Source organism: Apium graveolens, chromosome 8 (genome assembly GCF_009905375.1).
Source record: "Apium graveolens cultivar Ventura chromosome 8, ASM990537v1, whole genome shotgun sequence".
In the NCBI taxonomy this organism is placed as follows: domain Eukaryota; kingdom Viridiplantae; phylum Streptophyta; class Magnoliopsida; order Apiales; family Apiaceae; genus Apium; species Apium graveolens.
This window is the reverse complement of record NC_133654.1, coordinates 137585832-137657920: the sequence shown is the minus strand read 5'-3', so window position 1 is coordinate 137657920 and position 72089 is coordinate 137585832. Positions and strand designations below refer to the sequence as shown.

Genomic DNA, 72089 nt, shown 5'->3' with positions numbered 1-72089 from the left:
GAGTTAGTGGGGTTGGAAATGTCTTCTTTGCCCTTTAATTGAATGGAAGAGTGATTTGCATGCAAGGGTTTCCATGTAATTTGCTAATTATTAAACAAATAATTTTCAAAGATTTACTTTTATAAAATAAAATAAAAGTTAAAAAATTATTAAAAAAATAAAAGTTAAAAAATTATAAAATTTATACCATAAAATAACTTGGATTTTTAGAAATTTTATGAGATCACTTTTGATGTGAGTGAAATAATTTTTAAAAGGTAATTTCCCAAGGTATAGAATATTTTTTATAAATCAAAAATAAAGGCAATTAATAAAACTCTTGCTTTGAAAAAAAAATTATATACTCCATAAAGCAATTTATAGAGCAGAAATTTCCATTCACACAAATGTACAATCATTATGCATATTTATAATCGACTCTAATAAGATACAGAGTTCACAAATAATATTACACAAAATGCTGGTCGTAACATCCTCTCCCCCTTAAAGAATTATGTCCCCAGAATCTAAGAGAACAGATGAGGATACCGGGAACGCATATCAGACTCTAACTCCCTGGTTGATTCTTCGACCTTGGGGTTCCTCCAAAGTACTTTCACTAACTTTACCAACTTATTTCTAAGACTTTTTACTTTCCAGTCGAGTAATTTGACAGGTTGCTCCACAAATGATAGGTCTTCCTGAATTTCTACAGGTTCATATTCTATCACATGGTTGGCATCAGGATTGTACTTCTTAATTAATGACACATGGAACACATTATGCACATGCTGATACTGAGGTGGTAAGGCTAACTTGTAAGCCACATTCCCCACTTGACTCAAAATTTCAAAAGGACCTATATATCTAGGTGCTAATTTCCCTTTCTTGCCAAATCTAAATAACCCTTTCCTTGGTGATACTTTCAGCAAAACGGCTTCCCCTACTTGGAATCTAACATCCTTACGCGCTGGATCTGCATACTTTCTCTGTCTATCTTGAGCAGCAAGCAACCTTTTCTGAATCAATTTGACTGTCTCATGCAACTGTTGTACCAATTCTGAGCCAAGAATCTTTCCTTCTCCTACTTCATCCCAACTTGTCGGTGATCTACATTTCCGTCTGTACAAAGCTTCGTATGGTGGCATGCCAATACTAGAGTGATAGCTGTTGTTATAGGAAAATTCTACTAATGGCAAGTGGTCATCCCAACTTTCTGCAATATCGATTGCACAACTGCGCAACATGTCTTCGATTGTTTGAATTATCCAATCGCTTTGACCATCAGTCTGCGGATGATACGCCGTACTCATGTTCAACTTCGTGCCAAGACTCTCTTAAAATTGCTTCCAGAATCTCGAGTTAAATCGGGGATCTCTGTCTGAAACTATCGATACGGGTACGCCATGTCTTAGTATGATTTCACACACATACAGATGAACCAATCTGTCCAATGACGATTTCCCATTAATTGGAAGAAAATGAGCCGAATTCGAAAGGCGATCAACTATAACCCATATAGCGTCATGTCTGGATTTCGTTCGCGGTAGTCCCACTATAAAGTCCATAGCAATGTTTTCCCATTTCCATTCTGGAATCTTTAGGGGCTGAATTAATCCCCTTGGTCTCTGATGTTCTGCCTTTACTTTCTGACACGTATAGCACTTCGCAACCCATTCTGCCACTTCTTGCTTCATATTTGGCCACCAAAAGTTCTGCTTTAAGTCTCGATACATCTTGGTGCTTCCCGGATGGATTGAAAATCTTGAATTGTGGGCTTCTTGCAAAATCTCACTCTTCAATTCAGGTACATGAGGAATCCAAATTCTTGAGGAAAACCTTAATATACCTTGCTCATCCTTTTGAGTACCAATCTCTTCTCCAGTTAGTTGATTTTTCTCTTTCTTCATTACTTCTTCCTGATATTTCCTTATCTTTTCCAATAACGTTGGCTAAAAAGTTATTGTATGACAAACCTCTTCAACTATTCCACAATCACAAAGTTCCAATTGAAACCTCTTAATCTCTTCAGATAATTCTTTTGATGTTGCTATCATATTCAATCTTTCCTTCCTACTCAAAGCATCGGCTACCACGTTCGCCTTTCCAGGATGATAATTTATCGAATAATCATAGTCCTTAATTAGTTCCAACCATCTCCTTTGCCTCATATTGAGCTCCTACTGAGTGAAAATATACTTTAAACTCTTGTGATCCGTGTAGATCTCACACTTTTCTCCGTAGAGGTAATGTCTCCAAATCTTAAGTGCGAATACTATGGCGGCTAGTTCCAAGTCATGCATAGGGTACTTCAATTCATGCGGTTTTAACTGTCTTGACGCATACGCGATCACCTTATTGTGTTGCATCAGCACACAGCCCAATCCTTTATGTGAAGCATCACTGAAAATCACAAAGTTTCCTTGGTCGTCTGGTAGTACTAACACCGGAGCTTTTACCAACCTCTGCTTCAACTCTTGAAAGCTATCCTCACATTCTTCATTCCATTCGAACTTCTGATTCTTCCTGGTTAACTTAGTCAATGGCGTGGTGATTTTTGAAAAATCCTTGACAAATCTTCTATATTACCCCGCTAATCCTAGAAAACTTCGCACTTCCGTAGGTGTCTTTGGACTCTCCCAACTCATAATCGCCTCAATCTTTGCCGGATCTACTTTAACTCCTTCATCTCCAATGACGTGTCCCAAAAATTGAACTTCCTTTAACCAAAACTCACATTTAGAAAACTTGGCATACAACTTCTCTTGTCGAAGTATCTCCAATACTATCCATAGATGTTGCTTATGTTCTTCTTCCGACTTTGAATAAATAAGGATGTCATCAATGAACACCAGTACGAACTTGTCTAAATACTTTTTAAATACCCGATTCATCAGATCCATAAATGCTACCGGGGCGTTAGTCAATCCAAAAGGCATTACTAAGAATTCATAATGTCTGTATCTTATCCTGAATGCTGTCTTTGGAATATCTTCTTCTTTGATCTTTAATTGATGGTATCCTAATCTCAAGTCAATCTTTGAAAAGCACTTTGCTCCTTTCATCTGATCAAATAGGTCATCTATTCTTGGTAGCGGGTAACGGTTCTTAATCGTCACCTTATTCAACTCCCGATAATCTATACATAACCGCATACTTCCATCTTTCTTCCTTACGAACAGAACAGGTGCTCCCCATGGCGACGTACTTGGCCGTATCACTCCTTTGTCCAACAATTCTTGTAGCTGGCTCACCAACTCTTTCATTTCTGCTGGTGCCATCCTATATGGGGCCTTCGAAACTGGTTCCGTTCTCGGAGCAAGATTGATCTCGAACTCGATTTGTCGATCTGGTGGTAAGCCTGGTAGTTCGTCTGGAAACACATCTGGGAATTCGTTGACTACAGAAATATCTTCTATACCGAGGTTGTCCCTTTCTGAATCCACTACATAAGCTAGGAACGACTCGCAACCTTTCCTAAGTAACTTCTTAGCCTGAACGATTATAAAAAATAGTTGCTCTTGCCTCTGTCCCTTAAATACTACTTTCTCTCCACTCTTCGTCTTTAAATACACCTTCTTGGACTTACAATTAATCTGGGCGTTATTCTTCCCTAACCAATCCATGCCTAAAATTATATCGAACTCTCCCAACTTGAAGAGTATCAAGTCGGCTGAAAATTTATACCCCGAAATATCAATCTCACACTTTGGACAGAGTTGACTCACAGGAATCTTCTCTTGATTCGCAATTACCACATTTACTACCTCATTCATAACCATTTTATCACATTGAAGTTTATCAACAAAAGTTTCTGATATGAAAGATCTCGTCGCTCCAGAATTAATCAATACTTTAGATTCGACATTATTTAGTAAAAGTGTACCCGCTATCACCTCAGAATTATGAACAGCGTCCTTCATTTTTAAATCAAATGTCCTTGTTGTTGCTTGCGGAGTTGTTGTAGGTGGTGAAGGTAAGGCCAATACCTCAGCTGGCACGCTTGCACTGGTACTCGCCACATTCATCAGAGCTTTGACTGGTCCGGTTGACTTTCACTCCCTAGCTATGTGTCCAGTCTTCCCACACTCGTAGTATAAAGCTCCCGGCATCGGCATCTTACACTCGTTATCCAAATGTCCCTTCTGGTTGCACCTATAGCATGTCATGCTCAGCTTATTACACACTCCGGGGTGCCTTCTTCCACAGTGCTTGCATTTTGGTCTCTGAAATCTGTTTTCTCCAACTTGTCCTTCACTTGCCTGGTTGTTCCCTTTTGATTCTTGTCTTTTACTCAAATTTCCCTTCTTTTGAAAATTTCTGCTTTTATGGAATCCAATCCTCTTCATATTCCTGTCTTGTGAGTTTCCGGCTTCAGACTTTTCTCCATAGAATGGAACCTTTCTCTTCTTATTATCCATTTCCTTCCTTGACTGCATCCCACTACTTTCAATCAGAGCAGCCTTCTGCACTACGCTTGCATAAGTATCAAGCTCAAACATAGCCACTCTATCTCTGATCCAAGACTCTAATCCTTGTTGGAATCTCTTTGCTTTTTCCTCCTCACTACTGGTATACTTTGTCACAAACCTTGACAACTTTGTGAACTTCTTCTCATACTCTAGTACAGACATACTCATTTGCTTCAATTCAAGAAATTTAAGTTCCATCTGATTCTATATGTACTTAGGGTAATACTTTTCCAGAAATAACTTCTTAAATCTTTCCCAGGAAACTTGCTGATTTACCTCCATAGCTTTCACTGAATCCCACCAATAAATGACTTCGCCCTTCAGGAAGTAAGTAGCATATGGTGTCTTCTGATCGTCCCTTAACTGTACCAATTCAAAAGCTCTTTCCATTTCCTTAATCCATGTGTTTGCTATTATTGGATCAGTGGTATCATGAAATGCAGGTGGATTCACATTTTGAAAAGCTTTGAAAGTACCAACTTGTCGAGGTGGTACTGGTGGATCAGGGGGTTGGTGTGGTTCACGGTTATCTTGGTTTTCAAATTGTTGTTGAAGAGTTAGTTGTTGTTGAGCTATAGCGTTTGTTTGCTGTTGTAAGGTTTCCAGTAATCGAAGAATATTTGGATATGTGGTAGATGTGGTTGTTGGGTTCTTCTTTTTGGGTGGCATGATCCTGAAATAAGAGTTACGTCAAAACAGGTATGAATAATGAGATAATTTGAGGGTATCGCGTGGCATTCTTATTCACATATGAGGTCAAGTTTCAAATTTAATGAATAGGGTGATGCATATAAAGGCGTAAAATAAACAATTGAAAGCAAACGGAATGATAATGCATAATAATTGAAATTTAAGGTCACAATACATCATGATTAGAATAAGGTCTGAATTTAGGAATAACATGCTTATTTAAAGGAACAACAGGGAGTTCTACATAGTCCGATAATACAACAACATGAAAAGTAGATAATGGAAAGAACTAAGGCTCCACTCCATCAGAACGGGGTTTGGTAGTCTTCTCCTCTCGAAGCGTCTTCACAATACTTTGGAGCTCATCCGCCACCATCTGGATGATATACTAGCTGGTACGGTCTCGGTGCGATGGCATTTCCTCAAGCTTAGTGTTGACGTACTGAACCAAAGTCTCAAGTCTTACAGTCATCTGCTCCTCAGGCTTCCCTTCATAGTTTCGGCTGTTCGGATACACGTTCTTCAATCGGTCTATCAGTCGGTCGTACTTGCCCTGAAGCATGTCAAACTCGCGCCTCAACTCAGCATACACGGAGAAAGCAATAGTGTCATCCAACCCAGAGGATGACGAGGAGTGCACCCTTTGCTGACAAACCATACATAGATATGTAAAAGGAGTATTAATAATAAATTTACTTAACCTACTCTCTCGCATAATATCTATAACTTATACATATATCCTATAACCTATTTGGGCTGTCCAAGGACTCTAAACCGTAGCTCAGATACCAAAACCTATCACACCCCCAACTTAACAATACATAATATAAAAACTATTACAATAGTTAAAAGAAAGTAAATACAACTGAATCCAAGATCTTACAGTTTAGGGTTTGGATCAGCCCAACACTATTAACTATTACAACTGGTTTTAAAATCGAGTCCTCACACAAAACTATCTCTTATTCTACCTGAGCTCGAACATACGCATCCGCATCACAAGTCTTACGTGTTGTCTGCTTGAACCTAACCATAGCTGCTAGCTGTAATATCAGGGTGAAAGCAAGTAGTGAGCCAAATGCTCAACAAGTGCTAAACAATACGGTACAAAACATAAATCGAGATATATAAAAGAATAACAATGTAAAGATAGAGCTAATAATAACAAGAGATGAACTTTTGGGTGATGGCATCATTTGTTTGTATCAAAATATTTCCCAAATCATTTCTTAATCAAAAACCATTTTATGACGCTACGGATTACAGCCGGTGATCAGCCGCGAAGTAATCCCGAACCTCGTTGGGTTCTAAAACATTAATGGGATCCCTAGGCAATTTTTAAGCCTACAATTTAAGTGTGGAAAGGACTCGTGTCTCAGCCCAGATCCACCATTTAAAGAAAACATTTATCCCCCTTTGGGACTGAAAATCCAAATTTTTAATCATTTCAAAAATTGATGCCGATTGACAATTAATTTCTTAAACAGTAAACAATTTTATCAAGGGGTATGAATCCACTAGGCTTTACTCTATCAGGGTAATTTGGAAGGTTTCTATTTACAAGGACTTTGACAAGGAGATTTAGTAAGGTTATCGGATAATATGGAAGAGTAATGCCAGACTAGGCTTAAAGCAATAGTTTCAGGTAAGGTATATGAAGGGTTTTTAGCACATAAACGCAACGAAAACATAAATTTAAATCTTAAAAAACCGAAACCCTCCGTAGGATCCATGCGAAAAATAATATTTAATTCATAGTTCAGTATGTTTACCTTGAGAAGCTTTACGTTAATGGAAAGATGGAGGTCTTTAATAGCGATCCAAGAACGATGAACGGAAATCCCTAGCAGCTGCTCCTCAAGTGTGAAGCACTCCACCGGTATCCACCAAGAGTACAATGTGATGGAGGAGGAAGAGGTTGAGAGAATTAGTTACCTCCCTCTTGTTTTACTTTAGAATTAGGGTTAATTATTTGGGTTTTTGCAAATAGGGTTTATAATAGTATATTTATAGGCAAAATTTTCAGCTAAAAATTTTCCATAAAATATTATTATTATTAACCCTTTAATTGATTATTCTTATTAACCAATTAACTAATAATTAAAACACCTTTTAATCATTAATCCCTTTTCTAAACACTTTAGAAAAATAATTCTCTCACTTGATTTAATTTCCAAAATTAAATTCTTAATTAATAATATTAAAAATTAATTAAATCTCATTTAATCAATTATTAAATCTGCTAATTAATTATTTATTTCACAAATAAATAATTACCAGCCATTATTAATTAATTCCTCCACCATTAAATCATTCTCTTTTATGGTGTGACCCTGTAGGTTCAATATTAAGCCGGTAGTAGAAATAAATAATAAAAAACTATTTTATCATTATTTATATAAATTCTCTAATTCATTAAATATGATTAATTAATAAATTAATCATATTTATTCTACATCGTGAGGGATACTTCTCAGCATATCGCGACTATCCGGATAATACGAATTCACTGCTTAGAATACCAAGAACCTATTCAGTGAGTAGTTACCGTACAATCAATTCCTTCTACCCTGCAATGTCACGATTAAATACAAGGCATGAAACTTGTGTCAAGCCTATCTTATTTAATCATTTGCTTTCCCATTCACTATGCTTAGTTCTATTTAATGTAAATTAGAAACTCCTTTCTAATTTCATTCACTCTGGCCAGAGATTCCTGAACTAGCATAAGTTGATTAGCATTGAACATTCTCTTCCTTCACTGGAAGGGGTAGATCCTTTATTGATCATACACTATCTTCGTGTACAAATTCCTATACCCGGTATAGCCCTTATAGTTGTCCCTGGAGACTAAGAACTAAACCAAAGCATAGTTTAGTGTACACAAGATGACTATGATGACCTCAAGTCTAAGGATACTTGTACAATTATCACTATGTGAACAACTACTGACACGTGAGTGAACTCCATCAGTTGTTCAGCTGTGTGAGTCATGTTCAGTGAACTTATTCTATAATAAGCACCTACAAACTAGCTATAGTGTCACCACATAAATGTCTATGAGAACAGACATCCTTCATAATGAAGCAAGCATAGTATGTACCGATCTTTGCGGATTACTGATTACCAGTTAGTAATCCTACGACCAGGAAATATTTAAGTTTAGAGTTATCACCTTTTAGGTCTCATTATTATGATCTCATCATAATCCATAAAAAGCTTTACTCTAAACTATGGTATATCTTATTTAAACACTTAAATAGATAAAGCCCGCAATAAAACCAAAACAAGTCTTTTATTAATATCAATGAAATCAAAACAGATTACATAAAAGTTATTCCTAAATCATCATACATGATTGGAGTTAGGACACATCTCTTTCAATCTCCCACTTGTACTAAAGCCAATCACTCTGGTATCTAATACCCATCTTGTCTTTATGACGATCAAAGTGACTTTGAGAAAGTGGCTTTGTGAGTGGGTCTGCTATGTTGTTATGTGTGTCAACTGTAACGACTGGGAAATTTATGTTTATATTATATCAGAATCATAATCAATAAGGTTTGTTAATGTGTCATTTATGTGTGATTATCTGTTAAACCCTGTTTGTTATGTGTTACGTGCATTTCGTGTCATTTTTGTATTTTTAAGGTATTTTTCAGATATTTTATTAGGCATTCATCGTTTTCATTTCAAATGTTTTACGACCCAAACAATGATTTTAAAGCCAGTATTTCAAATAAAATAATGGGCCTTATTTTTCATCAAATGGCTTTTACAATCGCATTATTCTGAACATCTAGATATTTTATAAATTTTCTCGCTTTACGAAAAATGACTTTTCCGGGCCTCATTGGGTGTCAAAAACCCCACAAAAATCATATTTTTATTTTTATAAAATTATAGGACTTTCATTTATATTATTTCTTTGCATTTTTGCATTATTCACAATTTTTGGGAAATTTTGGCATATATATTGTATATATAAAATATTTATAAATTAAATTTTAATACTCAAAAATTATAAAATTAGGGGCCTATTAATTTTAAAAAGTGTAGAATTAGGGCCTTAATTTTAATTAGGAGTATTAATTTTACTACTATAAATAGCCTAATTTTTATTTAATTAATCATAATTATTAATTAAAAATCAGAAAAATATATAAAATTCTCTGCAGCCGGGTCGGGTTGAACAAATTCGGGTTGAGGATTCAATCGTTGATTTTGATCTGATTTCTGTACCAAATCAAGCAGTTCGAGTATCCAAATCGAAGGTTTTGATCTGTTCTTTCCATTTCTAACATCAATTTCACGTTTTAATTCGTAGTTTTTGATTTTCAAATTCTAAGGTTTATGTTCGAATTAGGATTTTTTGATTCTGGGGTTATTATGATGTTTTGATGATTGATATAGCTTTGTTAGATGATTTACAGTTGATTCATGGTGTTTAATTGAACAAACGACTCCTGGATAGTGATTCACGATTTCTAGGGTTTATGTCGAATTTTCAAAACACAACTCGATGATTTTTGTGAATATTTGGTTCTTGTAATGTTAGGGCTTTGATTGTATATGTTTTTAGCTTCAATTTGCACTATAGAACATTAAGTTTGGTTTACAGAATCAAAAGATAGGTTTTTGGCCGGAGTTGAATTCGATTTTTGACCGGAGATGAAGATTCTGAGATGTTTTTGGTATGTTGTGGCCGGAATCAGATTGGTGAAGTGATTTGGAATTGATTCCAGCTTAAAAATTAACCAAACGGTTTCGTTTTTGGCCTGAAAATGGCTCACCGAATTCTGCACTGGTGGCCGGATTATGGGCAAAATCCGGCGTGTTCTTCAGGACCCGGATTTTGACCCGTTTGACCCGTGTAAAATACCCGGGTTGGATCTGATTTTGTGAGGAATGGTTTTCTGACATATGTTTCTAGAATTTTGAATTTAATTTTATTTTTATTAATTCTAAAAATCATATTTATTTATTTTATAAATTGATTAATTAATTGATTTATATTATAAATAATTCTGAATTATTTTCTAAAAATCAGATTGAATTATTTTCTTAATTATTTATTATTTAATTATTATTTATTAATTATTTATTAATTACTTAAAAATGATTAATTATTTTGATAATTAATCAAATAATTTTCAATAAATCATAATAAATTCATTTTAATTCCAAAAATTATAGAAAAATCATTTTTAATTCTGATTTTTCTTAAATAATGATTTAAAAATTATTTTTGAGTTTTAAAAATTAATAATAATTATTTATAGTGAATAATAAATGGAATTATCAGTGTTTAATTAATAATAATTCAACCGTTAGTCCGATTCGAGTGAAACGAAAGCCTGTTGACTTAGAAAAATGAATTCTCTTCATTAAAAATAATATCAAAGCTTAATTTCTTCTAAAAATTAGTTGATTTTGTTACTTGTTTGATTATCAGTCGTAATGCGTGCCGAGACGAGTCCGAAAAATTCTGAAAAAATGGGAAATGAGTCAGATAATGATTAGTTGAGCGATCAGCGAGTCGATTTTGGTTCTAAAAATTATTTTAACTATAAAAAATGATTATGTGCCTATGTGCTTATGTGTATTACGTGGTTAATTGAGTCTTAATTGCTAGTAAGTAATATATGAGTCAGTCATAAGCGCATGGGTAGATGTTAGGAACGGTGTGAAGTCGATTCAAGATACAAATAAAGTACGACGTGATTTAACGAGTCTGTTTTGCCAACAGAAGCTAAGCCAGCCAGGCAACTTGAGTCGGTATTAGTCCAAGGTGATAGACGAAAGTGATCTAATTGCAGTGAGTCGCACAAAAGGCAAGTTTTTTCCCCTATTCTACTTTCAGAATAGTGATATTGATTCAAATGTTTATCACATTTGCACTCTTTTGATTATTATTCTTAATCACTAATACACACTTGTTATTCCTTTATTCATATTTCATTTCGATTCTTGATTTCTCCGTTTCTTCGAATACTTGGTTCATATTCCATTGATGATACATTGAGATTGATATATTCTGGTGATTAGAATATGTCAAAGCATACCGATTGTTCCGGTTGCTAAGGATGGACTGGATAATGATATTTTGGGATTGATTGTGTCTTAATCCTGAGGACCGGGATGACTGGTGCCTCGACGTGGGCCGTAGTGCCTGGGTACCCGACTGGATCTATATATTGAGATATGGATCTGCATTATATTGTGACTGATCAGCAGAATATAGATGCGAACTTGTGTCCAGTTTAGTTCATTTGTACTCACCAGTAATGGCCTTCTTTCTATTCTCGTGGGGTTATATCTTTGCAGATATACCCGGGATGACGGATTCATTTAAAATACTTTAACACTGTTTATATTTTGTGGACTTGTTGAGCAATTTTTGGCTCACCCCTTTTGTTGTTATTCATCTTATTATTTTCAGTTATGAAGGAATATGAAACCCATCAGGACTCGAGTGGTAAAGAAGCGGGTCAAGCCTCGGGATCCTCTCATACCCAAGGTGTTGATCCCAATCCAGGAAGAAAGCTTTGAGTTGCCCGAGCAGGTGGAGTATTGATAGATAGTGTGTGTGTTTGAATAAAAGTTGAACTTAGTTTAAAATGAATTAGACAATGGTTTGTAATAAAGAGAGTTTGTAAGATTTTGAATGTTGGTTTGTAATAAAAGTAGTTAGTGGTTCTTGTTTTCATACTTCAACCTAAAAAGATCCTGGTTAGTGTTAAAGGGGTTTAATTTCATTTTTTTATTAATTATTAATCAGATTGTACAGGTTTGGTGATTAGCTAGTAACCCCTAGACTTATACCCCGGGTCTGGAGGGCGTTACCGGTTTGGCATCAGAGCTGTAGGTTTGGTCCCTGAAAACAAGAACATTAGGATTAAGATAGGATAGGGAGATCACATAAGATAGGGATAGTCAAATTAGGAAGAATAGTGTTAGGATTTAGGTTAGATTAGAATAGGGAAGTATAAATCTTAGGATTATTAGTGACCTTTTCTTTTCTTTGGTACATTATCAGATAGCATCTTCTGGTTATTCCGCGTCTTCCGAGAGGACAGTCACTGGGCCAGCAGCACCAGTTATACCTCTAGTATCTGAGTATATATTTCTTCCTCTACCACCTCCACCACCATTGCCACAGGAGCCGGTACCACCAGTACAGGGGATAGTTCATGACCCCATAGAGATGTTTGATCCATTTGAGTTCCTTAAGCCGATGGTTCCTTTACCAGTTGAGCATCAGTTTATACCGGGTATTGAGAAGAAGTTACCACCACCACCATTGTTACCTCCTATACCAGTACATGCCCCAGAGCCGGACATAGTTCAGATGATTCCAGTCGAGGGGATGGGAGAGCATAATGTGGATCTACAGTTAGGTTTACCACAGCAGGGTGCATGTATACCGAGGGTTCCTTCACAGGAGTCAGTAGGTCAGGTTGCTCAGCCGTACATGGTACCATACCATGAGTATAGAGTTATAAGGGATGATGTGGAGTATTGGCGGGCACAGTGTCGAGAGATCATGCATCTGTTTGATCAGAGGGACAGAGGACCGTTAGCGGCCCTACAGCCGGATTATTATATGATACAGTGATTACAGTCAGTGTTGATGAGTGCTACTTGGGAGCTTGATGATTTGACCCATGATGGACCACCTTCTTTCGCAGAGTTCTACAGGATATTCCGATTGGCACAGACTTTGGTCCAGGCACTTAGAGAGGAGCTTAGGTGTATTCCGCCTAGGTTTTGAGGCAATGATAGTTTGAGACAGTGACTCCAGAATATATGTGTATATAGAGGCAGCATAGTATAACCTAGTGAGTAGTGTGTATGCGTGTATCAGTAGTTTAACTTGTAGTAGTAGTTTAACTTGTAGCGATAGTGTGACTTGTAGCCGTAGTGATTACCAGTAGCCCGAGACTTTTTGTATCAAGCATTCACACCTGAAGCTGGTGTCACATATATATAAGATGAATTTTTTCAATTCCTTTTATTTAAATTTCAGTCTTTACAGTTTTACAGCATTTACTTTCACTTTATTGTTTTACAGTTTTTCATATTATAATTCCTGTTGAAAAAAAAAGAACAATCATTTTATTTAACTGTTTACATTTCTAGTTTTTACATTCAGCAACTGTTTTCTTTATATAAATCATGTTTTTAATACAGGATAAATCATTTTCCTTACATATTGTCAATTGTTTATTAAACTGTTAAAGAAATATCACCTATTTTATTATCAGAAGAAGATGGCACCAAAGAGAAAGACTAGGGCTGAGACCTCTAACAGCAATTCCGAAGACCAGACTAATGAGACCATGAACCAAATGTTCCATCTGATGCAACAACAGATGGTAATGATGCAGCAGCAGATGCATCATCAACAACAGCAAATACAACAACAAATATTACAACAGCCACCTCGTCCTGAGCCTCAATTACCACAAGTATTACATGTTGTTACTTTTAAGCAGTTTTAGTCAGTTAAACCTTCAGAATTTGAAGGCTCTAATGATCCTATTAAAGCTACCACCTGGTTAAAAGAGATAGAGAAAGCGTTTGCACTAGTGAAGATAGGTGAGGACCAGAAGACTGATTTTGCTAGTTACTTGTTGAAAGGAGAGGCGAATTATTGGTGGGAATCTAAAAAGGCTTTGGAGGGTGAAGATGTTATTGCGTGGGATAGGTTTAAAGAGTTGTTTTTAGAAAAGCATTTTCCTCGCTATGTGAAGAACCAAATGCAGATTAAGTTTCTAGAATTGAAGCAGGGAAATATGTCTGTGGCAGAATATGAAGCCAAATTTACTAAGTTGGCTAGGTTTGTTTCAGAACAGGTTGACACTGAAGAAAACTAGTTCAAAGGTTTTAAGAAGGGTTACGACCATGGATTCGTGGCCAAGTTGCAGTTTTCGAATTGACGACGTATACCGCCGTAGTTCAGAAAGCTCTGATTATAGAAGGGGAAAGTGAAAGATCTCAGCAAGACAAAGGACAGGAAAGTTTCCAAGATCGCTCCAGCAGAAAGCCGGGATTCCAAGCCCGGGCAAATTTGAATTTTAAAAGGATAGGACAAGGTCCACAGAAAGCAGGTAATCATTTCCAAACCTCCAGTCAGCAGGGAATGGTCAGAGTTCCAGTGCCGTACTGGAAGACATGTAATCGAAAGCATACTGGTGTATGTATAAAAAGGGATGTAACGTGTTATCGGTGTAAGCAGAAAGGGCATTATTCTAACGAATGTCCAACAGGTAGAACAGCGGAAATGACTTGTTTCCAGTGTGGAAAGAAAGGACATATCGCCAGAAATTGCAAAGGACCAGCTATGGCAGCCAGTATTCCAAGAGTGTTGGCATTACCTCCGCCGCCGCCAAATCAACCCAAAGCAAGAACTTTTAACATGACAATAAAAGAAGCAGTGCAGAGTCCAAGTGTGATTGCAGGTACGCTTTTGGTGAATTCCGTAAGTTCAAAAGTATTAATTGATTCTGGAGCTACTTGTTCATTTATTTCTGAAGAATTTCTTGATAAGTTACATTATGGAATTGAATGGTTGGGCGAGACGTTAATTATAAAATTAGCGAATGACGACCAAGTTCCAGTGGATTGAGTATATCCTACGTGTGATATAGAAATAGCCGGACATCATTTTTCGATAGATTTAATTCCTTTTAAGTTAGGAGAATTTGATGTCATTTTGGGAATGGATTGGTTAGCTTGTCATAATACTCAGATAGATTGCGCGAATAAGAAAGTCAAATTGCGAACTGCGGAAAATGCAACGGTAATATTCAAAGGCGAAAAATAGCGGAAGAAATTTCTCACTCTGATGCAGACTAAACGGTTGCTTCGACAAGGATGTGAGGCGTACATAGCTTACGTGTTAGATACTGAAAAAGGAAGTCCTAGAATAGAAGACATTCCGATGGCATGCGAGTTTCCAGACGTCTTTCCAGGTGAGCTTCCAGGGTTACCTCCAGATCGAGAAATCGAGTTCACAATTAATCTAGCACCAGGCACAGAACCAGTTTCGAAAGCTCCATATCGAATGGCTCCAGTCGAAATGAAGGAATTGTCAACGCAACTGCAAGATCATCTAGACCGAGACATCATACGACCTAGTGTATCCCCATGGGGTGCACCAGTGTTATTCATAAAGAAGAAGGATGGCAGCATGCGATTGTGCATCGACTATCGGGAATTGAATAAACTCACTATTAAGAACAAGTATCCTTTACCGAGAATCGATGATTTGTTCAATCAGCTAAAGGGAGCAGCATGGTTTTCTAAGATAGATTTGCGATCAGGCTATCATCAATTGAAGATTAAAGCTGAAGATATTCCCAAGACTGCGTTTCGCACGAGATATGGACATTACGAGTTTTTGGTAATGGCATTCGGTTTGACAAATGCGCCAGCAGTATTCATGGATCTAATGAACAGAGTATTCAAGAGATACTTGGACAAATTCGTGATTGTATTCATTGATGACATCTTGATTTACTCAAGGACAGAAGAAGAGCATGCGGAACACTTGAGGATAGCTTTGGAAATTCTAAGGAAATAACAACTATACGCGAAATTTTTGAAATTTGAATTCTGGTTAAGAGAAGTACAATTTCTAGGGCATATCATCAGTAGAAAAGGCATCCAAGTTGATCCAGCAAAGATTGAAGTTGTGTTAAATTGGGAAAGACCAAAGACGCCGACAGAAGTTCGAAGTTTCTTGGGATTGGCAGGATACTATCGAAGGTTTGTCAAAGATTTTGCGAAAATAGCAACGCCGCTGACCAAGTTAACTCGAAAAAGTGAAAAATTTGAATGGAATGATAAATGTGAGGAAAGTTTTCAAGAGCTGAAGAATCGGTTAGTAACCGCACCGATACTTGTATTACCAGACGAATAGGGAAATTTCATCATTTACAGCGACGCTTCGTATCGCGGGCTAGGATGTGTATTGATGCAACACGGTAACGTTATCGCATATGCTTCGAGACAACTTAAACCTCATGAACAGAAATATCCTACTCATGACCTGGAATTGGCAGCGATCGTATTTACGTTGAAGCTTTGGAGACATTATCTCTATGGTGAAAAATGTGAAATTTACACAGATCATAAAAGTCTGAAGTATATCTTTATGCAAAAGGAGCTGAACATGCGACAACGTTGATGGCTGGAATTGATAAAGGATTACGATGTCACGATCAGTTATCATCCAGGGAAAGCAAATGTTGTAGCAGATGCGCTGAGCAGGAAAGAAAGATTGAATCGGTTAACTTCATGTGAAGAATTAACCAAGGAATTCGACAAATTGGAAATCGAGATTCGTATTCCCAATGAATCTGCAGAAGCTATCTACGCTATGACTTTCCAACCAGAGTTGCTCGAGAAGATTCGCCGCTGTCAGGAAGAAGTAATGAGTCAAGATGACGACCTAATGGGAGAAGAGATCACCACTCAGAAGATAACGAAGGAATTTTACGCTTTGCATCGAGAATCTGGATCCCTAATGTGGCATAATTAAAAGAAGAAATAATGCGAGATGCGCACAGTTCAAAGTATTCCATTCATCCAGGAAGCACAAAAATATATCGCAGTCTGAAGGAAAACTTCTGGTGGCCGAACATGAAGAAGGAAATAGCAGAATGGGTGAGTAAATGCTACACATGCCAACGAGTTAAAGCGGAACATCAACGTCTGAGCAGATTATTACAACCGTTAGACATTCCAGAATGGAAATAGGAACATCTAGCAATGGATTTTGTAGTAGGACTACCGAGGACTAGGGCAAATCATGATGCGATATGGGTAATCATTGACAGACTCACAAAGTCAGCATATTTTCTACCAATTAACGAAAGATTTTCACTTGACAAGCTAGTGCACATATATCTCAAGGAAATTGTGATGCAACATGGAGTTCCAATATCTATCGTGTCTGATTGAGATCCTCGTTTCAACTCAAGATTTTGGAGACAATTTCAAGAATGTCTTGGAACTAAATTGAACATGAGTACCACTTATCATCCGTAAACCGATGGGCAAAGTAAAAGTACTATCCAAATGATTGAAGACATGCTACGAGTTTGTGCGATTGATTTTGAAGGCAGTTGGGATGAACATCTACCTCTAGTGGAATTTTCTTATAATAACAGCTATCACGCCAGCATTGGAATGCCACCGTATGAAGCACTATATGGGAGAAAATGCAGATCACCAGTACATTGGGATGAAGTTGGAGAACGCAAAATTTTGGGTCCAGAATTAATTCAACAGACGAAAGAAAAGATTGAACTCATTCAGAAACGACTCAATGCAGCACAAGACAGGCAGCGCAAATATGCAGATCAAGCCAGGAAAGATATGGACTATCAGGAAGGAGAAAATGTACTACTCAAAATATCTCCATGGAAAGGATTGACCAGATTTGGAAATAAGGGTAAATTGAAACCACGATACGTCGGACCATTTGAAATTTTGAAGAAAGTGGGAAAAGTTGCGTACAAATTAGCTTTACCGCCTCATATGCAACATATTCATAATGTGTTTCACGTGTCAATACTTAAGCTATATAATCCTGATTTTAGGCATGTAATAGAGTATGAGCCGATAGAAATCCAACCTGATTTGTCTTTTGTAGAGCAGCCGGTAAGAATTTTAGATCGGCGAGAGAAAGTGTTGAGAAATAAGTCTGTATATTTAGTGCGAGTGTTGTGGAGAAATCCTATGGTTGAAGAATCAACCAGGGAACTTGAGAGCGAGATGTTAGAAAAATACCCTCATTTGTTTTCATAGAAGATTCTGAGGACAGAATCCTATTAAGGGGGAAGGATGTAACGACTGGGAAATTTACATTTATATTATATCAGAATCATAATCAATAAGGTGTGTTAATGTGTCATTTATGTGTGATTATCTGTTAAACCCTGTTTGTTATGTGTTACGTGCATTTCGTGTCATTTCTGTATTTTTAAGGTATTTTTCAGATATTTTATTAGGCATTCATCGTTTTCATTTCAAACGTTTTACGACCCAAACAATGATTTTAAAGCCAGTATTTAAAATAAAATAATGGGCCTTATTTTTCATCAAATGGCTTTTACAATCGCATTATTCTGAACATCTAGATATTTTATAAATTTTCTCGTTTTACGAAAAATGACTTTTTCGGGCCTCATTGGGTGTCAAAAACCCCACAAAATTACATTTTTATTTTTATAAAATTATAGGACTTTCATTTATATTATTTCTTTGCATTTTTGCATTATTCACAATTTTTGGGAAATTTTGGCATATATATTGTATATATATAATATTTATAAATTAAATTTTAATACTCAAAAATTATAAAATTAGGGGCCTATTAATTTTAAAAAGTGTAGAATTAGGGCCTTAATTTTAATTAGGAGTATTAATTTTACTACTATAAATAGCTTAATTTTTATTTAATTAATCATAATTATTAATTAAAAATCAGAAAAATATACAAAATTCTCTACAGCCGGGTCGGGTTGAACAAATTCGGGTTGAGGATTCAATCGTTGATTTTGATCTGATTTTTGTACCAAATCAAGCAGTTCGAGTATCCAAATCGAAGGTTTTGATCTATTCTTTCCATTTCTAGCATCAATTTCACGTTTTAATTCGTAGTTTTTGATTTTCAAATTCTAGGGTTTATGTTCGAATTAGGACTTTTTGATTATGGGGTTATTATGATGTTTTGATGATTGATATAGCTTTGTTAGATGATTTACAGTTGATTCATGGTGTTTAATTGAACAAACGATTCATGGTGTTTAATTGAACAAACGATTCCTGGATAGTGATTCACGATTTCTAGGGTTTATGTCAGATTTTCAAAACACAACTCGATGATTTTTGTGAATATTTGGTTCTTGTAATGTTAGGGCTTTGATTGTATATGTTTTTAGCTTCAATTTGCACTATAGAACGTTAAGTTTGGTTTACAGAATCAGAAGATAGGTTTTTGGCCGGAGTTGAATTCGATTTTTGACCGAAGATGAAGATTCTGAGATGTTTTTGGTATGTTGTGGCCGGAATCAGATTGGTGAAGTGATTTGGAATTGATTCCAGCTTAAAAACGAACCAAATGGTTCCGTTTTGGCATGAAAATGGCTCACCGGATTCTACACCGGTGGCCGGATTCTGGGCAAAATCCGGCGTGTTCTTCACGACCCGGATTTTGACCCGTTTGACCCGTGTAAAATACCCGGGTTTGATCTGATTTTGTCAGGAACGGTTTTCTGACATATGTTTCTGGAATTTTGAATTTAATTTTATTTTTATTAATTCTAAAAATCATATTTATTTATTTTATAAATTGATTAATTAATTGTTTAATTAATTGATTTATATTATAAATAATTCTGAATTATTTTCTAAAAATCAGATTGAATTATTTTCTTAATTATTTATTATTTAATTATTATTTATTAATTATTTATTATTATTTAAAAATGATTAATTATTTTGATAATTAATCAAATAATTTTCAATAAATCATAATAAATTCATTTTAATTCCAAAAATTATAAAAAATCATTTTTAATTCTGATTTTTCTTAAATAATGATTTAAAATTTATTTTTGAGTTCTAAAAATTAATAATAATTATTTATAGTGAATAATAAATGGAATTATCAGTGTTTAATTAATAATAATTCAACCGTTAGTCCGATTCGAGTGAAACGAAAGCCTGTTGACTCAGAAAAATGAATTCTCTTCATTAAAAATAATATCAAAGCTTAATTTCTTCTAAAAATTAGTTGATTTTGTTACTTGTTTGATTATCAGTCGTAATGCGTGCCGAGACGAGTCCGAAAAATTCTTGAAAAATGGGAAATGAGTCAGATAACGATTAGTTGAGCGATCAGCGAGTCGATTTTGTTTCTAAAAATTATTTTAACTATAAAAAATGATTATGTGCCTATGTGCTTATGTGTATTACGTGGTTAATTGAGTCTTAATTGTTAGTAAATAATATATGAGTCAGTCATAAGCTCATGGGTAGATGTTAGGAACGGTGTGAAGTCGATTCAAGATACAAATGAAGTACGACGCGACTTAACCAGTCTGTTTTGCCAACAGAAGCTAAGCCAGCCAGGAAAGTTGAGTCGGTATTAGTCCAAGGTGATAGACGAAAGTGATCTAATCACAGTGAGTCGCGCAAAAGGCAAGTTTTTCCCCTATTCTACTTTCAGAATAGTGATATTGATTCAAATGCTTATCATATTTGCACTCTTTTGATTATTATTCTTAATCACTGATACACACTTGTTATTCCTTTGTTCATATTTCATTTCGATTCTTGATTTCTCCGTTTCTTTGGATACTTGGTTCATATTCCATTGATGATACATTGAGATTGATATATTCTGGTAATTAGAATATGTCAAAGCATACCGATTGTTCTGGTTGCTAAGCGATGGACTGGATAATGATATTTTGGGATTGAGTGTGTCTTAATCCTGAGGACCGGGATGACTGGTGCCTTGACGTGGGCCGTAGTGCCTGGGTAACCGACTCGATCTATATATTGAGATATGGATCTGCATTATATTCTGACTGATCAGCAGAATATAGATGCGAACTTGTGTCCAGTTTAGTTCATTTGTACTCGCCAGTAATGGCCTTCTTTCTATTCTCGTGGGGTTATATCTTTACAGATATACCCATTTCGTTGTTATTCACCTTATTATTTTCAGTTAAGAAGGAATATGAAACCCATCAGGACTCGAGTGGTAAAGAAGCGGGTCAAGCCTCGGGATCCTCTCATACCCAAGGTATTGATCCCAATCCAGGAAGAAAGCTTTGAGTTACCTGAGCAGGTGGAGTGTTGATAGATAGTGTGTGTGTTTGAATAAAAGTTGAACTTAGTTTAAAATGAATTAGACAATGGTTTGTAATAAAGAGAGTTTGTGAGATTTTGAATGTTGGTTTGTAATAAAAGTAGTTAGTGGTTCTTATTTTCATACTTCAACCTAAAAAGATCCTGGTTAGTGTTAAAGGGGTTTAATTTCATTTCTTTATTAATTGTTAATCAGATTGTACAGGTTTGGTGATTAGCTAGTAACCCCCAGACTTATACCCCGGGTCTGGAGGGCGTTACATCAACTCTCTTGACGTCTCCTCTTTCAATACAATACAAGAAATGTTACCGCGCTCCCACTAACCTTTTTGTAGACACATGGTTCATCTATCTTTTTGATTAAACCAAACTCTTTGATTGTCTCATCAAAACGGATATTCCATTTACGAGAAGCTTGCTTTAAACCATATATGGTTCGCAGCAGCTTACACACTAGGTGTTCATTTCCCTTGGAAAGAAAACCCTCTAGATGTGTCATATACACTTCCTCTTCAAGTTTCCTCGTAGTAAGCACCAATCGTAAGCAAAATCTGAATTGATTTTAACAGGGCTACAGGGGAAAAAGTTTCATTAAAGTCAATCCATTGCCTTTGTTTGAATCCTTTTGCCACGAGCCTGGCCTTATAGGTCTCCACCTGGCCATCTGCTCCAATCTTTCTTTTGTATACTGTAACACCCCCAAATCCGGGGTCGGGGATCCGGGTTGTCACGAGTTCCATTTCCATTAATAACACCCAATCTTAATAAACAATCAACTACTCTGTACTGTGACCCCGCAATAAACACACACACCACAAGTTATAGTCTCAGAGATGAATATCCAAAAATAACACGAGTCATTTTATTCCAAAATTATATGCCATTACACCTTAAAAGGGTTTCTGAATAAATTTACATTTCTTTGCCATTATTACAATTGATAAAGATACATAAGTCTGGTACATCAAAAGTTGAAAGCCTAGCCTATTGGTAGTTCCTACCTCAGCTACAGCGACATCAACGCCTATAGGAAACTGCGGAATGTTTCCTATCCGCTCGCGAATTGGGAGCTTGGTCCTATTCATCTTATCTATCTGATGTTGTGTGATGAAAGAAGAAAGCAAGGGTGAGCAACAAGCCCACCGAAATAATATATATAATAATTAACAATATATGAGCATTCTCATAGTACTCATGAAAGTCTTGGTCAAGAAGAAATGAACCAAGCTGATATTTTAATGCGATGAAGTCGCAAAATATTCAGTATATATACATATATACTTTTCAAAATCTTGGAAGTCCTCTTCCATACATAATACACACAGAGTTCCAGTGTATAACTGTATAAAAATATCGTTGCAAGGTGATCTCATATATCTAACCTTGTCTCAACATTTTTCTGAAACCTTTGTCATTCATAAGACAATCATTAACTAGATATAAGTTTAAAAGATGAAGTTACAAGATACTTCAATATACTTATATCTTTTCCGAATACTACTTGAACTACCACCGTTCAATGTATAAATAGTTCATCCCATAGATTAAGCTACAAGACAAAACCTGTATAGAATCAATCTTTAAAATATCATCAAAATAAAATAAAGTTATGAGATACTTCATTTGATGCAAACATCATTTTGAAAACTTGACCCTGCCAACACTCAACAATCGCCCAACCGTAGCCTTTCTATCGAAGTGCTCTGGGTAGTGTTGCAGAAATATCCAATTGGATGATGAACTCATTACGGGAGTTTGTCGCGCCAGGAAGACCACTTACGATGATCAGTCGCAGTAGTACAACCCCACCATTTTCTACATGTAGAGGAGAACCTGTCGGATTTACTTGTCAACCGAACACTGGACTCCTAAGGAATGGACCGTCTTAGCGGAACTTCTGGGCCATTTGGGCCAATATAATAAGGCTGGGCCGGTGCCACTCGATCACTTACGCCACTCCTAGTTCAGATGAAATCCATGACTCTGAAACGTAAAGCTCGTTCCCCCTTTCCCCAAGTAGAAACTTGTTGATATGATTCCACCAAGAAGACGTATCTAGTTGGAAAGGAGAACTCACCGATATTTCCCAGGCGATGCATGTTAATGGATTAACTTGTTCCAAGAATTTTACTTCCCGAGTGTTGGGTAAGTAATCAAAAATTCTTTTATCAAAATAGCAACCTTGTTGCGAATATACAATACACCACAGAGCCGGATCCCTCAGGTTTTGAGCGAGTATTTAAATCCCCTTCGAAAGGAGGATCTTAAATATGAAAATGAGTTTTTGGGATCCGCTCTAACTTTTAAAATCATTTTGAAGACTCGCAAAACATTTTTAAGAATGTTTGGAGTGATGCTGATTTAATAAAATAAATCAGTCCCAATATATTAGAAAATATCTGAATATTATTATTTAAATAATATTCTCATAAAGAATAATCTTTATAAAAATAATTGAAGTAGAAGTTTTAAAACTTATACTTGCAATGTATATTAAATAACCAAAGATATACTTATACTAAAGTACTATCTTTATTTGAATAATCAAGAGTGAGTTTGATTATCGACACATTATTTTTTAATAAAATTAAGAATAATAATTAGTAAATAATCGGAGTCATAAGTCCTCGAATGAATATTTAAATAATAATATTCATTAATAAATTAAGCGGAGTCATAAGTCCTCGAATGAATATTCAAATAATAATATTCATTAATAAATTAAGCGGAGTCATAAGTCCTCGAATGAATATTCAAAATAATATTAAATAATAAAATAAACGGGATCATAAGCCCTCGAATGAATATTCAAGATAATATATTCATTAATAAAATAAAGTTATCGAATAAACCTTATTCGATTCATAGTTTTGAAAACTATTCATATATATATATATATATATATATATATATATTATACTCGGGAGCCTCGACTCCCGGTTTTAGAAAAAGTTCACCTTTGGGTCCCCTATACTAAGGGTATATGCAAATTACCGCTTATCTCTAGCATAGGTATTATCAACTGAATCAACAGATATATATATCTAGAATACGAAACAGGCATGCATATATACCATATCACATGCTACAATATATCGCAAGAATTTGCTAAGTAACCATTATGCATCTATCACAAGATGATGCATGTACAAATGTATACATCACAACAACAATATAACGGATAGAAAACTTGTCTGAGCGACTGGGGGTTATAAATGGCTTGGGACGAGTCTGGTAACCTATAAACAACATATAAGTTGGAATTAAACCAAAGTCACTTATAAATCTATACTTTAACCAATTTAGACTCTAACGCTCGCTTTGCGCTTACTGATTCTCTTAAGTCGCTCGAGTACCCTCGGCTCCACCATTTTTAATAAATTAACCATTACGAGTTTTAAGGTGATTCTTTCGCGAGTTTCTTACCAAATGCCTAACACACTTTACATAAATGTTTCATACTCCAATTAGTCTTTTAGGTCTTTAACCTATGTTTCAAAGTAAGGCGAGGGGTAATGATTCGTTCGCGAAACGTCGTTACTTAAAACGGCCGTTTCTCCTAAACCGTACATCGGAATCAAACGAACTACATATCAAAATGAAGCTCGTAACATGAACTATCTAATCATAGCAATGGTCAAAACCTATCAGTGAGTTCACGGGTCCTAATGTTAAGAACAAAAACAGTCTAAAGTAAATCGGACATTACGAAGGCTATGTTTATGCTATTACCCAAATTTAAAACACTCCAATTCGACCCACAATCAATCCACAATCATAACCCAATCAAAACTCCATCCATACTACATCATAACAGCCCCAACAACTCAACAGTAACAATTTATACTTATTCTTAAACTTGAATTTAACTACACTTAAGTTCATTAATCAACAATCCAAGAATTACCACTCCAAAACTTCAAAAAACTAGCTAATCTCTACATTCACAACAAGCAAGCCTCCCATGAATTAAAATCAACAAAACTAAACCTAATTACTCAAATAAAGTTAGGGTTTGGAGGGGTTATACCTTCCTTGGAGAGTGAAGAATCAAGAGAAGGCTTGGAATCACCCTTAAAGTCCTTATCCAAGCTTAAACTAAACAAAACTTCAAGAACAAAAATTTTAGTTCTTGAAAAACACTATTCACCATCTTCTTCCATGATTTTTAGGAAGAGATTGTGAATGATTTAGGAGCTCAAACTTATAGGATATCCATAACTATGCATAAGGAGTCTTAGATAATTACCTTGTGATTTAACAATGCTTGGAACTTGATTTTTGATTTTCTTGCTTTGGAAAAGAAGAAAAAGCCGAGAGCATGGAAGAAGAAAGGTGAGAAAATGTTGTGTTTTTGGTGAAAATGAATTGTTGGCTTGGTTGGTTGATTTTTTGATTTGTTTTGTTTTGTTTTATTACCTTTTTACCATGGTAACTTTTGTGTGGTTCTAATTCAACCAACAACACACTTGCTTGGTCATACTTATGTCACCATGTGATGTCACCCTCCCTCCTTTGTCCTCTTCTCATTGGTTTGATGACATCATCCCCACTAATCTCTTTGATTAGCTTTTAATTATTTGGCTAATGACCGCTGATTTGTTATACGGTTCGCTTAACTTTCATTTTCGTTTATCGTTTGAGGGATCATACCCGGGATCTTATTACTTAGGTTCCCTTAACCTTTCTCAATACATTATATTCCTTTTTATGATCCTCTATTAAAATCCTTTAATTTAAATCCTTTTTATCCTGTTACCTTATACTCAATTCTTTCGATATCTGGTGGATTTTCGGGAAAAATCAAAAGGTTCAAATTTGGATTCTGACGATCTTTACATACACTTATATCCCATATAAAGTACTAATAAGATCTCAGAATAACAATAGAAGAACCCCTACATAGTGTGGTATGAAAAGTTTTCTTATTCCGCATACTCAGCAAAAGCACTATTCATAAGGGTTTCAAAAATTCCAAAAATTGGGGTTATTACATATACCCACTTGCACCCAATAGGCTTAACACCTTCAGGTGCCTCAACTAGAGTCCATACTTGGTTGGTATACATAGATTCCATTTCGGATTTCATGGCATTATGCCATTTCTCTGAGTCAACACTACTCATAGTCTCATTATAGGTCACAGGGTCGTCATCATCAATGATTGACAACTCATCGTCATTCTCAATAACAAGGCCATAATACCTCTCAGGTTGGCGAGACACTCTCCCTGACCTACGAATGGGCTGTTCCACAGAAGGTTGTTCAGTCTGAACAGGTGTTTCCACTTGATCCGTAGTAGTTTGTGCTTCTTGAACTTCATCAAGTTCAATTTTGCTCCCATTATTTCCTTCAAGGATAAACTGCTTTTCCAAGAAGGTAGCATGTCTGGAGACAAACACCCGATGATCGGTGTAAAAGTAATACCCTAAAGTCTCTTTAGGATATCCCACAAGATTACATTTTACGGATCGAGATTCCAGCTTATCTGGGTCAACTTTCTTGACATAAGCTGGACATCCCCAAATCTTAACGTGTTTAAGACTCGGTTTCTTTTCTTTCCATATCTCATATGGAGTTTGAGGAACAGATTTGGAAGGCACCTTATTCAGTAAATATGCTGAGGTTTCCAATTCATAACCCCATAGGAATACTGGAAGATTCGCATAGCTCATCATGGACTGAACTATGTCTAACAAAGTTCGATTACTCCTTTCAGATACCCCATTCAACTGTGGAGTATATGGAGGAGTCCACTGGGAGACTATACCATTTTCTTTGAGATAAGCTAGAAACTCTCCATTCAAGTATTCACCACCTCGATCTGATCGAAGAGTTATAATACTATATTTGGTTTGTTTCTCCACTTCATACTTATATTCTTTGAACTTTTCAAAGGCTTCAGACTTGTGTTTTATCAAATACACATATCTAAATCTAGATCGATCATCTATGAAAGAAATGAAGTATGAAAATCCACCCATGGCTTGCGTAGACATTGGTCCACATACATCTGTGTGTACCAATCCTAGCATATCTGCAGCCCTCTCTCCATGTCCACTAAATGGAGATTTGGTCATTTTACCCAATAGACAAGACTCGCATATAGGATATGATTCAAAATCAAAGGGGTCAAGTAACCCTTCCTTATGTAATGTCTGCAGTCTATTTTCACTAATATGACCAAGTCCGCAGTGCCACAAGAAAGTGAGATTTTCATCATCCCTTTTTCTTTTATTAGTATGTTCAATTTGTAGTAAATTATGCTCTACGTCACATACATACAGACCATTGTTTAAAATACCACTTTCATAAAGAACGTTATCTCTAAGAATTGAACATTTATTATTCAGAATAACAAACGAAAATTCAACCAAGTCTAACATGGAATAGAAATAATATTCCTCACAATCGAGGGAACAAAATAACAATTATTTAGAATAATAGTCTTGCCCGTAGGCATATGTAAATGAAATGATGCTACAGCTTCAGCAGTAACTCTTGCTCCATTTCCCATCCGTAGAATCACCTCCTCTTCTTCAAGGGTCCTACTTCTCCTTAGTCCCTGCAACGAATTGCAAATATGAGAACCACGGGCGGTATCTAATACCCAAGTAGAAATTTGACTTAGTGACATATTAACTTCGATCATGAATATACCTGAATTAGAAGTGGTAATCTCACTACCCTTCTTCTTCTTCAATTCTGCAAGGTAAATATTGCAGTTCCTCTTCCAGTGCCCCACCTTGTTACAGTGAAAGCAAAAAGCTTTGCTCTTGGGATCTTTAGCTTTTGGTGGAACCAGCTTTTTCTCACCTACTTTCTTCTTCTTGGAAGGGTTCTACTTCCTTTTTTTAGGATTGGAACGGTCACCAATTAGAAGAACAGACCTCTTCTTAAGGGGAAAATTTGATTCCTCAGTCTTCAACATGTTGTGGAGTTCAGGCAGGCTGACATCCAGCTTATTCATGTGAAAGTTCACAACAAACTGCGAGAACGAACTCGGAAGTAATTACAAGACCAAGTCTTCGCTCAGCTCCCCATCCATGGCAAAACCAAGTTGTCCAAGACGTTCAATCAAATTGATCATCTTAAGTACATGGTCATTCACAGATGATCCCTCAGACATCCTACAACCGAACAGCTCCTTCGATATCTCATATCGAGCTGTCCTCCCTGCCACATCATACAACTCTTGTAGATGCATAAGGATAGTGTGAGCATCCATATGCTCATGTTGCTTCTGTAGCTCAATGTTCATGGAAGCTAGCATGATGCATTGAGCAACATTTGCATCATCTATCCACTTACAATACACAACATGTTCATCATTATGTGCATCGCTAGCAGGTTCAGTAGGCTTAGGTGAGTCAAGCACATATTCCAGCTTCTCAACCTTGAGAACAATTCTCAAGTTTCGAAGCCAGCCAGCAAAATTAGGACCAGTCAACTTGTGAGCATCTAGTATACTCTGGAGTGATAGTGCAGAAGACATAACGAATATAGTAAATCTGTAAATGATGAACACATAACAACACTTAGAAAATATTCAATTTCATTTCAAGACACTATATGAATCGGGTCTTTATTCATAAGTGGCTCCCACTAGTTTATCTAATTTATACAACCCCTAAGTGAAAATTAAGCATTCATAATGCTAGTGGGAATAGGGATCCTACATTCCATCACACAACCTCGGTTGTAGCACGAAACGTCATGTGATGTTCAATAGGCAGACAACTCTTATCAATTACATCTTATGTTATTCCCTAATAAAACTTCAGCCTCTTGAATAATTGAGTCACGGCTGTAGCACGACAAACTCAATATTCTAGGTCAAGTCTAACCCAATATTTCGTACAATTGAATCAGTCTCCAACGGCCCACGGCTGTAGCACGTAACCACCTTTAGATTCTAATTCAATGTACACATCTCTATGTAATAGACAAGTATTTCTTATTTTTAAATCAAAGCCCTCGGTTGTAGCATGAAACGACAATGATTTAAAAATAAGAACCACTTTCTACCATGTTGGAAGGCTATGACCGACACAAGCCCGTTGTGTCATTGCCCAATTACTATTTGATATTATTTAATTTTAGAGGGATTATATTATGTTACAATCATAATCATATTATAAAGAGATTCTTCCTTTTAAATTAAATATTTCAAATCAATAATCGATAATCAGATGATTCCCAGATCGGGGGGAGCATTATCAAGAGGCGTCACTTAATACCCCTTTCTAAATAAATATGAGTTTCATAATTTTTGAAGAATTCAGGAATTAAGTACAGATTTTACAAATAAATGCAATCAGAAAATCATACAGGGTTAAATATTTGATGAAATATTAATTTCTAAATTTTATAAAATCCCAAAAATAAATATTGAAATTATAAAACCATAAGAACAATTTTAGAGACATTTCAAATATTTATGCAAATAAATTTGCAATAAATTTACTTTTAAAAGGGAAAACGATTCAATACAACTCAATAGTTAATTACGCAAATAACCCGGTACACCCTAATTCACACAGAGATCATAATAAATCAACACATAGCGATCGAAACCAATGCACATATTTCATTTAACTATTTATTTAATAATTACACTTTTAAATAATATAAAAGTATACGGGTCGTTATATTTTGCACTTTACACTCATTGTCCAAATGCCCCTTCTGATTATATCGATAACACGTCATGCTGAGCTTGTTGCAAATTCCTGAATGCTTCTTCCCATAATGCCTACATTCAACCTTTATATTTTTATCATCATTTGCTTGTCCTTGATTCGGCTAATGGTTTCCTTTATTGTCTTGTCTCTTGTTCACTTCCCCTTTCTTCTGGGCATTCCATCCTTTCTGGAATCCAATTCTCTTCACATTTCTATCTTGCTAGTATCCTGATTCTGACCTCTCCTTCTGATGAAATACTTTCCTCTTCTTATTATCTCTTTCTTTCCTAGATTACGCTCCATTACTCTCTATCAATGCTGCCTTCTAAACTACCCTGGCATAGGTATCAATCTCAAACATCGACACTCTATCTCGAATCCAATATTCGAGCTCCTGTTGAAATCTTTGAGCCTTCTCCTCATCAGTATCCACATACTTGGTCACAAATCTTGACAATTCCGTAAACTTCTTCTCATATTCTAAGACTGTCATGCTTCCTAGTTTCAATTCCAAGAATTTCATCTCCATCTGCTTCTGCATATACTTGGGGTAATATTTCTCCAAGAATAACTCCTTAAACCTATTCCAAGTAACTGGTTGTACTTCCTCCAAAGCTTTAACTGAATCCCACCAATAAATCACTTCTCCTTTTAGGAAATACGTAGCATAATAAATCTTCCGATCTTCCCCTACTCGAACTAATTCAAAAGATCTCTCCATTTCTCTTATCCAAGTGTTGGCTATGACAGGATCAGTGGTATCATGAAATGAAGGTGGGTTCACATTCTGAAAAGTTTTGAAAGTCACAATTTGTTGAGGTGGTTCTGTTGGATTTGGTGGAGCTTGTTGGTGTTGTTCATGGTTCTCTTGGTTTTGAAATTGTTGTCGTTGGAATTTTTGTTGAAGGGTGTTTTGTTGTTGAGCAATTGCATTAGTTTGTTGTTGCATGGTTTCCAATATTCGAAGGATATTGGGGTCGGTTGTAGAAGCAGTACTGGTTTTCTTTGTCTTTTTAGTAGGCATATTTCTAAAAAGAAAGTTGGTAACAAGCATGTATGATTACAACAAGTATTTCAAAGCTAGGTTATCACAGGGTTAATATGATCATATGATTTTAGATTTTAACAAGGTTATACAGGGTTATAAACAGAAAAGCAGAAAAAGATAGGTATAATTGAAACAATGAAAATGTATAAATAATAGGAATAGAGTTAGGTTACATCATAGCCGAATAAAGTCAATATCATAGGTCTGAAAAGGAAACATAGAGTACAATAGGTCTGAAAAGGAACATAGAGTACAACTAATAGATCAAAAGACTACAACGTCATCATAAATGCCAACTAGATAAGGAAATGGAATCTAATCTCCTAGAACTCATCCTCATCCTCCTAATGTCATCCTCCTCCTAAAAGTCATCCTCCTCCTGAAACTCATCCTCCTCCTGAGGTTCATTCTCCTTGCTCTCCTCCTTGTGAAACATGTTCACCACACTTTGAAGTTCATCAGCAATCATCTGGAAGGTAAACTGGCTGGTGCGGTCTTTGTGAGGTGGCATCTCTCCAATCTTAGTGTTGACACGGTTGAGCAGAGTCTCAAGCCTCACAGTTACTAGTGACCTTGGTCCCTCTCCAAGTTTCTGGACATCCTGGTATGTCTCCTCCAAGTGCTCCATCAACTTGCCATACTTGCCCTGAAGCCTATCCATCTCAAGTCTCAAACCGGCATAAACGGAGAAAGGAATGGTATTGGGTGGCGGGGCAATCGTGGACGAATGCTCTAGTTGTTGTCAAAAGAAGTATATATATATAAGATTATTAGCGACCGACTCAATTAAATTCTACACTCTCAATTAATATACTTATACCTATATATATCCTAAACTTATTTGGGCTTGTTCAGTGACTCTAAACCTTAGCTCTGATACCAAAAACTGTCACGACCCCAAATTTAATACAACAAAAGCTAATATTAAAGACATACATTAAAAACATGACATATTACAACAATTATCCAAGATCGCTAGGTTTAGTGTTTGAACAACCCAACTACTAACTATTACAAATCAAAAGTAATCTATTCCATCACATCTCCCACTGCTAGATCACTTAACTACCTGAGGTCGCATATGGTACAGGGATTGGTTCGATGATTCTCCTCCGGTGGACTTACGAGCGGTCTGCTTCATTCTAACTATTATTTCCTAGCTGAAAGATATAAACAGAAACAAGTAGTGAGCCAAATGCTCAGCAAGTTCTACTAGAAAAAGATAATCATAGGGTAGAACAGTTAATAATTAAAATGGCATGGGAATGGCATCATCATTTTGAAAACAATCTTTTAATCAAAAGTCATTTTATGACGCTACGGATTACAGTCGGTGATCAGCTGTAAAGTAATCCCGAACCTCGATGGGTTATAAACAATTTTGCTGGGATCCCGAGGTAGCTTTTAAGCCTCAAATAATAAGTGTGGAAAGGACATGCATCTTAGTCAAGATCCACTAATCTCAAGAAAACATTTTTGTCCCTTTGACAATTCAATTTTTAAAACTTTGCATTTTTTTAAGAATTTAGATTCCAAAATATTAACATTTCAAAAGCTCTTTAAGTATGGAAGAATCATATAGGTATTTAAGGGTTTCTAAGCCAAATTCAGTAATAATTATACTAGGACAAGATTTATTGCCAAACGAATTGAGTCATCAAGGATGAGTGCAATGATTCATCAAATAAGGAAGATAGTATTGAAAAAGAGTTATAACGATAATCAACAAAGGTAGGGGTGTCTGATATCAAGTGTAGTACAAGGCGTACATAAAGTTTGGATATGGAATAAAGGATAGTTATCCAACAATAGAGTTCAAGGGATTCAAATTACAAGAAATTATCAATAAAAAGGAAATACCGAAGTAATACTAGAATCAAGTTCAGGGTATACAAGAGAATGAAGAATGCAGGCTAACCAAGATATTTCGCAAAGGAATTCATAAAGGTTCGCTTAGGGTTTATGAGATCATAGGGTGACAAAGGAAATAGGCAATGAAAAAAAGGGGTATGAATCAATCAAGTTGTTGTAAATGATCAAACAGGATTCAAGACCAAGTTATCACAAGAATCAATATTAGGGTTTCTCAGAAATCAATAACTGGTTCACAAGGAACAATAACAGGGTTTCTCAAGAATCAATAACATGTTCGCAAGGAACAATAACAGGGTTTCTCAAGAATCAATAACAGGTTCGCAAGGATCAATAACAGGGTTTCTCAAGAATCAATAACAGCTTCGCAAGAAACAATAACATGGTTTCTTCAGAATCAATAACAGGTTTGTAAGGAAAAATAAAAGGGTTTCTCAAGAATCAATAACAGGTTCGAAAGAAATAATAACAGGGTTTCTAAAGAATCAATAATAGGTTCACAAGGATTAAAATGTATCACTACTTTACCATGGCATTAGCAATATCAATTCATAAGAGAAAACTGAGTTACTTGCATCAACTCAAACAATTTAATAAAATAAAATAAGAAAGTTCGAACACTTACTATATATCAAGAAAGGTACAGGACACTTGTAATAATCATAAGTTGAAATAGGGAAATACTTGCATCATATCTGAAGAAAGGTTTACGACACCCGCAATATATATAGAATTGGCAACGGGATAACACTTGCAATATATCAAAGAAGTCCGGGAACACTTGCCTTAAGATGGCTTAACCAATTCTCGTCTTGATCGTGGGAGCAACCGGGAGCACTACTCGACTTTGATGGAAAGCTTACTATCTTCTCCTGAGCCTACACAATAATATTAAAACTCATCAAAATATATTCTTATGAATCCCATCCTAGTTATAGAAAATTCGACTCATTTCGGCACTTACGCCTATTTACACATTCGACTCTTTAGTAATCACATAATATACAAATGACTCACATAATCATTTATGATCACATAACACATTTAATCACATAATATACAACAGTGATATAATGGTGCACTATTGAGTATTGAATGATCTCACTCAACCAACACAAATGACTCGAAGTGCTTAACTAGTCTAGTACAACCCAACTAGCTTTCCAAATTTGAAGTGCCTTTACTAGACAAACCCCATTTCACTTAGCCACACCTATGGCATAACCTTCTACTGACCTCTTACTAACAAATAAACTCAATGATCAACTCAGGCCTCACCTCTAAGAATATAAAAGCTAAGTGGAAAGAAAAAGTGTTCCTAAGTGCAACTCTTAGGTGACATCGAATGGTACTAAAAGACAATGATCTCCCTTCCACTCAAAGTTTGCCACTAAAATTACTAAACAGGAATCTCAGGTCCTAAATCTAACTTGTGCACTTGGAATGACACCAAGTCCCAACCTAGGCCTCCTTGGCCTACTCTCAAAGATGGCTCTCCCCTGTCGTAGTGACACTCAAACTGCCCTGATTTGAACTCACTTTATACTCTTGGTTTTAACTCTAAACCTTCGAAATATGGCTTAAAAAATCTCCCACGTACTCCCTAGTGTAAATGCTAAAGAAGGCCTAATGAGGGCCTACCAATGACATCACTTTCAAAGCTTAAAAGTGCTCCTCAATCAAACTATCTCTGTTCTGACCATAAGTCATGATTCGACTTGTCCACCTAAATAAATGCGTTTATTTCTTACATTTAAAGCTTCTGGGATCAACTATAGGACAATTCCTAACTTCTGATGGATTGGGCCTCCAAATTCTCAACAAATGCCCATTCAAAACTCTCCTACAAACAAGTGGAAGTTTCTGGAAAATGACAAACCTTATACTAATTCTTCCACCTTAACTCCCACTTATAAACCAAACATCAAATCAATCAATCAAGATTATCTACTAAACTTACTCTCCTAAATTCACAAGTTATCTAAAGGTTGAGATCATTCCATACCCTTATGCACCAAAAATTGAATTATATACTCAAAATAACAAAATCATACTTTCAAGTACTTAAGCATAAACCAAGCATAAATTATAACATGCAAACATAATACCAATCATATATACTCAATAAACAACTTGATATACTCTTGTTTATAAAAATAAAGCTTTATCCATTACATGCAAATCAAATCAAGACTCAAAATCTCATAAAATATAACAGCATTCAGAAATTCAATTTTAACTAAAATATACTAATAGTACTTTGGTTTTGTTCCAAAAATATTGACATGCAAACTTATCAAGATCATACTTATATAAAATTTATAACATGGAAAGGTTTTATACCAAGACAACCACCATATACACATGTTTTAAGCATATAACAATCAAAACTCAATATACAACATAAGTAACTACTCCATTCGGTTCCTTTGGAGTCATAGTCGAATGGATGAGGGAGAAATGGCACATGCATGTGAGTAATTCTCACATTATTTTTCCCTTTACAACCCTTAAGCTAATTTACTCTTTAGTTTGAACCTTAAGTTCATAAAAACTAAGGTTTTCCACTTGAGTTTGAACTTACCTCTTACTTGCAACACCAAATCATCCAATAAACATGTATATCTCTACACAAATATGTATGGAAGGAGTTTATCAAATTTACGAAGGTGGAATTACACTTAAAATCTTGATTTTTGGAAATGAAAATGGAGAGGAGTGTGTGTGTGTGTGTGTGTGCTTTGGCCGAGAGGAAGAAGGAGGGAGGGAAAGGAGAGAGTGGTGGCGGTGAGTGGAGTGTGAATGACACTTGACTCTCTCTCTCTCTCTCTCTATCTCTCTCTCTCTCTCTTTTGGTTAATCACATGCACACAAGTTAGTGGAGAATGCAATTACCACTGTACCCTTGATCCTACAACTCTACTACTTTGCACGCAAGGCTAGATTAGGAAATTTGCAAGCTTTAGATGAGATAGTGGGGTAGGAAATGACATAACTACCCTTGTTTTGAATTGTGAATGGAAATGCATGCAAGGGTAATGAAGTAATCTAATAATTATTAATATAATTATATACAAGAATATATTTTATAAATAAAACCACAAATCTATAAATTACAAAAGTGACATCATAAAATAGCTTAGAATTTTAGAAATTTAATAAAATATAATTCGAAATTTATTAATAAAAATAATTTTAAAAATGATTTTTCTTAGATGATAAAATGCATTTTATAACTTATATAAATAGAAAATAATGTATTTCATGTTTTTTTAAAAAAATAATAATATCACACAATTATTTGGCATAAATCAAATCATACAAACACATATATTCACAAATTAAACCAATATACTTATATATATCATTTATAGGATAATAAAATACCGGTTATGACATTGGCTGTTCCACATAAAAAAAATCTAGCTGAAGCTCGATTGGTTCATACTCAATTACTTGATTCGAATCAGGGATATATGGCTTCAACATAGATACGTGGAACATATTATGAATATGCTGCAACTGCAGCGGCAATGCTAAGCGACTTTCCCTATTGGCTTAAAAACTTCAAATGGTCCTATATACCTTGGGATGAGCTTACCTTTTTGACCGAATCGAACTAACCCTTTCCAAGGTGATACTTTCAACAATATTAATGATCCCACTTCAAAGCTCATATCCTTTCGATGTAAATCGTCATTTTTTCTTTGTCTATTCTGAGCTGCTTCCAACCTCTTCTGAATCAATGCCACTGCATTTTTGGTCTGCTAAACTAGTTCAGGTCCTAGTATTTTATTTTCTCCTACTTCATCCCAATCGAAAGGTGATCTACACTTGCGTCCATATAGGGCTTCATAGGGTGGCATTCCGATGCTAGCATGGTAATTGTTGTTATTATAAAACTCAATCAATGATAAGTGATCATCCCAGTTTCCCTTGAAATCCAAAGCACAAACCCTCAACATATCTTCTATTGTCTGAATCGTTCTCACACTTTGTCCATTTGTCTGAGAATGATAGGCGGTGCTCATGTTTAGCTTGGTTCCTAGACACCCTTGAAACTTAGTCCAAAATCTTGAATTGAATCTCGGGCCTCGATCTGATATGATGGACACAGGAACTCCATGCTTGGTTACTATTTTGTCCACATACAACTTAACTAACTTTTCCAGAGAATATCTTTTGTTGATTGGGAGGAAATGTGCTGACTTTGTCAATCTGTCGAAGATTACCCAAATAGCATCATGATTCGATTTCGTCTTTGGTAGCCCTACTACAAAATCCAGGGCAATCTCTTCCAGTTTCCACTGTGGAATCTCCAAAGGTTGCAACAATCCACTTGGCCTTTGGTGTTCTTCTTTTACCGTCTGACACACATGACACTTGCTAACCCAATTTGTAATTTACTTCTTCATTCCTGGCCACCAAAAATTCTGCTTCAAATCCTCATATATCTTGGTACTTCCCGGGTGAATAGAAAACCTAGAATTGTGAGCTTCTTGCAAAATCTCATTCTTCAATTCAGTCACATTGGAAATCCATATTCTGGAAGAAAACATGAACATACCTTTGATATTCTTTTGAGTACAAACTTCTTCTCCAGTCAAACTATCCAATCCTTAATTTATAACTTCTTCTTGACACTTTATAATTCTTTCCATCAATTCTGCCTGAAAAGTGATTCCGTGCAATTGCTCTTTATTGCCTTCTGGTACTCGAACTTCAATTTCCAGTTTTTCTAATTCCTTTGCTAGTTCCTCAGAAACTTTGATCACATTCAATCTTTCCTTCCTGCTTAAGACATCTGCTACCACATTGGATTTGCACGGATAATAATTGATAGAACAATCGTAATCTTTGATTAACTCCAACCATCTTCGTTGTCTCATATTTAAGTCCTTTTGGGTGAATATGTACTTTAAACTTTTATGATCCATATAAATTTCACACTTTTCTCCGTACAAGTAATGTCTCCATAGCTTCAATGCGAAAACTATTGCTGCTAATTCCAAATCATGTACTGGATACTTCTGTTTATGCGGTTTTAACTGTCTAGTCGCATAAGCAATAATTTTATCATGTTACCTTAACACACAACCTAAACCTTTTAAAGAAGGATTACTGTAGATCACAAAGTTTGCATTTCATCTGGCAATGCTAGGCACTGGTGCTGTCACTAATCTTTTCTTCAACTCCTGGAAACTCTCTTCGCATTTCTCATTCTAAACAAACTTTTCATTCTTCCTTGTCAGCTTGGTCAATGGAGTCGCTATCTTGGCAAAATCTTTTACAAATCTCCGGTAGTAACCTGCTAGCCAAGAAAACTTCTAACTTATGTCAGGGTCTTTGGTTGTTCCCATCTGAATATAGCTTCAATCTTTACACGATCCACTTTGATACCATCCTTATCCACTATATGACCCAAAACCTGAACTTCATCTAACCAGAATTCACATCTTGAAAACTTAGCGTACAATTGCTTCTCTCTCAGCCTTTGAAAGGCAATCCTCAGATGTTCGGCATGGTCGTCTTCAGTCTTTGAGTAGATGAGGATGTCATCAATAAATACAATAACAAACTTATCTAAGTACTCCTTATACACCCGGTTAATTAAGTCCATGAAAGCTGTCGGTGCATTGGTCAATCCGAATGACATCACCAAGAACTCATAATGTCCATATCTGGTCTTGAATGCAGTCTTTGGTATGTCCTCGGGCTTGATTTTCAGCTGATAATGGCCCGATCTTAAATTAATCTTTGAGAAACAGCACGCTCCTTTATGTTGGTCAAACAAGTCATCAATCCTGGGTAGGGGATACTTATTCTTAATGGTTAACTTATTCAACTCTCGGTAGTCAATACACAACCTCATGCTTCCATCTTTCTTCTTTACAAATAACACTGGTGCACCCCACGGGGATACACTTGGCCTAACTACTCTTTTATCCAGAAGTTCCTGGAGTTGTTTAGCTAGTTCCTTCATTTCCACTAGGGCCATACGGTATGGAGCCTTTGAAACTGGTAATCGCTCCAGGAATTAGATCAATAGAAAACTCAATCTCACGATCTGGTGGCAATCCTGGAAACTCATCTGGAAAAACATCCGGAAATTCCCTAACTATTGGAATCTCGTCCAGATTAGGTGCCTCTTTCTCAGTGTCTACAATATGGGCTAAGTAGGCTTCACATCCTTGTCTCAACAATTTCTTTGCTTTCAGTATCGAGAGAAATTTCTTTTCCTGCTTTTATCCTTGATAAATTATCTTGACATTATTTTTTGTATACATCACAATCTTTTTTTTCTTACAATCAATATTTGCCTTATGCTGGGATAACCGATCCATTCCTAAAATCACGTCAAACTCTCCTAACTCGAAGGGTATTAGGTCCGCTGAAAAGGAATGCCCGTGGATTTCTAGTTAAGACTTAGGATAAAATTGGCTTACTGAAAGTCTATCTTGGTTGGCCACTTCTATAGTCAAGGGCTCAGCTAAGTCTTCCAATATTAAATCCATTTTACTCATACATTCTTTCGATATAAAGGACTTAGACGCTCTTAAATTAAACAAAACTTTAACAGGTACGGAATTAAGAGAGAGCGTACTTGCAACTACATCCGAGTCCTGAGCATTGGATCTCTTGGTCATCTTGAAGGTTATAAAAACCCAACAACAACTTTTATATAAAAGAACTACAATACAACAGCAGTGCAAATATCCAACTAAACAGTTACAGTACAACGCTGATAATAACACTGAGTACATAAAAAAATGGCTGTCATAACAGCCTCCGCCTAATACATACTACAACAACATAATGTACATATAAAACAACTACGGAACTCCTGATGAACCAGCTCTGAGCTCTATCTATCCCTGCTGCAACTTCTCTCTAACCACTGCCACTGCCACCAATAGAGCCTAACTCAAATACCAACTAGTTAACCAGGTCCTGGTTCTGAATGTCCCTAAACTCAGAACTAATAAAAGGGTCAATAGAACTAGCTCGCTCAACAGCAGTCTGAGTCAAAGTCCTCACTCGGGCCTGGATATCAGGTGAGGGAATAGGGATGCCCTGGAAGGGTCCAACTGGTACTCGGTCAAGATGCTCTCTAATAAAGGATATGTTCACTGCTCGGTAAACATGATATGGAATCGGGGAGGAAGTACCTGTAAGAGCAGAAGGATTGACTGGAGGTCTAGAGGAAAAAGAGCTCGGTCCACAACCTGGTGGAAAATCCCTAACAGTTGATACAGATCTCCCTTCCCAACGAGGACGGGCACTAGGTCCAGACATATCCCTCAAAATAAACTGAGGCCCTGGTGGGGGAGGAAAAAGGGGTCTCCTCAGCTATGACATCTAGAGTCTGCTCTGAATCTGAACTGTCTAAATCAGACCTGTTCTCCCGAGATGGAGAACTGGAGATCACTATAGGCCACTGTCAATAATATACATATACAGGAAAGATACAAATGAGGTTAAGGAAGTTCTATCAAAATATCAATAGATGTCAGGGTAACGCCTTCGAAACCCTCGACTGACTCTTAGGTTTGCTCCTCTGAATGAGTAGTTGACTCACCTTAGGACACAGTTTCTATACCTTTTTTGACATGTTTCTTAACCTAAATCAGGGACTTAAACATGTAGCTCTGATACCAACTGTGACGGCCTCAACCCCGGGGTCAGGGGCTGACGTCACTAAAATATAACAAACCACAATTATAAACTACTAATTTAATATTATTATACCAACACGACCCCAAAACCAAGATCTGATACAGGTTCAAGTATTATTTAGGTTACAAAACCACAACTACTTATTCAACAAGCCTAACACTCTAACTTATTACTGCAACTCATCAGACCACATGGTCTAATACAAACTACCTCAGAGGAGCCAGGTCCTGAAGGGGCTGAGACTCGGTTCTGCCAAGGTCTGATGGGTCTTCTAGACATCTGCAATATATATATCCAAAACAAGCTGCAAGGGTGAGCAATCAATTTCTCACCAGTACCACTATATGAATAACAAGTAAAGCGGTATATAAAAACAGTTATGGGAAGAGAAATCATAACTCGTTTACGAAAACAAGTAAAACATGTATAAACTGGATATCAATAACTAGCATGCTCTATTAAAATGTATCATTAGTTGTGTGCTGTGTGAATACCAGAGTCCAATTTTAACATGCTATTTTTATTTATAAATCCACTGTTCCATTACAGGAAACACAAAATCATCTGTTCCGTTACGGGAACCACTAAACCAAAATCAAATATATATTTGGACGAATCCTAGGGACAACTGATCATTCTATCCCACCACAAACCTATTCCGAAACTCAGAGACTAGCTAGGTCTCTGTCACGCTGGACTAAGCGATTTCAATAAGGCGCGCAACCGATTTAGCTACTTACTCAAACCCGCTGGGCCGTTACGGGCCTCTTATGCAACCATCCAATATCTGATCCGTTTTATCCAGTTTCCAAAACCATTTATACCTATCTTTTTTAAAACAATTATGTCACATCATACTATCCAAATCCTTTCCAATTTTAATCATAATCTAGAGATATGCATTTTCAGAAGTTACTTTTCCCCAAAACCCAATTTAAACGATTATTTTTAAATATAGGGGATACGTAACTTAAAATGTTTTGTTCCACTATGTAAATTAAATCAACAATTATTCATATACAATGAACTGTAAAAGATTAGTTCAGGGGTACTTCCCTTGCGAAGCTTTTCAACTAACACTAGATCGACTTTAATCTGACTTTAACTTTCGAGTCCTTCAACTGGAACCTACAGAATCGAAATATCTTAGGTTAGACGACCAGTTATGCTTGACATATCCTCTGTAGACACTTTACCTAAACGATAATGATTCTCGACTCGTACTTACACGTAATAATAATACATGTAACAATCAGGGTTTGTTTAGTATTTATTGACAAATATATACGCTCGACTCGTATTTTCGTATTTAAAATTAATTTTAGAAAATTCGGTCAGCGACTCCTCTATTTATAAGCCTACCCGTCGAAACATAATCGACGTTAAATTCCCAATAAATCTCAATTCACAATTCATAACTCGATACGACTTGTAACATAAATATTTATTTATATTCGAAAATAGTTTATATGAATTATTTTATTTATTATATATAATTATTTTATTTATTTAGGACTCAGAACGTATCATCACCGTCCACCGTCGACTCACCGAAGTTCATCGTCGACGGCGGAAAAATTTTGTGGGTACCCGATAAATTTTCGGGTTTCCAACACAAAACTTCGCTGATTATTTTAAAATCATTCCCGCACGAATAATTAATATCACGAATATTATTCAAACAATTCCTGCAGAAAAAGGAAATAAAAATTTAAGATTATAACAATTAAATCCACTGTACAAACTCGGCCCAACAAGGCCCAACAGAAAAGCCCCACCGAAAAGCACAACAGATTAGCACAGCAACCACACACGCGGCCACACGCCACCCACACACACACAAACATAACAGAAACACACATACAATCATGAACACACACACACATAATCACGAATACACACACATAATCACGAACACACACACACATATAGCAGATATATATATATACATTTAACCACAGGAACAAAATCGGAATCAATCGAAGCAACAACCGAACCACGGCCGGAAAGCTCACCGGAAGGCGAGGAAGAACCGGGGAAAAGGAATACAGGGGAGAAAAGAAAAAGAGAAGGGGAGAAACTGAGAAAGAGAGCGAGAACAGCGAGAGAGAGATAAGAACAGAGAGAGAATGATGTTGCGGGATGAAGAAAAAGAAAGGGGGTTGATTTTTATTAGTATTATTTTTTTCTATGTTAACACTCATCCAAAGAACAACACCTGTCCAACTATTTTACTGGAATTTGACACGTTTCTGTGGTTTATAATACGTGTCCCTGCCTCGCTTCTTCTGTCATTCCGGTTCACTTCCCTTTAAAATAACGAACTAGCTACGCACCAAAATTATCGAAAAATTAAAATTTTAATACCAAAATTCTCGGAATATTCAATAGTTAATAAAATAAAATTCTATGAATTTTTAACACATTTTTGAAGTGCAACTCATACCCGTATTTAACGATTTAACAAACAAACGTGCGGGTGAATTTAATCCCAAAAAAATTCCAAAATAATTTTTAAAATTCTCAGAATATTAAAAACTTAATAAAATGTGACTTTCATAATTTTTGAAGAATTCTGGAATTAAATACTGATTTTACAAAAAATTGTAATGAGAAAATCATTTAAAGATAAATAATTAATAAAATATTGATCTCTAAATTTTATAAAATCCCTAAAATAATTATTGAAATTATAAAACTATAAAAATAATTTTGGAGACAATCCAAATATTTATGAAAGTAAATCTGCCATAAAACCACTTTTAAAAGTGAAAATAAGGCAATATGGCTCAATAATTAATTATACAAATAATTCCCACACACCAATAATCTCACATAAATAATAATAATAAAACAACACATGTCTGACAGAACCCATTTGCATATTTTATTTATTTAACCAATCAATAATTACACATTTATATAACACAAAAAATATACGAGTCGTTATATTATCTAGAACTAACTTATCATTTTCATCTTTAACTTCCTTTAGTTCTACTTTAAGGTCTTCGACATCAAGCAGAGTACATCTTAGTGTAGTACTAACGTTTCTATACACTTCTTTTACGGTATCATGTTGTTCAATGCATTCCTTTGTATTGCATCGTGCCATAAGATAGTGATGAGAAACAACATTTCCATACACTAGGACAATATGCCTGAAGGCGACACAATGTTCATTCTCACAAAAGTTATCTGGAGGTAAAACATGAATAGATGGAAATTTTACCTGAGATGAAGATCCTGTAATCAATGCAAGATTTCCATATTATTCTTCTTCATCGTCAGTGTCATCCCAGCTCTTCCCTTCAGCTATGTAAGATTTCACTGGATAATTCCTTGAGCTACCTGAGTCCTTCTTCCGATAAGTCTTTGCCTTTATCCCTTGCTTGTTGGAATTTCCTACATTCAATGGCAAAATGCCCAACCTCATCACAATTATAGCATCTGAACTTGCTTCTATCTACCGTCCATGTCTTGTAACGTGATCCAGAAGATGAACTTGACCTCTGACCATGGTTGCTGCTTTCAGAACCCCCAAAGCCTTGCTTCCTTCAAAACCTGATGTTACTGAATATCCAAGCTAAGTTGGCCATAGTAGGATCTTCCATGCTTTGCAGCTCCTCAATGGTGTAGTAGTCACTTGGATTCGCAGAGAGGTTTCCATCATCCATCTCACCTTCAAAGAGCATTTCAGCTTTAGACTTAGGCTTTTCAGCAGTAATGTCAAGATCTTTTATACCACTGGCTACAAGAGCAGTTATCTTGAGTAGTTCAGCATTTTTGCTATCAACTGTACCAGCACCATAGATGATATTTCTTTGTTCCTGCTCCATCTCATGTATCTTCAATTTACCATAAAACTTCTCAGGTGTCACGGTCTCAAAATCAACTCGTTCACGAACAGATGAAGCCTTATTCTCCAAGTGGTGAGGTAGGACTAGCAAAAACTTCCTGTTGACTTCTCTCTGAGGATAAGTCTTGCCATGAATATTTAATTCATTTAACAGCTTGTTCAATCTTTCAAAGACTTGAGTGATACTTTCTCCAGGCAAGGACTTAAAAGTCTCATATTGTGAAGTCAAGATATGTAGTCGATTATGTCTGACATCTTCAGTTCCTTCCATAAGCAATTTTATGGTCTCCCACATGTTCCTAGCACTCTCATAGACCATAATTTGATGACTCATATCATCATCCATCGAATCCACCTAAGTAAGTTATAGACCTTCATTCAGAGCTATCAGTTCTTTGTCACGAGCACTCCATTCTGCTTCAGGACATGACATTCTCATACTAGGCAACTCCTGTGACGCCCTCAATCTCGGGGTTAGGAAATGAGGACCCATATACCAATAAACTGAAAATAAATAAGCATAAACCCCGATTAACTATTAACAGGATCTATACAGGATTAAGTTTGAGACAAGATTACAACTATCAACCAGATAATATATATTACAACCCAAAATAATCTTTAATTTACACAATCGATTCCGACTTAGAACCGACATATAACCCATTGCATCTTTACCACCTTCCAACTACTACGCGTGCTCACACTCACTGCTACCTGCTCTGGCATCCGAAAACATATGACACGGTAGGGACTTCCAGGAACGCTCAGGTGAGCTGAACGCGCAAGTCTGGCCATCTTCTTTCTTAACTACCATGGTTAGAGCAAAGAAAATATATTTAAGCACAAAATCTTAGCAACTACATAGCAGTTCTATAAAGCAATAATAGTAACAATAGCAAACTCATAGGCATTCTACTTTTAAATCTCTAGGTGGCAGATTTCTATATTTGGCTATACAAGGTTATGAAGAAACGTTTGGGCTTTCAAGAATCAAGGATTAAGATAGGGTGAAAGCCGACATTCATCGCAACCCAATAGCAGGAGAATCATATCATAAAGGCATAATAGCATCATGGACAAGATATTTGCCATCATGGCATCATGTTATAAACATTTATAATCAAAACAACTTCAAAAACTTCATTTTAGGATGCTACAGATTACAGCCGGTGATCAGCCGCGAAGTAATCCCGAACCTCGCTGGGTTCTCAAATATAATGGGATCCCTAGGAAACATTTAAGCCTATCAATTGGTGTGAAAGGGACTTGCGTCTGAGACCAATCCACTAAATCAAGAAACATTCTTTTGTTAAAGAGCAATTATCTTTTATAAAACTGATGCCAGGGAGAAATTACAAGGATTCTAAACAATAGGATTTAAATTATCAGTCGAGGATTGAAGTTATGGGACTCTTATTAGAAATTGAATTATCTTCTCACAAGCGGGATCATCAAGGATGAGTACCAATGATTCAACAACTAAGGAAGAAAGTATTGAAAAAGAGTTATAACAATAAATAACAAAGGTAGGAGTGTCTGATATCAAGTGTAGTACATGGCGTACATCTAGTTACAAAGTTTGGATATAGAAATAAAGGATAGTTATCAAACAAAGGTAGTTCAAGGAATTCAAATTATAAGCAATGGTCAATATAGGGAATTATTGAAGCAATACCAGAAATCAAGTTCGAGGTATACAAGGGAATTAATCAACAAGGCAAAGGTATTCAAGTTAGTGAAGAATCCAGGTTAATCAAAATATTTCGCAAGGAAATTCATAAAGGTTCTATTAGGATTTACGAGATCATAAGGTGAAAAAGGAAATAGGAAATGTAATAGGGTATGAATCAATCAAATTGTTATAAACGGGACGAACAGGATCCAACAACAAGTTATCACAAGAATCAATATTAGGGTTTCTCAGAAATCAATAACAGGTTTGTCACAAGTATTAAAAAGGATCACTACTTTATCATTAGCAATATCAATTCATAAGACAAGGCAGAGTTACTTGCCTAAATCGCTTTCCTGCTTTACTGAAATTGAAACTGAACTACTAAAGCTGAACTACTGCCACCTAAGTTTCCTTTCCCTTTTCTAGCCTGAATGCCTCCACTATTTGAGTCTACAATCCTGAATGCCTCCGCTATCTGAATCTACAATCCAAAACATAATCCTTAATTAGATACTTATTCGCACTCGACGTTCCTTGAACGTCTAACGATTATCCCAACTCGCATTAAAGTTTAACTTATATACACGAGTATAATCACAGAATATTCACATAGCACTTAGTAGTATATATTTATATACTTAACTCGTATCTTCAAGCATAATCATAGAGTACTCATATAACACATGGCGAGTATATACTTGTATACTTAAATCTTTATCTTAACAAAACAATCACAATCTAAATAACTCGATAACCAAACAACTATTCCTTCATTTTTAACTATAAAATTCGAACCAAAACAAATGGTACCAAGCCAAGAAATCAACATGCAGCCACTAAAATTGACATGCAACTAACCAAACATCTTTTAAACACCAAATCAATCTTATATAAACCAAATAATTAGACTCTAAAATCAAATTGACCAAATAACTTGAATCAACCCTTTTTAGTACCATATACCATTCGGATTTTTCAATAAAACATAAAAATTTATCAAATATCGACATGGAAGGTTCCATTTACAATTTAAACCTATTTTAATCCATTCCAAACAAGAACACTTCTTGAACTTATTTCTTTTAAACCAAAAACCGAACCAAAACATTATTTTTGAACAAAATCTTAACATGCATAAATCTAATCATTTATTCCGTTGAAAACCGAATGAAATCCATGCTTTTAATAATCAAAACTTAACTTATTCATACGTATATACTCACATATCCAATATAAACAAAATTCTATTTCCAAATTAAACAATAACCCAATTAATCAACAAAATAACTTGTAGAATCGACATGCAATCAATCAACTCAATATGCAGTACTCTAAATCACAAATCCAACTTAATTAAACTCATGATCTTATCATTTAACCCATCTTCTTTCCAAACCAAACAAAATATAACTTGATTACACTTAGGAATTTACATGCATGCAAGGAAAACAACTCAAAAACAAAGGTTTATATATATATATCATCAAAACCAATAGAACATTAAAACCCTTTTGCAAAACTCATTTATTCGAACCAAAAACCAAATCTTTGAACCAAAACCCTTTGTAAAATTTGAATAAAAATCAAAATCCCTTTTTAATAGCAAAAATTCGAACCTACCTCCAAAAAAAATCCAAGAAAATCACACAACTTATGTACTATACTTTCTCTTAAGATCATACACTAAGAAATTATGTTTTCTTAGATATAACCAAGAGATGTTGATGGAAAAACTTTATTAAACACTTGCATTCAAGGAATATATGAATAGGGGATTGAAAATAATGAAGATCAATGGCAAGATCTTTAAATTCTAAGTAGATTTTGGTGTTGCATGTAGGAGAGAGAGAGAGAGAGAGAGAGAGAGAGAGAGAGAGAGAGAGCTCGGTGAGAGAGAGAAGAAGAGAGGGAGAGAGAGCAGAGAGAGCCGAGAGAGAAGAAGGAGAGGGGAGAGATGAAAAATGATGTGAATGAAGTGGTGGTAGAAATGACGAGCCTTATGTTTGATTCTCCCATGTGCTTATATTAGTGGAATTATAAAATTACCAACCTACCCTTCTCTCACTACTAGCACAAAATGCATGCATGGATGATATGGTAATTTGGTTAAGTTGAAATGAGATAGTGGGGTGGTTAATGACACAACTACCCTTATCTTATATTGTGAGTGGAAATGCATGCAAGGGCAACTTGGTAATCACATAATTATTAATCTAATTAATTACAAATAATACATTTTATAAATAAAACCATAAATCTATAAATTACAAGGGTGACATCATAAAATAGCTTAGAATTTTAGGAATTTAATAAAATCAAATTTGAAATTTATAAATAAAAATAATTTTAAAAAATATTTTTCTTAAAGAATTAAAAATGCATTTATAACCTATATAAATAACAATTAATGCACTTCTTATTTCCTAAAATTCCAAATAATATCATACAAGCATATAATCACATAATCATACACCTTAACATAGATTCACATATCACGTATCGTAATGAAATATACTTAATCATCAAATTTTCCTTTTTACTAATATTCGTTCTTCACGTAACTGGTCGCGTCCTGACTGACGGCCCGACGCTGAGCGTTTTCAACTATGCTTCGCAATCATTCTCTTTATATCAGCTGACACGTCAAACTGGAATATAATATTTATTTAAATATTTCCATTCTCACATAATAACACATAATTTACATAATTACACTTTACTCGCATAATTAATTCGCGAAAATTTCCAGTCGTTACAACTCCGGATGATCCTTCATCGGAACATGTCTTCCTTCTCTCAATACCTTCATATACTATGGATTTGACGCTCGAATATATAATAGCATTTTCTTCTTCCATAGATTGTATCTCGATTTATCGATGAGGAACCTTAATACTACTAACCTTCTGAGAACTCATCTTTTCAGATCTTAGAAAAATTTGCAATATACCGTCTTAGAATATAATAACCCAGTCAGTCAACAATACTAATCCAGTCAAGTTAAAACCAACAAAACCCAAAATCAGATCTACATACCGAAACCACTCCCAGAATCTGTACAACCAAAATTAACAACAAAACTTGCTAATCTAACGGATCAGATCTGTATATCAATCAACAAGCTCTGATACCAATTTTTAGGTCCAAAAGGTACATACAAGGGGGTGAATGTATGTTCTTCGTTTTCTAAAATTAATTACAGCGAAATATCAAAACTAAAATGAAATAAACAAACAAAGAAATTCTGGGTAAATATTCTTTTTATTCAAAAGTATAAATACCCGGAGGTTTGCTTACAACTCCAAATACAAAGATCTGAAGCTACAAATATAAAAGAACCAAGGCAATAAGCTATAAATCTAGGGTTCTTCTTATCACTCTAAAAATCAAAAACTCTTATCAAAAGGTATTAAATACAATCAAGAGAGTTTTAAATAGTGAGTGTTACAAGTTTGTAAGGCTTTAAATGGTGTGGAATAAATTGGACATGACCTCTTCTTGTTAAATCAAGATTTTAAAGAGTGTTGAGATAAAACTTCAAGAGCTTCGCACTTTGTAAAAATAGAGAGATATACAGATTCAATTTGCCGTTGTTGATTACATTGATTGATAGGCTTGGAGAGAGAAGAAGACACGTGGCTTAATTGTGTCCAAGCTTTTTTTGAATTGACAGCTTGTGAAAATTGATTTCCTTAGAATTGTAGTAACCTGCGACCATGTGTGCACTTCCAAACTGCGACCTCTGCTCCCTTGTAGAGTGAATTTAACTTTAAAAAAAATACTAAGTTACGACTCCTTCACCTAGTACAACACTTGATTTATTTTGGTTAAATCTTTTATAACCTGCGACCTCAGAGAAGTAGTAGTAGTAGTGCAGCACTTAGTTTTTATAATCCCTCACCAAACATGTGACTTGCTTCCTTGAGAGTGTTTGTTACTTAACAAAAAAAATGCTTTTGTTTGTTAACCTGTGACTACAGGTGCAGTAGAGTGGTAGAAAAAAGACATGCAATTTTCTAAGTCACAACCTCCGACTTGGATGCATGTTACTTTACTCCATCTTTTTTTATCTTCAAATGAATAAGTTGAATTCATGTGATTCTTTTTCTTTCGGTACCGAACAAACCAGGAAGCTAGGTGAGTCGTTGCATGCATGTGCAAGTTCAAGAGACGAATCAGAATGAGGTTCTGGTACACGCGCTCAATTCTTGTGCAACAAAATGAAACACGAGACCTTCCAAATTTTTTATTTACAAAGTTGGTTTATATGTTTCTTTTGTTCAAAAGAGTAGAAGATGATTGCAATCCACGCGCTGCCTTTGTTTCTAAATAGAACCGAGACCAGGCTGCCAATTCTTGATTTCTTTGTACAACCTGAGTTTCTGCAATTTCCTTGTAAATAAAATTCGAATGGTTTCTTTTATTTAATAAAGAAACAACCGAATGTTATTCGAATATTGCATGTATGTAGTCCGACTGGCTGGCTATTTCAGGATATAAAAATTAAACATTTGATATTAAATAAATAAATAGAATGAATTAGATTTCATTTATTTATTTAATTAAAAATCAAATATTAATTTATTTTCCCAAAATAAAATGTTGATGTTAAATTAAATAAATAAATGAATTGATTTTCATTTATTCATTTAATAAAAAATCATCCATAGATTAAAAAAAAATCCTCGCGTTGTAGTCCTTTGTATCTTCAAGCCTTTTAATCTCCGGGATTTCGTACCTTAAAATATTTCCAGTCTTCTCGAGTACAAAAACCACTTAAAAATATTTCTAAAAATAATACTCCATTTCCTTTCACGGATCAATGACGTCTAGTGCAAGGGTATAGTTCACAGACGATTAGTTCCGCTCTCAGGTCTTCGTATTATACCCGTACAAACCACTGTTAAGTCTTCTACCAAATATAACCAACTTCACTAGAAATACTTGAGGTCTTCACACTGATCCTGATAACTGCTTCGAATCACTCCAACCTTATTCCTTCGATGCCTGAATATATTAATGAACTTCATACGGATCATTGTTGACGTCTTCTTCACTGCAGCTACCAAAACCTTTGTGTATATGCCCAATAAACAATCTGTACTGATTCTAGTGGAACCTAGATTATTTTAAAGTCCTTGTTCTATGTTGAGTTATCCAAACCAGTATTGTTGAGTTATACATACAGCTTCAATCATGCTCAACACTAAACGAGCACACACCACATGTTCGATGCGAGCCCGTTTTAACATACATACACACTCTCACAGATCATGATGCGAGTCCATGGGCTCACATAGACTTTTAGGTGCAATCCCATTTTCGTGTGCGATGTGAGGACACTAGCTCATTTGTACCTTTACTTTATAGGGCCACACACCAACATTCACCATCTTGTACAGATGTCGAGTGCGTCTTCAACTCCCTCTTATGGGTCGTCTCCCTCTTCTTGGAGCCCGACTCGCTCTTCAGCTACCCCCTTCTCCTCTTAACCAATATCCACCTAAACAACGAGGCTCCGAAGATTTCCAGCATGAAGTGACTTCTCTATATGGCTGTCACAGTCAATATCCACCTAAACTCGATGCGTGCCAGTGGCTCCAGCTCGCTAAACATCCACCTTGATCCCAACCTTGAAAACTATACCAGGGAAACCGATATTTCTGATTGGAGGAATAGGCCTATTAATCTCTCAAAGATTCCTAAATCACTTGGAGTGAAGGAGCTTTTTAGGCGCGAGCCCACTCCTATTGACAAGGAGCGAGCCGATGAGATCTTGAGGGAAATGTCTCAAGAGAGAGAGAGGCTCGTCTTAAACTGGCTGCAGACACTGCCCTCGACTCCATTCACTTCGACTCTGAGTTCACTGATAGCGACTTGGGCAGCGCTTATTATGATATTAACAAATAGAAAAAGCCGGTTGTTTTAGAATATCTCATTCTTGGGCTTGAGGGCGAGGAGGACGGCTCGTACTGGTCCTATGACCCTCCAAGAAGAGAGGAGGTGGTAGATGTGACAAGCCAAGTCAACGTTTCAAACTAAAGTTATGTCCCAGCTTCCTCCACGGAACCATATCTACCTACAGCTCATCCCGAGCTTGGGGATGAGATCATTTTCAGAAACAAAATTATTCCAGAAGGGGAGGAAAGTTCTAGCTCAACCCATTAAGAGGTGAAAGTCTTAGCCTGCCCCGACCTGGCATCCTCACTTACCCAAAAATACATGGCCGGCGTTGTTGACCAATTTTAGCTCGAAGGCCATGTAATTCTTCCAAGGCCGTGAATGTGATGCTACAGATGCGACCACCCCGAGAACGGGGGTTGGGTTCCTCGCATGGTCCCGTCCACCTTCCTACTCATACTAGGGATTTTTTACCTCTTCATTCATTCATCAAAGATGTCTGCGAGTATTACCAGCTCTCTCACTTCAAATCAATCCAAATAGATGTACGGTCGCCATTGCTCTGTACATCATGTATCACAAACACGGATTCCCTCCTCTCACCGTGAGGCAACTAGGTTATTTCCTTAACTTGAAGCACTCACCAAATGACTTCGCGTATTTCTACCTTTCTGTGTAGCGGTGCTACAACAAGAGAAACCTCATTCACAGCGGGCCAAGCAACTCGGGGAAGTGGAAAAATCCAAACTTTTATATTATGAGGTGCCTCGAGTTCAAACCCAATTTTACTACAACCCATGTAAGAATTCAAGCCCCCTCTGGTTGTATTTCCTTCTTTCAATGTAGGTCATTTTAATTATCAGTATTTTCTTCTTCTTTTTTATTCATCACTAGGCACCCCGCCTCGCACTGTCCTTCAAAGGCAAGAAAAGATCAATGTGGACAGCCTTCTTGGGCTCCCAACAGCGGATAGGAATATCCATAAGCTCATTACCACCTCAAACCTAGTCGAGTGTGTGATTCTGAAAGAGGGAGTAAGGCTAACTCCCCAAAAGAAGAAACCAAAGAAAAGAGCCAATAAAAGTAGGGTACCAGCCTCGCATGTTGCTAATAGTGCGAGCCGGCAGGCTCCCACCCTTTATTTTTCTGCACACATCTTACTCGCATTTTATTTGCATCTCTTGTCTGCTCGCATCTTTACTTGAAATTGTTTGCATTACATCTTTTTACAGCTCGCATTTGGCCTGTGTTAACATTTCTTTTGTTGATTATTTCAGAAATGGCCATCTCTCTCATCCCTTTCATCGAGGAGGCGCAACAAGCCATCGTAGCTTCGTGCCCAGTCAAACAAGTGGCAGCGACCACAACGGCTCGCACACAGGAGATTTCTGTTGCTCACATGATAACTTTGACTGAACGCCTTAAAGGTGGTCCTTATTCTCCAAACCTCAAGAGGCATCGAAGCTCCAAGGATGGGAGAACAAGTGAGCCCGATCCTAAGAGGGTCCTCCTCTCCTGCTGATATTCCTCCTATATCCTCCTCTTCTGCCAGCACAGTCGCGGCCACATTTGGTTGGCTCGCACAGGCCAGTGTGACCAACCAGGACATCAAGAATTGGACCTCTATATCTCTCAAAGCCGATAATGATGTGTTGACCGGGCCAAACTGAAGTGCACTTCTGCCAGCTTTCCAGGACCTGGGAGATTCGATCCATCGGCCAAGAGTGTGAAGCTGGATGCCGAGGTCAAAGCATTGCAAGGCCAAATCAATGAGCACGTGCAGGAAAAAGTTAAGATGTTGGAAAATTATAATCAAAAAATGCTTGACTTATCCTCTTCTCATGCCAAGGAGCTAAGAGAGCAGAAGGAGGCCCATGACCTGGTTGCGGATGATGCGAGAAGGGAGAGGGAGGCCCTTGAAAAGAAAGTTGCAGAGCTGGAGGGGTCACTTTCTCCTGTGACTGTGAGCCGAGAGGTCGCCCTCGCGGATACCAGGAACTTATGAGCAATAAATTTCATGAAAATATTTCTTTGCAAGGTTCCTGACGTCAATTGGGGTCTCCTAGGCGCAGGCACGGCCGGGCATGCCGAAAAACTAAAGCCGGAGATGGAGGGAGATTCCAAGATTGCTGAGGAAGCTCGAGTTGTAGCCGAGCAAGCCCAGAAGGAGCCAGAAGCCGACAAATCTTAGTTTTTTTATTTGATAAACTTTGGATGGGAAGGCGGGTACCCCGTTTGCCTCGCATTTGTATTTAAATTATCTCAACCTCAAGACCAACTCTTAACTTTGCATAATTCTAATTGTTGTATAAATTTTCATGTCTTCTGTGCTCGCATACCTTTATCATATTGTTGTTATGCTAGCTAGTTCTCTTTGTACCCCGTTTGCCTCGCATTTGTATTTAAATGGTCTCGCATCATTTACTACTTTTTCCCCTACTGGTAGAGTTATTCTAACTCTGGTCGCGTATGGAATGTTTCTTTTTACTTGAGAGCGAGCCGAGCTCACCAACTTGCATCTCCTTCCTACTCTTTTTCTTGTATTCTATGAGCTCGCGTTGCTTTTCAATTTAAAATAAGTAAAATTTACTCATGATAAACCCAAGTAGAACAAACTCGCATCACTACTGGCCTAAAATTGTTATAATTCTGGTAGCATATGGCAATTTTGTTTATTTAATAGTGAGCCGAGCCCACCGGCTCGCATCGCATTATCCACACCTTTAGCAAAGAAATTTGTAAAAAACCTCCCATTTTTTATTAAATATTTCCTCCTCGCACTATCAAAAATTCAAGCAGGTGATGCGAGCTCATATCGTCGTTGGCTTTAAACCTTTGTGAATTTGGCCTCGCATGGCGTAACTTTAGGTAGGCTCGCGAGCTCATATCGCTCATCTAATTCTGTAATCTTATTTAAATCGTTAGAAATCCATACTTTACATGCGATAACCTCGCTTTACACAAGTTGGTAGTTACAATATTATTTCCAAGTGGGCTGAGGCCCAACTCGAATTGTAAACCTTGTTTCTAAGTTGGCCGAGACCCAACTCAAATTATAATTTTAACTATTTTGTCCTTGCATTGGCATCCCTAGGACAGGCTCCCCTGCTGGATCTTAGTCTATAACAAATTTCAAAAAACAAGGCACAAAGAAATAAATAGCAATTAGGCATTCATTCATTGATAGTGGAATGTGAATCAAGTACATGCTTGTGGCCTTAGGAAGGTACCTATATTGCACTAGCCCCGAGACTTAGTAATATTTTAATAGTGCTAAGTCTGAAAATATTAATAATACTGATAATATTTGCGAAGATGGTCGACATTACTGGTCCGCAGGATTAGCTTGTCTTGCATATCGTTGAGATGGTAGGTTCCTTCCTAAAGTACCAGTTTTTATCTTAAAGGGGCCTTCCCAGTTTGCCCCAAAGACTCCATGGCTCACTACCTTAGTGTTGAGCATGACCCGACATAACACCAAGTCCCCGACTTTGAAAATTCGAGCTCAAACTTTGTTTGTTATAGTGTTGAGTTGTTCTATGTTGGTACCCCGATATCCTGATCTGAGCATCTTCTCGAGTTTCCTCGATCATATCTAAATAAAGTCAATGATTGTCTCATTTTTCTTCATGTCAATGGTCCATTCGGAATGATCCAGCTCCCACCTCCACGGGCACCATGGCCTCACATCCATATATTAGGGAGAAAGTGTTTCCCTGGCCGTAGTCCTTGAGGTCGTGTTATAAGACCACAAGACATGTGGGAGCTCATCTGGCCATGTTCCCTCCTTCTGCTCCAGCTTTGCCTTCAAGGTATGCTTAATGATCTTATTAACAGCCTCATCATACCTATTGCTTTGAGGGTGACTGGCTGCATTAAAACTCTTCTGAATTCCCAATTGTTCACAAAATTCTCTCATCTCCTTGCTGTCAAATTATTTGCCGTTATCAGAGACCAACTTGTATGGGATACCAGATCGGCACACAATGGCTCTGTACACAAACTCCTTGAGCTTCTTTATTGTAATGGTGGCCAGAATCTCAACTTCTGCCCACTTCGTGAAATAATCTACCGCAACCGTTGCATAGTTAACATTACCTTTGCTTTGGAGAGCTCTCCAATCAAATCTATTCCCTACATGGCAAAAGGCCAAGGACTCATGAGAGATGTGAGAGGGGCCACGGGGCTGTTATATTAATTGGCATACTATTGACACTTATCACAAGCTTGAGAGAACTAAAAGGCATCTTTCTTGAGCGTTGGCCAATAATAGCCATGATGGAGGATTTTCTGAGCTAGAGAACTACCCCCTGAATGATTGCCGCAAATTCCTTCAGGCACCTGCCTTAAGATATAGCTACACTCATCCCCATCTATGCATTTGAGGAGGGGCACACTGAAACCCGTTCTGTATAGGATCCCATCATATATCACATAGCGAAATACCTTGTACCTTATTCTCCTTGCCTCATTCTTTCCGTCTGAAAGCGATACTTCCTTTACGTAACACATAATAGGAGCCATCCATGTTTGGCCGAGATCACCACCAATACTGTTAATCTCGTGTTCGGGCACACTAGGTTGCCTCTGTATATCAAGAGGAATGACCCCTAACAGAGTGGTTTCACGACGTGAGCCCAGTTTGGCCAGCTCGTCCGTGCCTTCATTCTTCCCGTATGGGATAAGTTCCATCTTTACTTCATGGAACATGCCTATTATTCTTTGTGCATATTTCAAATAAAGTTCTGTCCTCGGCACTTTAGCTTGGTACCCCGCGTTTATCTGGTAGACCACGATCATGGAGTCACTAAACACTTTCAAATTCTCGACTTGCATTTTCAAGGCTAGTTTAAGGCCGTTGATTAGAGCCTCATGCTCAATATTATTTTTGGTCGTATGAAAAGCCAAATAGGTCGCATGTCTTATCTTGTGTCCCTCTAGGCTGATCAACTCAATTCTGGTTATTTCCCCTTCTCCATTAGAGGCTCCATCCACAAACAGACTCCACCATGGGGCACTGTCCTGCTTCCCTTTGTTGGGAATTGACTATGTCAAGAATCAGGATCTGTTTGACAATCAGAATCTGATCAACCGTCAGGATATAATTATTCGTTGAAGCTTCATTATCATCCGTTGACACTCTATTCAGTTATTTGTTGATGCTTACATATAAATATATATATATATATGTTGAAGCTTTAACATATATCCATTGATCAGCTTTATTCATTGAAGATATCTTAAGTGATAAGTTAGAGCTGCGAGATAAATCAGAATGTGCTGATTTATAGGATCGTAGTTGATTTAGATATGTATAAAAAATAGATGAGTTATACTGCCACGTATCTTGTAATTTATATAGTTTGATTGTAGTTGTGTAATATATAAATACTGAATAGGTTATCACTTTGTGAGAACACATAACACGGGTATTCTATAGCCTAGCAGCTCTTAAGAATATTGTTCTTGAGAGAGTTTTGTAACAATTTATTAAAGATCAATATACACTGTCACTTGATTCATCTGTGCTTTACTATTACTGCTTTACTTCTGTGATAAGTCGATTTATTTAGTAATTGTATCCAACCCCCCTTAAAACAATTACTTTACTGGGCAACAAGTGGTATCAGAGCAGTCTAATTAATTGTTAATTTGAAAATATCAAGATGTCTAGAAGTAGGAATGAAAGCATGAAAATTCAGATCCTGAAGAAAGCTGATTAATCTACATGGAAAGTAAAGATATTGATGTTCCTGGAAGCTATTGATGATGCATATGTTGATATTATCAAAACAGGATCTCCTTACCCTATGAAAAATGTGGCTATGACATCAGATGTTCCTCAACATAATATCAGGAAAGAAAAATCAAAATGGTCAGATCCTGAGAAGGCTTCAATGCTTAAGGATGCAAAAATCATGAATATTTTGCACAATAGTTTGGACAATGTGATGTCCAACAGGGTGATTTCCTACAAGACTACAAAAAAGATATGGAATGCTTTGGAGACACAGTGCCAAGGTACATTGGCAATCAAGAAGAATAGAAGAGATGCTCTTGTGCAGAAATATGATCAATTTTAATGCCAAGGCTGATGAGTCAATTACTGACATCTATGATAGATTCATGACACTCCTGAATGATCTATCATTGGTTGGAAAATAGTATGATAAAGATGACTCAAACGCCAAATTTCTGAGAGCTCTTCCAGAAGATTGGGATACCTAAGCCTCAATAATCAGGCATCAATATGATCTTGATTTACTGACACTGGATAAAGTTTATGGGATGCTAAAAACCCATGACTTGGAGATCCAACAAAAGAAAAATAAGAAAGGTCAGAAGATGAAGGTTGTGGCTCTAAATGCTGAGACTTATAAAGGTAAGGAAAAGATGAGTGAGAGGTCAAGAATAAAGAACATAGTAAAAGAGTCAGATACTGATAAATCATCAGATCCTAAAAGAGATACTGATGAGGATTCTGAGATTGAATTGGATGATTCTCAAGTTGTAGAGATGACAGAAATGTTGGTGAAAGGCTTTAAAAGGATAAGGTTTGCAAAACTATAAAGGAAAGGCGGTTTTAAGATAAAGTACTCTGAAGATGGAAAAGGCAAGTTCAGAAAGAATGAAGGATAGTACACCAAGGGAAGGAAGTTTAACAAAGCTAAAGTGACTTGTTACAACTGCAATGAAAGGGGAATCTGGATATTGAATGCCCCAAGTCAACTTGAAAAGCTTTGATCAAGACAAACTCCAAAAAAGACAGGATGGACTCATCAGGAACTGACAATGATGAAGAATGCTATGCACTCATGGAAACTCATGGAGAGGAAGTGTCAGGAACTCATAAGGTACCTTCAGTTGTTTTACCCGTTAACACTAATAATTTATCTAAACTGAAAACTTTCTTATATTCTTTGCATGTCACTTTTAAGAGTAAGTCTATTGATTTTGATAGTCTAATTGCTGAGAATAAGAAACTTAGGGAAAGAAATGATCACTTAAAAGTTGAGTTAGTATGCATGAATGAAAATGAAAAGGCATGTAAAAGGCCCAACATAATGAAACTCAAATAAACATCAAATATGTCAGGCTAGAGGAAGTTCCTGAGAAGGATATAGAAGTATTTAAAATATGGATGGCTTTAGGAAGAAAGGTTCATAGTTTCATTAGTGATAAGAATTGGAAAGAATGTCTAGGTTATAATAAATTTACTGATAGGAATATCAATAAGGTTATTAATAACACTACTCTTGTTAAGTTTGGCAGAACTGATGAAAATGGAGTGAAGTCTGTTTATGAAATTGGTTCTACCTCTAAGAATCCTGATAAGTAGAAAGCTGAACCTAGAGTATCTGATAAAAAGAAGGAAGAGCCTAAAATAAAAGAAAAGAAAAACAAGAATATAGGACTTTTCTCTAAGAATCAATTAGACAAAAAAATTTGTGAGGTAAATGCTAGGACTCACAAATCTAGTGTTAAGAGATGTAGAAATGGTAAAGGAATAAACAAGGCTAGCAATTATAAGTACATTCCTGATGCTCCTAGAAAAGCCTGTTATAATTGTGGAAATGATAATCATATTGTTATGTATTGCAGGAAGATTAAAAAGAAAGTCATTAAGATTCCTGAGTCTGATATTAGTGGTAGATCAGTACTTTACAAATAATAGAACCCTTTTTTTGCTATGCTAGCATTTGGCATTCAATTTACACTTAAAGATTATCATAGCTTGTATCACAACAATTATGATCCTTTACCTAAGTTCAATAAAATTGTTGTTTTAAATAGAACTGCTAAATTGAATGTGCATAAGAGTTAAAACTGTCTAGACAAATCCTGATGGATCAAATTCTGATGGAGCAATTCCCCATGGATCAAATTCTGATAGATCAGTTCCTGATAAGAAGTCTTCTGCTGAAAAATACATAAGATGTCAAAAAGGACCCAACAAGTGTAGGTTCTTAAAAATGCTAACTAATTTCCATATTTATGATTACAGAGAAACAAGAATAATGTGCTTGTAATGGACAATGGTTGTTCTGCACATATGACTGGAATTAAATCCCTGTTATCAGAATATGAGGAGAAGGCTGGCCCAATGGTTTCGTATGATGATGGCAATTTAGGAAAAACACTGGGATATGGAAATATAATTATTGGAAATGTCATCATATCAAATGTAGCTCTGGTAGAAGGATTGAAGCATAATCTTTTGAGCATCAGTCAAATTACCAACAAAGCATACTATGTTCAATTTTATGATAATCACTGTGAAGTAGTTCATAAAGTCAGAAAGAAGATTATTTTCAAAGCTTAAAGACTTGGAAACATCTATGAAGCCAAACTTTATACAAATACCGATGGTCCCGAAACTTGTTTGGTAACCAAGGAATCAATAAATAAAAGTTGGAAAAGAAGACACTCATGAAGGGCTTGTAATTGCAAATAAAAAAGTTAAGTCAGGAAATGAGTCAAATCCTGATGATCTAGAGTTGATTGGTGACAATGCATAGGTTGAGGGGGAGCAATATCAACAAACTAAAAGTCTACTCAAAATTCAGGTGAAAATCAAATTGGTGAACACTGCACAGACTCTACTCAATCGGGAACTAACAGCACTGATACAAGGGGAGTTTCACACGGAACTGATGTTGAAATTCAATTACTGATGATTTGTCAATTCCTGATAAATTGATTAATGCTGATGAGATTCCTGATTTTGCTACTAAGCCCATCAATGCAAATGCTGAGGGGGAGAATCATGATTAAATTTCTTGAATTTTTAAAAATGGATTGCGAATATTATCTCAATTCCTGATGGACAAGACTTGATTTTTCTTAAAAGGACGGTAACATTATTTTTTTCATAATTTTTTAACTGATATAAATTTTTTTTAGAATAATCATGATAAATTTGTCATCAGTATCCTTTTAAGATTGGGAAATAAAGAGACTTTGCTTTTACTTGCATAGCTACGCGTAATATTATGTATGTTGTCCTCATTATTACGAGGCTCCATCCATAAAAGGGCCAGGGTTGGACTGGATCCTAAGGACCGGGGCTGGACCGCACCCTTTATTTATTAAGGCCAAAATGGGCCTGGGTACCCAATATGATGTGGGTCTATGCGGTTGGGCATAGGTCCGTATTATTTTGACTGATCAGCAGAGTATAGTACACATGTTGGTTCTAGTGTCGAGTCTAATTTATTGTTGATCTCCATTAACGGCATTCCTTCTTTGAAAGTTTCATGATTACAAAACCAAAAAAATTATTGATTCAGGAGATGAATCAGGAAATTATTCATTGTTCTTTTTTAGAGGGATATGATTTATGATTAAGGCTAATAAAGGCCAATGTTTTATTCGCTCAGTTATATAAATGAATAAAGAAGTTTATAAAAATTATTTAAAGATTATTTCCGGGAGTTTCTTTTTATTATGATACTCGAAACCTATTATGATACTTTATGGGCATTTTTGGCACATTCTTGCTTTATGAATTTTTTATTTCTTTCAGTATCACATGAGGATAAAAGTGAATAGCTCTTAATAAACAGGAAAAATTGGAGAGATCACAGCTGCAGGAAGTTGGAGATGTCAGAGTGAATAAGACGAGGAAGTTAGTAAAGAGGTAATAAAATTTGAGTTAGTTGTTCTAAATTTTAGAAGGTTAGATTCATATTTCATACAATAACCTATAAACGATCTGAAACTGAGGGGTCATCTGTATATTCATTTTAATATACAGGTTTGAATTATTTAAAAAAAATTGGTGACATTCCTGACCTCAGATTTGGGGGATGTTATAGCATATTAGCATAATGTGCAGATAAATTTTGTACAGGCCTAACAGGCAAAGCATGCATGGCTGATATGCGCATATTAGGCAAAGATGGAGGTGCAAACATGGGTGCATATATCATAGACTTGCAATTAGTAAATAAATGATTAACACTACCACACTTAAAACATGTTTTTCTAGGTGCATACTTATCAGGTGTGTAGTTATTGTGTTTGTCAATCCCTACTTTCCCATTCCTATTATTTTTCTTTTTTGAATCTGCTTTGACCTCAATCTTCTCCAATCTGTCACTCAATTCCTTCATTGACAGATGCCCTACATTCAGTCTACTAGCATCATTGGCTTTGCTTGATTCTCCTTGAATAAAGCGCTTGGTTACTGAACCATACTTCTTATTGAGCTTTGCTAGTTTTCCTCTTCTAATGGTATTTTTCTCATTCAACGGATGAGAATCAACTTTCAACGAATGAGCTTTGTCTTTAGACGGATAATTCTCATTATCCGTTGATTCAACATCCGTTGAAATACCATCAACCAAGTCTTGGTCCAGTTCCTTTTTGCTCTTTTTCCAGACTTTTTTCAGAAAGACTCAATTACTTGAACTTTGGAAATTTGGGCACTCACATCTCTTGATGATTTTCAGGCCTTGATCACCTCTTGCTCACGTTCAAACTGCTTTCTCAGAATCTCTTCTTTCTTCAAATATTCAGTTAATTCATCCTTGGCAATATTACACTATATTTTCAATTTCTCAAACTTAATGAACTGAGTTTCTAACACAGCATTTCTATCACTCAAAAACAAATTATTCTCTTTAATTATATTATTTTCTTTAGTGTGTGATTTTAGTGTGACACGCAAGTGATACAATTCAGTAGACATATCATCTATAGCATCATTGCATTCATCTTTAGAAAGATTTCTAGGTTTGTAGTGATTACCTAATTGCTTGATGAATTGACTTCTATCTCATCTGACTTGGACATTAGGGCTAGGTTGACATAATTCATGTCTTCATCTGCATCCTCACCGTCAGCTGCCCAGTCACTTGGTTGAGTGATAAAAGCCTTTTCTTTTTGTTTGATAAATTCAAATTATTTTTCTTGTAATCCATAGGCTCAAACTTTCTCTTTTCTGAGCTAGGCTTTCTGCATTCATTGGTAAAGTGACCATTCATCCCACATTTGAAATATTTGAATTTAGCTTTAACCATATTTTTGTTGGATTTTGCAGCTCCAAAATTTCTCTTAAATTTGAGTTTGGAAAACCTCTTTGAGAGAAAAGCCAAATGCTCATCAATGTCATCCATTTCATCCTGGCTTGTGCAGTACTCATCTTCAGCTACCAACCCTTTTCCCTTGCCTTCACAAACACTTGTGTTTGGTACGGATTCAACAGCTTCAACCTTTAACTCTTTTCCTCTCTCCAATTGTTCAGCTACTAATACAACAGATCCACCCTTCTTTCTTCCTTTCTCCAACAGCTCATCCTGCTCCATTTCGAGCTCATAGGTTTTTAAGATACCATACAGCCTCTCTAGAGTAAATTCTTTATACTCTTGAGAATTTCTGAGAGAGACTGTCATCGGTTTCCATTCTTTTGGTAGAGACCTCAGGAATTTCAGATTTAAATCTTTAGTTTGGTAGATCCTCCCATAAAACTTTAAACCATTCAGTAGTTTTTGAAATATACTGAAAATGTCACTTAGTGACTCACCATCTTCAAAGTGAAAATTTTCATATTGTTTTATGAGAAGTTGCATCTTGTTTTCTCTGAGGTCCTTTCTCTATGTAGTAACATATATTTTATCTTGAGAGAGTAGATGAAGGTGCATCTTCACTTTACAGTGATGATAGTTGTTTTTGTCCATAATTGGGATCTTCACCCCAACATCTTTTCTACTCATGTTGTTATATTGCTTGATCTTTAAACTCTTTGTATATCATGAGCTTGCTCCGATACTAATTATTATTCCCTAACAATATATCAACAGAGTTACAGAGGGGGGTTGAATGGAATTCTGGTTACTTTTTGAAATTCTGAAAACTTCTTACAAGATATAAATGTGCTTGAATATGCTAGTGTGCGGATAAACAATAATAGCATTCAAGAACACAAAGTAAATAAATTTATCTTTAAAACCTTTATGGTGGATTGAACTTTCCACCATATATATATATATATATTTGTGTGTGTATGTATGAAGAAATCTCTGTAATACAAAGTTGTACACATCTGTTTTAAAGTAACACAACTAAGAACTTGAGAGTGCTAAGAATCCAGCTTACAAAGTCTCTCTAGTTGATATGCTTGAATGTGTTCTAAATCTTAGTTTTTTATTACTAGCTACTCTTGGTTTATATATTACCAAGTTACATGTGAAATAAGATAAAAACATAAAACCTATTAGCTAGGTCCAATCACATGTTTCTTTATTTCTTTATCCAATGTAATCCAGTTAGATACTGCATCTTTGAACATCCCTGTTTTGCATGGAAATGCTTCATTTTCTTGTAAATCCTGATTCCAGGCTGCCACATTTCTTTTGTATACAATCAATCCATATGATTGTCAGGTCCCTTTTAACTGATATTTGAATTGATTATCGGTTGAGGGTTCATAGGTGTTACCCATTGAAATTTCATTTGTCATCCTTTAAAACTTGACTAGCTCATCCATTGAAAGTATTCTGAATTATCCGTTGAGCTTTATAGGGTCATCCATTGAAGCTTTGTAGACTAGTAGTTGAAGTCATTTCCATAGCAGTTGATACTCTTTCACTATACAAAATTACAAAGCATCTTCTATATACAATTAGCCTACCTATTGTGTATATCTTTCTAGTAGTCAACATGACTTAGAAATAACTAAAACTCTCAAAATCCCAAACTAATCTAGTATACAGAATGTATTATAAACTTATTGAATATAAGCTACTCTTTCAATGGATAAATAATATGATCATCCGTTATAAGCTACTAAATCATTTAACATGTCTACTTAGAGTCTTTTTGGTAAGTTATCATCAAGCTTCCAACATATTCATTACATTAAGAATTTCTTTGTCATCAAAGCCATGGAATTATTGTTCATCTTCTCAATCTCTTCCATGATGTAAAATCATCTTCACCATTCTCCTCTTCACAGCCCTTGTAATTTTCAGAATCAGACCCTTCCTCATGGATCTCTTCAATCTTTGCCTTTCCCGAATGTTGTGCTTTCCTCTTGACATGATTGTGGCGCCCCAAAATCCGGGGTCAAGGATCTAGGAGGCCACGCCATCTTGAATACTATATAACACTTATCTCGTATCATAATATATAAATGTTCATACTTTTACAACCCCACACTTATCACACACACATTTATAGGTTATTGTCTTGGATACGAACCATTCATTACTAGAGTAAATCAATCCACAAAGTGATAATTATTACAACCCAAAAGTAGTTAAGTCTTACCGGGGAAATAACCTTTAAGTAAGGTTAGTCCGTCGGCCAAATATTCATTTCTTATTCATTATCTTACATAAGTCATACTTGTAAATAAGCCGGACTAAAAACAACTGAAAATTAATCCAACTTATTCGATCTACCTGAGGTACAGCACCAAATATCCTACGGAACAACTGGCCGTTTCCTACCTGTTTACTGGATGTGAGTTTCATGATAGGCATCTTGATTCACTGTTGTGTTGTGTCAATTTAAGAAAACAAGTGTGAGCTATAATGCCCAACATAATAATATACAGTATGAAATGACTGTATGATAAACTCAAGTATAATGCTATATACGATAGATGCATTTTATTAAAAATAGTTTTTCTTGGTGATACACACCTTCTTTTTTAAAATAATTCTTTGGTGGATTTATTTTCCTGCGAATACCTTAATAGTAAACCCAGCACCTAGGCTTGGGTTACGGTATTGCATCACAATTCCAATTGGAAGAATTTTAGGACATTCACTGGAGCCACCGCATACGATGATCAGTCCTACTTCGGAAATAGTAACCTTTTTTACATGTAGAGGGACGACTTCCTTACTCCCGGTTGTCACCCTAGCCGCATTCAGGCTTTATATGCTTCCCCATTCCACCCGGGTATGTTTTGAATACTTCGTATATCCTTCAGTACACATGGTACCTTCTCATACGGAAAATTAATATAGCAGTCTCCCCAGTCCATGAAGTACTGGATCTCTACCTCACCTTTTTCCTTTTAAGAATCCTATCATATACTTGGAATCATTGAACTATATCGAAGTTCCCCAAGTATTTTGCTTGTTGATAGGCATAGCTCATCTCATATATTTATATATATGTACTTTCGAAAGTTTTCGGAGGAAGTACTAAGGATGTGAGTTGACCGTTGTCAACAGATAAATAAATAAGGGGGCGTTTTGTTTTAAACAATATTCAAAATATTTAACATAAGTCAAGAAAATATTCTCCGACGATATGAAATTATTCGAATGATTTTCCGAAAATCAAAAAGTAATTTAAATCAGGTTTTATGATTTTTAAATCATATTAAATCATTTAATAAATAACTAATAATTAAATATTAATCATTAAATAATTAAACCTTGAATAATTATACTTTAAAAGAATATTTGAAATAATATTCCTCAACTAATTTATGTTTAAGTAATTTAAAGTAATCTTTAATAATTAATTGAGTTTGAAATAAATAATCATTGGATAATAATTCTCCTATTTTAAATGAATAAATGAATTAATATCCATCATTCGGGTATTTAAATATAGTTGAGGGAATGCGATTTTTGGAAATCGTTTTAATAAAAGTTCGAGGTATTTAATGTTTAACGTCAAGTCCCTTGGAACACAACTACTAGACTTTAATCGTCCTAAAATATCACCGGAATTATTCCTAGGTTTTTATTTTAAAATCTCGACCGACTCTCAGTCTTATAATTATACGTCACGCTCGTAATGGCGTTAAACATTCTACGACATAAACATATCGTACAACATCCCTACATTATGTGAAAACTCAATTACTTAGTATCATGGCAAGCATGGCATTTATGCAAGTGATAATAAAACAATCCTTTCATAACACAACAGTAATAGAGTTGGGTTCGTAAACTTGTCTGGGTATCTCGAGGTGGAGGATGTTCTAGGGTCCGCTCGAAAATCTATAACCATAAATATAAACCGTTTCGTTAGATCTCGTTCTAATTTATGGCGACTCGTACTCATATGCCACTTAATATTCATTTTCTCACTTATTTTACCCTTATTAATTCTTTAAGTACTTATTCATGTCATGGTCGCTTCCTTTTCGAACTACCTTATATCCGTTTATATTTTCATCGTCGGCTCCGCTTATGAATTCTAACGGCTTTCTAATTGCGTGGTCTTGGTTCCGATATTTTTATAAAATTGAAAGTTCATTGTTTTCACTTGAAATTTTTATAGATTTAAAGGAACTCTATTTACTACTCTCTGTAAAAATTTTATGATTTATGAATGTTTTTAAGATCATTTCTATTTCCAAAATTCTTAATTCGTAGAAGTTTTTGTCACGTAAATCACTTTTAGTAAAGTGGTCATAACTTTTGATCCGTAAATCGGAATCAAGCGATTCAAGTGCCTAAATGATCCTTATAACATTTTATATCATAATCAATGTTATTTTTCAAGAAACTACAGTTTATATCCTCGGAACTTTCTGCAGAAACTTAATGTTATGTTTTGTTCATTTTAGAGAGATTACGATTACAATCTGAGTTTTGTTTACGCCTTAAATCTCTATACTAACACCAAAAATCATCAAATAATCATCACCACACTAACTCCTCTCAAGAACATTATGTTCTGGAGGCAACAATCATCAACCTTAAATCTACTTAACTAAACATCAAGATTACTACAAATCATTCACCAAAACTATGTTTACAACTATGTTCCAAAAGATTCTTGAACTTAAACCTTAAATAAAGATGAGTCAAAGATTTATACCTTTATTGAAAGATTGATATGTGTTCTTGATGATGGTGAAGTCTTGGGAGTGCTTGGTAGGGTTTTTGGAACCTAAATCAACCATTAAAATCAAGAAACCAAAGAATAGTTATTATTCATACTATTCATTCTCATCTTTCTTGAATTTATTTCACTCATCAAATCTTGATAAAATGAGCTTAAAAATTTATCTTACCTTATTTTAGGAGTATGAATCTTAGGAATTAATGAGGGATTTTTGCCATGACTAGAAGAGAGGTTTTTGAAATTGATTTCTTGCTCCTCTTTGATGAAGATGAATGAAGAAGAAGAAGGTGGGGGAGAGAGAATTTTGTGTTGTGTTTCTTGAATGATTCTTGAATAAGATTGTACTTGATTTGTATATCTCCTAGTATATGTCCTAGAACTAGAGTATGTTGGCATATCTTTGAACAAATCTTGCTAGTTTCTTAGGTTATAATCTAATCTACTTGGTTTTTATGTTTTAGCTTACTATTTCTAGCTTTAGGTTATCATTCCTACATGGCTTAGGTTACTATTTAATAAAGTAACCATGGTTAATTTTCTACCATAGTTAGTTAGCGTGATACATTTATTTATTCGTTTACGCGTTTGTTCGGTCACTTAATCGTTTTTGTAATAATTTCTTATAAACGGTTCACGACGTAAATCCTTTCGTATTCATTCTTTATGTTTTGAAGTATCGTTCTTGGATATAAATCTGTAGGGTTTTCAATTCGTAATAATATTTTGATTCCCGTAATCCTCGATGGTTCGTAAATACGGTCATTTTTCAAAGTTCATTTTCTTCGAAAACTAATAGCGTTTATATACACTCATTTGGTACGTATAATCGTGTTATCAACTCCGAAACTCAATTTCTCATGCACAACATAGTGTGGGCTAAAAAGTTTTCCCCGTCTATCAAGATTACTATTCATGAAGCATTTTTACAAAGTCTCATAAATTGGAGTTATTACAGTCTTCCCCTCTAACAAGGATTCTGTCCCGGAATCAATTAGAAAATAGGTGGGAATATCTATTCCTCATTGCATCTTCCAGTTCCCAAGTTGACTCTTCAACATTTTGATTTCTTCACAAGATTCTAACTAGCTTCACAGTCTTGTTCCTCAGCACTTGTTCTTTTTGGTCCATTATTCTTACCGGTTGCTCAACGTAGGTCAAGTCTGGTTGTAAATCTACTTATTCATACTCTATCACATGTCGCGCATCGGCATGATATTTCCTTAGCATTGACATGTGGAACACGTTGTGCACTTGTTGTAGATTAGGAGGCAAGGCGAGCTCGTAAGCTAGAGGTCTTATTCTCCTCAAAATTTTGAAGGGTCCTATGAATCTGGGACTTAACTTCCCTTTCTCTCCAAACCATATTACTCCCTTCAATGGAGATACCTTCAACAATACTGAATCCCCTACTTCGTATTCTCTATCTTTTCTGGTCTGGTCGGCTTACTTCTTTTGTCTATCTTGAGCTGCTACCAGTCTCTTCCTAATGAGTCCCACTAATTCTCTGGTTTGCTGGACTAACTCGGGTCCTATTATCTTGTGTTCTCCAACCTCATCCCAATATAGGGGAGAGCGGCATCTCCTTCCGTAAATAGCTTCATACGGAGGCATTCCTATGCTAGCCTGATAGCTATTGTTGTAGGCAAATTTGATCAGGGGTAAGTGGTCATTCCAATTCCCTATAAAGTTGATGGCACATGCACGCAGCATATCTTCTAGGGTCTGAATAGTCCTTTCGCTTTGCCCATCAGTTTGGGGTGGTAAGCGGTACTCATATTTAGTATGGTGCCTACACACTCCTGGAAGCTTCTCCAAAATCGGGAATTAAACCTTGGGTCTCTATATGACACTATGGCAACAGGAACGCCGTGTCTCACTACAATTTCCTTCAAGTAGATATCCACTAGCTTGTCTACTGTGTACCTTTCGTTGATCGGCAGGTAGTGTGCGGACTTGGTCAGTCTATCTATGATAACCCATATAGCATCGTGATTGGTTTTCGTTCTTGGTAGGCCTGTCATAAAATCCATGGTTACATGCTCCCATTTCCATTCCGGAATTTCCTGGGGTCGTAATAGTCCACTCGGTCGCTGATGTTCATCCTTCACTCTCTGGCATATCAAGCACTTGCTGACCCACTCTGCTACTTCTCTTTTCATGTTAGGCCACCAATAATATTCCTTAAGGTCACGGTACATTTTCGTACTTCCTGGGTAGATCGATTATCTGGAGTTGTGCCCTTCGTGCAGCAGCTCGTTTTTTAACTCTTGCACATTTGGAATCCAAATTCGGGATGCATACCTCATGATCCCTTTCTCATCCTTCTCGCATATGATTTCCTCACCGGTCAATGTTTCTCTTTCTTCATTTATCTTCCTTTCCTGACACACTCGTATCTTTTTCGTCAGTTCCGGCACTAGCTTAATCTCAAATAATCCTTCTATTCCTTTACCGGTTATTCTCATGTCAATTTCCATCTTTTTGAACTCCTTAACTAACTCCTCAGATGTCATCATCATTTTGAATCTCTCTTTCCTATTAAGGGCGTCCGCCACCATATTGGCTTTACCCAGGTGATACAATATTTCACAGTCGTAGTCCTTAATCAATTCTAACCACCTCCTATGTCTCATGTTTAGTTCTTTCTGAGTAAAAATATATTTGAGGCTCTTATGGTCTGTGTAAAACTCGCATTTCTCACCGTACAGGTAGTGCCTCCAAATTTTTAGGACAAACACTATGGCTGTTAATTATAGATCATCTGTTGGGTATCTGATCTCATAGGAATATGCGATAACCTTTCCATGCTGCATAAGCACACGTCCTAGTCCTTTATGCGATACGTCGTTGTATATCACAAACTCTCCATTTCCATCGGGAAGAGCGAGCACTGGTGTTGTCACCAGTCTCCTTTTCAGTTCCTGAAAGCTTTCCTTACATTTCTCTGTCCATACGAACTTTTCCATTTTCCGGGTAAGTCTAGTCAGTGGCCCGGCTATCTTGGCAAAGTCTTGCACGAATCTCCGGTAATATCCTATTAAACCCACAAAACTCCTAACCTCTGTTGGGGTAGTCGGTCTTTCCCAATTGGATACCGTCTCTAGCTTGGCGGGGTCAACTAAAACTCCTTTACTACTCACCACACGCCCTAAGAACTGAACTTCCTTTAACCAAAACTCATATTTCGAGAACTTGGCATATAATTTCTCATTCCTCAAGATTTCTAATACTGTCCTCAAATGTTCTGCATGTTCTTTCTCTGTCTGAGTAGATTAGAATATCGTCTAAAAAAAATATCACACATATATCTAGGTACTTTTTGGACACTCTGTTCATCAAATCCATAAAGGTTGCGGGTGCATTGGTTAGTCCAAACGACATGAGTAAGAACTCATAGTGCCCATACCTAGTGCGAAAAGCAGTCTTTAGTATATCCTCAGGTTTGATTTTAAACTGGTGATATCATGTCCTCAAATCTATTTTGAAAAAGTGTACAGCACCCTTAAGTTGGTCGAATAGGTCATCAATCCTAGGGAGAGGGTTCCTATTCTTGATAGTTAGCTTATTCAACTCCCGGTAGTCTATGCATAATCTCATACTGCCATCCTTTTTCTTTACGAATAGTACGGGCGCTCCCCATGGCGACACATTGGGTCTTATCATTCCGTTATCTAATAACTCTTGCATTTGAGAAGCTAGTTCCTTCATCTCAACTGGGGCTAGCCTATAAGGGGCCTTGGACACTGGTGTCGTCCCTGGTGCTAATTCTATAGCAAATTATATTTCTCTGTCGGGTGGCAATCCTGGTAAGTTCTCTGGAAACACATCCTCAAATTCATTCACTATGGGTATGTCCTGTATGTTGGGAACTTTCTTCTTAGTATCCATCACATAAGCCAAATAGGCCTCGTTACCTTTCTTTAACAATCTCTTTGCCTGTAGCATGGTCAGAAATTTTTGGGTCTGTCGTTGACCTTTGAATACTACTTCCTTTCCATTTTGCGCTCTTATCTACACTCTCTTTCGCTCACAATCTATTTGTGCTCCATTACTGGATAACCAATCCATTCCTAAGAATATATCAAATTCTCCTAACAAATGGGATTAAGTCAACCTCAAAGACTTTCCCTTCTAATTTCAATTTGCATTTAGGGTGTACTTGATTTACAGGAATTATTTCTTTGTTTGTTATTTCCACATGTAATACCTCATGTTAGGGTATGGCATTAAGTTTTAACTTTTTAGCAAAATCCTGAGATATAAATGAATTGGTCGCTCCAGAATCAAATAGGACATTTGCATGTTCGAAATTTAACAGAAGGGTACCTGCTATCACGTCAGTGTTCCGGACAGCGTCCTGAACGGTCATGTTAAAGGTCCTAGTAGTTGGGGGCCGGTTGGATGCAGCTCTGCTCATCCCTTAGGCTGGGGGCTTTAATGTCGGGAAATCCTTCTTCATGTGTCCTACCTTCCTACATTGGAAACACATCACATTGGGATGGGTGCAGTTGTTGGC

The 72089-nt window shown here is 36.1% G+C and overlaps 1 protein-coding gene across 1 annotated transcript; it reads right to left on the bottom strand.

The window, feature by feature from the left end:
- Nucleotides 1-55448: 55448 nt before the first annotated feature.
- LOC141680023 (uncharacterized) lies at nucleotides 55449-56443 on the bottom strand. The gene is made up of 3 exons (XM_074486358.1): nucleotides 56093-56443; nucleotides 55824-55885; nucleotides 55449-55677 (listed from the first exon to the last, which is right to left on the bottom strand). The coding sequence occupies exons 1-3, from the start codon at nucleotides 56441-56443 to the stop codon at nucleotides 55449-55451; spliced, it is 642 nt and encodes a 213-aa protein (XP_074342459.1).
- Nucleotides 56444-72089: the final 15646 nt, after the last annotated feature.

Coding starts and splice junctions, on each gene's coding strand:
- LOC141680023 (XM_074486358.1), bottom strand. CDS start 56,443: ATGGAACTTATCCCATACGGGAAGAATGAAGGCACGGACGAGCTGGCC. Junction 55,886..56,092: donor GTAGCTATATCTTAAGGCAG/GTGCCTGAAGGA, acceptor TTTGCCATGTAG/GGAATAGATTTGATTGGAGA. Junction 55,678..55,823: donor TTAACTATGCAACGGTTGCG/GTAGATTATTTC, acceptor ATAATTTGACAG/CAAGGAGATGAGAGAATTTT.